Here is a 72,089-nt window from a genome sequence, read left to right as displayed (position 1 = left end):
TGTGTCTCCAGATGATTAAAGAGTTGCAGACTGATTTTGGTGGAAAAAAATGTTATCGCCTAGTGTAATTTTAGGATAGGACATAAATGTCACTTATGTCAAATGAAATTGCTGAGTGAACAAAAATATTTACTTGTTATATTTAGAAGCTGTACATACATGTACATTTGCAAGCATAATTAGCTATAATGGGCCACGCTCATTCGACCGCCAAAGGTACTAATTCCAACCAAAGGAATGACATGCAAACACACCGCCAGGCGGGCTACAACCTCGGCGGCGGATCACCCCCAGATCACCGCCAACGCGCCGCCACGCGCCGCGCCAAGGTAGCATCAGAAGCTCCCAGAGCTGGGGACTGAAGCACATCAGTCCCACATCGAAAACAAAGAGAATATCAACCTCTTCCTCACCTATAAAAGGTTCTCTCCTCTCTCCTCATTAATTACGCATTCAATACTTACCTACTGTTACTTTGTCAACATAAATACATTGACTAACTTAGGCATCGGAGAGTTGAAGACCGCCCAGCGCGGTCTCCCTCTGACGCCCTTTGTATTTTACTTGACAGGTAGCGGAGGCTTTGAGAACGTCACAAGTATCGATCCGCCCTCCGGATCAGCGTTAACAAAGGTTCAGCTACCGCCGAACTTTTAGACATTAACATTGGCGCCGTCTGTGGGAATCCTTGAACAAAAGGTCATCCCACTACATCCACCATGACTAAAGGTAGCGGAGGGAACGCTGAGGAGCGGGCGGACCAGTCCACCATCCCCCAACCCTCCGATCCAACGATAGGCGTTAACCGCGCACTATTTACAACACCGGTCAACCCCGGCGGCGAGGCAAACCCAAGCAGCAGCCGCCCGCCGGGCCAGGATCTCGTCGCTATGTACGAGATAGCACTGGCGGATCTTCATAGGGAAAACAGAGAGCGTGAGGAGGAGCGCAAGGAGAAGGCCGAGGCCCAGGGACAGGTGGCTACGCTCTTGGCACGTTTTGAAGAGCTAAAGAGGACCCTGGAGCCTACCGCCCGCCCAGCACTGAGCGAGCAGTCACGCAGCACCAGACGTAGTCGACCCAGCACTGGCACATTGGCACCAGGGCCAGTCATACAGATGCAGGTACCGCTGAACCTACCTGAGTTGTCGGGAATGGGACCACCGCCCATCCCCCAACTAATGATTGAGCAGGAAGCGGAATCGGTGCCGCATACCAACCGTTCGGAGGCTAGGGCAAGGACTGAGGGCCATCCGCCTGCGCCAAGGCGCAGGCAGGTCCAGCGGAGTACCCGGGCTGACACCGCCAGCGATGCAACCGCCCAGATATTGGAAAGGATGCACCAACTGGAGCAAAGGCTGATCCGGGCGGAGTCGGGCGCCCCAGCGCCAACCCAGAATCCACTCTTCGCTTCCAGACCTGGGCCATTCACCGCTGAGATTCTGCAAGCTATCAGACCAGCGTCTGCAAAAACCCCAAAGATGGCGCATTACGGCGGATTGTCCGATCCCTTTGTCCACATGGACACCTTCAAGAAAGTCACCAACAACAAAGGATTCGATGACGCCACCTTGTGTCACTTGTTCAGTGAGACGTTAGACGGTGAGGCAATGAACTGGTTCTTTGAGTGTCCGCCGGGGTCTGTCAACTCATTCCATGCACTATCACATGCCTTCCTCTCCCGGTTCATCCTATTGTCCGCCGGACACCACAACACAAGTCAACTGTTCAGCGTCAAGCAGGCGGAGGACGAATCACTGAAGGCCTTTGTCACAAGGTGGCGGGCGGCAGCATCTCAGTGCCGTGACCTAGACAAAACAATGGCGTCAGCGGCCTTCAGGACGGGACTGCTCAAGGGACCGTTCCTCTATCACCTCAACTACAATCATCCCAATGCGACGTATGACCACGTCATGAGTGAGGCGGTCATTCACGCCCAGGCGGAATTCGTCACATACGGAGAAACCCCACCACCACCACTAACACCAAAATCAACACAGCCATCTTCCAGTCATCAGGAAACCGCTAGCAAGACCCCCTCAGCACCATCAACTGACAAGAAAAGGGAGTGGCAACAGGGCCACCACCAGAGCAAGCGGCAGAAGGACCAGCATTACCATAAGGGCAACCGCCCAACCCATGGGGATAACCGCAACAAGCAGGCGGAGTCCTCGCAGCGGTATGCAGTTTTCACGGTCCTGACTGCCTCATATGAAGACATCTACAATCAGTGCAAGGATCAGATCCCACCGCCACCCCCTCCAAAGTACCCAAAAACAGGCAAACCCAGGAACACCGGCAAGTGGTGCAAATACCACGAGGACAGCGGCCACAATACCAATAGCTGCAATGCTCTCAAAACGGTCATCGAGACCTTGTACCGTGACGGCAAGTTGGAGCAGTTCAAGGTGCGTCAACCACCACCGGTAATTGCCAACGTTGAGACCTTGGGCCGCATCAACACCATCGATGGCGGTGATCCAATCACCAGCATGTCTCACAGGGCAAGGAAGCGCTATGCACGCGCTAATCACCCAAAGGAAGTCTGCAACATCCGCTACGAAAGATCCGCCAAGCTCCCAAAATCAGGTTGGGAACCTATTACCTTTTCGGAGGAGGAGGAGCGCGGAGTCAATTTACCCCATGACGACCCATTCTTGGTCGACGCCATTCTTGGCAAATTCTTAGTGGGGAGAATCTTGGTGGACAGCGGCTCCGCTGTCAATGTTATTTTCAACGGCTGCTACAACAACCTCAAACGGAACAGGAAATTACTCCAGGATCACGAACCACTGCTCAGCTTCTCCGGCGACGTCACACAACCGCTGGGGTCTGATTACATGAGACTGGTTATTGGCACTAGTCCATGTATGGCGGAGGTGCATACGGAATTCATCATTGTCGATTGCTTCAGTTCGTATAACGCCATCATTGGGCGGCCGACACTCAACAAGCTCAAGTGCATCATCGCCGGATACATGCTTCTCATGAAGTTCCCCACACCCAACGGCACGGGCTGTGTGAGAGGAAGTCAACAGTTGGCCCGGGAGTGCTACTCAACGACCATTGCGCGCTCGGCGCGTCGCCATGAGATCTTGACCGTGGGCAACCACGCACCGCCCTCTGATATTTTCGAGGATCCTCGAGACGAGGAGGAAAAATATGTAAGGAAAGAGCCGGTCAACCTTGACACGTCGTTGAGAGTTGTCTGCATCTCGGACGAGCACCCTGAGCGGACAGTCCGCATAGGCGCCCACCTAGACCCAGAGGTGGCGGCAGAGCTCACCCAGTTCCTGTGTGATAATGCCGCAGTATTTGCATGGTCCTATGCAGACATGCCAGGTATCTCCCCTGAAATTATCACTCATAAGCTGACCATCAAACCATCCTTTTACCCTATCAAGCAGAAGCGGAGAGCCTTTGATGAGGAAAAGTACCGGGCAATAGGAGAGGAGGTCGCCAAGCTCCAGGGCATTGGATTCATCCGCCAGGTCATCTATCCCCAGTGGATCTCCAATCTGGTTATGGTCAAGAAGCCCAGCGGCAAGTGGCGAATGTGTGTCGACTTCAAAAATCTCAACAAGGCATGCCCAAAAGATAGTTTCCCGCTACCCCGTATCGATCAGCTGGTCGATGCAACCGCCGGACATGAGCTCCTCAGCATGATGGACGCTTTCTCCGGATATAACCAGATCAAGATGCATCCCGGCGATCAAGAATGCACCACCTTCACCACCGACAAAGGCCTCTACTGCTACAATGTCATGCCTTTCGGTCTGAAGAATGCCGGCGCAACTTATCAGCGGTTGATGAACGCCATGTTCGCCGAACATCTGGGAAAAATTATCGAGGTCTACGTGGACGACATGCTAGTTAAGAGCATAAAGGCCAGCGGACATGTGGCAAATCTCAGAATCATAATAACTATTCTCCTAGCCTACGGTATGCGCCTCAACCCAGAAAAATGTTTCTTTGCGGTCACCGCCAGCAAATTTCTGGGTTACATCGTCAGCGAACGAGGCATCGAGGCTAACCCAGACAAGGTGCAGGCCATCCTCAGTCTGGCGGACCCCAAATATAAGGTAGACGTCCAGTGCCTCCAGGGCAAGTTAACCGCCCTTTCTCGATTCATCTCCAGACTCACCGACAAGTGTGCCCCATTCTTCAAGCTCCTCAAAACAACTCACAAGAAGGTCATCAACTGGAACCCAGAATGTCAGGCGGCGTTCCAAGGCCTGAAGGAATACTTGGCGGCAGTCCCTCTCCTTTCTGTCCCTGTGCAAGGGGAGACGCTATTCATATACCTAGCGGTCTCAACATCGGCAATAAGCTGCGCCATTGTCAGGCGGGAGGCTCAGGACGAGCTCCCAGTGTTCTACGCCGGTAGGGGCATGAACGGGGCAGAGACACGGTATCCTCCCTTGGAGCAGCTCGCCCTCGCACTCATAGTTGCCGCCAGACGCCTCCGCCAATACTTTCAGGCTCACACGATCCACGTGTTAACCAATCAACCGCTGAGGCAGGTTATGCAGAACCCTGAACACTCAGGGCGCCTTAGCAAGTGGGCCATTGAGCTCAGCGAGTTTGACATAGAATACAAGCCAAGGACCGCCATGAAAGGTCAGGCGGTGGCGGACTTTATCGCCGAGCTCACCGAGCGTCAGCCAGAACCCGGCACCGGGGCGGAGCCTGGAACAGAAATGGTTACCGCGGAGGAGGCAGCTCCGCCACACTCAGACTGGAACCTGCATGTGGACGGCTCCGCCAGCACCAAGGCCAGCGGCGCCGGAGTCATCTTAACAGGACCTGGGGGACTGAACGCGGAGTATGAGTTGAAATTCAACTTCAAAGCTTCAAACAATATGGCGGAGTACGAGGCCCTCATTGCCGGCTTGCTCCTCGCCATTGACTCAGGGGCTGACAGCGTCAACTATTCAGCGACTCTCAGTTAGTCGTTAACCAGGTCAACGACAGCTTCCAGGCCAAGGACTAGCAGTTATCGGCATATTTGGGGTACGTCAAAACGTTGCTCAAAAAGTTCAAATTTCACACCATCACACAAATCCCCAGGGAAAAGAACGCCAAGGCTGATTCACTGGCGAGACTGGCAACCGCCCAACCACATCAAAGTCCAGCGGACACAAGGGTGGAATGCCTTGACAAACCAAGTATCACAAAGACCCTGGCGGAGATCTTCAGCATTGAGATCAACCCCAGCTGGATGGATGAGATCATTGCATACAAGCGCAACGGCACAGTGCCGGAGGACAAGGTTCAGGCGCGGCAGCTCAAGCGGAGAGCAACCCGCTACAATATCCAGAATGGTAAACTTTACCGCCAAGAATTCACTCATCCCAACCTCCGCTGCCTAACCCCAGAGGAGGGAAAGGCCGTCCTAGCGGAAATCCATGGCGGAGAATGCGGAAACCACTCAGGCGCCAGATCCTTGGCCAACCGCACAATGCGGCAGGGCTACTTTTGGCCCACACTTGGCGATGACGCCAGGCGGATTTCGAGATCTTGCCACAAATGCCAACAATTTGCAGATCTCCCACATGCACCGGCAGAGCCGCTGTCAATTATCGTCGGCCCATGGATTCACTCCACGTGGGGCCTCGATTTGATGGGAAAGTTCCAAACCGCCAAGGGTCAGTTCAAGTACATCATCGTCGCCATCGACTACAACAGCAAGTGGATAGAGGCGGAACCACTCACGGCAATAACTACCGCCAAGGTAATTCGCTTCCTCTGGAAGAACATCTATTGCCGCTATGGTGTCCCACATACAATCATTACAGACAACGGCACACAGTTCAACAATAAGGAACTCATATCTTTCACCGCCAACCTTGGCACCAAGATGAATTTTGCGTCAGTCGCTCATCCCCAAACCAACGGCCAGGTCGAAGCGGCCAACAAGATAATCAAGAAGCTACTCAAAAAGAAACTCGACGACGCCAAGGGTTTGTGGGTGGAGAAGTTACCAGAGGTTCTATGGGCCATCCGGACTACTTCAACTTCCGCCACCGGCGAGACACCCTTTTGTATGATGTTCGGAACAGAGGCTGTCCTACCTGTTGAAGTAACTCAGCCTACCGCTAGGGTCGAAGGCTACTGCCCGGAGACCAACAGCGACGGCATCAACCTGGACAGAGACCTCCTAGAAGAAAAAAGATACAAAGCCCATTTGCACAACTTGCAAAACAAACAACGGGTATCGCGTTTCTACAACGCCAGAGTCAAGGCCCGGAACCTCCAACTGGGGGACTGGGTAATGAAGGAAGTGATTCCACCGCCAACAAAGCTCCGCCCAACTTGGGAAGGTCCATACAAAATTGTGGAAGTCGTTAGCCCAGGCACCTTCTACTTAATGGACAAGGATGGCGTCACGACGACCCACCCTTGGAATACCGAACACCTTCGGTATTACTACAAATAGTCATACCGCTACCCAAGAGCATCTTGACTTAGCTAAATTCTTGCTCAATATTTAGCTAAGGGAAGCTACCCAACGGGTACTACCCCACTTTTGTACACGCTGATCAGTCAGCTATCAATGAAACGAGGAATTATTCAAACCATTGTTACCAAGTCTAGCACTGAGGGCAACTGGCAACGCCAGAAATCGTCAGCGGACCGCGTCCGCTACGTGGTGCACTTGGACCAATCCTAATTCCTTTAATGTTTCATTGACACAAAAAAAAAAATATACAAGTCAAGGTACTAGCGGTACAAACACATCATAACAAACGTCGAAACTTCATTCCATTTCAAAATTTCTGTTACAAGCTATTGTACCTCAACGGCTATATATATATAAAAAAAAAAAAAAAAAAAGTTCAGGGGGGAATCTCTGGCGGTCCCGGCTGGCTTCAGGGGTGGCCCTCGGCACCTTCTGTTGCAGCAGGCGGCGGCACGATCGCTCGACTCGTTTGATCGGACCCTCGAGCTGTCGGGCTAGGGGTCTCTATTGTGCCATCCGCCCGGGTGTGCGCCGCCAGAAATCCGGCACGCGACAGCTCCGACGGTGTGGGAGTGGGGGTCTGCTGGGACCCTTCCATCGGATGTGCGCTGCTTTCCCCACTGCCTGAGCGGGCACCTCCCGCTGGGCCAGACACGACCTCTTTGTCCGGTGGTGCACTCTTGGCCGGCGAGGCATCAGGCTTTGACGCTTTGGCGAAGTCGATGGCGCCCTTCCGCTTCAGCATTTCTAGGTTTGCTAAAGCCCCGGCCTTCGCAGACTCGGTCATTGCCTTCGCATATTCCGCCGACCGCTTGAACGATTCCACAGCGGCGGCCGCGGCAGCATCCCCTTCAGCCGTCAGACGGGCAACCTGGCCTTCCAGCCGCTTCAGCTCCGTCGCCCTGGCGACCGACTCCCGCTGCACGATAATAAGTTTCTTATCCTTGGCAGCTATCCGCTCCTCCAGCAGGGAGTTATTCTCCTCCAGCTTAATCACGCGGTCATTTCTCTCCAAGTCCCGCTCGATCGCCACGTTGAGCTTACCGCGGACGTCGGCGAAGTCACTTTCAGCCTTGACAAGCCGCCTCTCTGTCTCCGCCAGCTTCTCCCTCGACTCCCCCAGCTCCTTCTGGAGACTTTGAATCTCCTCCCTCAGCTCCCCTTCGACCAGAGGCTGCTTCTTCGCCGCCTCAAACATGTCGTACAGCCCGGCTGATACCTGACCAAACGCCGAGCTGTAGGGAGATTGGTCAATCGCTGTCGGGCGTGAGATCCCCGCTAGGCCGCCAAACCCTAGCCTTTCGCACAGGTGGAAGAGGAATTCCCGCTCGCCACCTGTCATAAACTCCGCGTAGGCGGCAAATGAGTCCAGGTCGCTGGCGGTGGGCACCTCTCCCTCCACTACCGCAGCTTTCAGCGGAGCTTGGCGGGCCTTCTTCTGATGCCGAGCCCCAATCGTCTCCACATCTTCATCCTCTTCCTCGTTGGGGGAGTTTATCTGCCGACGCTTCCTCTCAAGCACCCTGGTATTTCCGCCAGTAGCCCTCGTCACCCTCGGCGGCGGGTCCTCCCTTGGGGCGGTCACATTTCCTGCCGGCGGCACCAGCTTTTCTTTCTGAGCACCACGCCGGTTGGCGGGTACCCTCTCCTTCGTCGCAGCCGCTGTGGCGGCCCCTTGAACGGCGGGCAGCCCATCATCGCCAAGGTGCGAGTGCAGCGGCATCTGCAACAAGACGGGAACCTCTGACTGGCTTAGCGCCAGTGTCTCGGGGTCCACTACGGTCTGCTGGGCCACCATCCCCTCGGCGTACATCGTCTCCAGGAAATTATCAATCTCCGCGCGGTCCATGGCTTTTTCGAAAGCGTCCCGGCTCGATTTGTTACCTGGCGGCGTTTCTAAAAAAAAAAAAACTCAATCAGTCAGTTGGCTACTTTGCACAAAAAAAAAAAAAACTAGGCCAACCTGACGGCAATTTCTTACCAACGGCCCGAGTTAATTTCTGAGCAACTAGCAACTCCCAGCCAGTCAGAAGTCGGAAGTCCAGCAAGTTGCGGTTCCGCCAACAACCTCTAATCCGCGCCACGCGACACTCCTTCTCGCGCGTTAAGTTGTACCGCAATCCCGCTGCACAAGCACAAACCAATTAGTCAAAATACATACAATACGGGCACCCGCCAGATGCAGTCAGCGGAACTTCGTTACCGACCTCGAATAGGTTGGAACTCCGACTTAATCCTAAACGCCGGCCCTCCCTCGTTCCCCACAGCCTGGTACTCCCACCCTTCTGTGGCGACGCAGAAGCTTCCCCGCCAATAGGACATGGAATCCCTTAGATTCTCAATCAACTTGGGCGCTCCCTGGCGGCGGCTCAGATTCACTTGCCCTCTACAACCCTGGCGCCTCACGTAGGTTAGCTCGAAGAAGTGCAGCACCTCCGCCACAGTAGGCCCCTCGCACCCGGACAACCGCCACAGCGAGTTCATCGCCAACATCAACCGCCACATGTTGGGGCAAATCTGACCAAAAGCAAGGCCAAACTCGCACACCAGGATTTGGAGAGTCGGCACCAGCGGGAGTGTCACTCCTTGGCGGAATATCGCCTCATGTACAGCCGCCGCGCCCTCTGGGAGAATCGACGCCTTCTCATCTACCGTCGGCGGGCGCAGCTTCACCGATCCCGGCAGCCGAAAGGCCTTCTTCATTCGGGTAACGGCGACGGCATTCATCCGCCCTCCTGCCTCATCAACAGCAGTGCCATCCGGGAAGAACCACGCTGACTCAACGTGCTCCCCCGCCGTTTCTTCTACCTCAGCGGAGCCGCTGGCGGCGCTATTGCTCGCCAAACGCTCGTCGCACCTAGCTTTTGCAGCAGCGGCCTCGCCCGCCCTAGAGCTCTCTGGACGTGGACCACGACCCATGGCTACTTCCCAGAATATGGTCTGTAGCGGCTCAACCTCTAGCGGTTCTGGCAGTGAGGTTCCTGCATGGGCAGACGGACGCAACGAGTCAATAAAAGCCCTATCCGCCGCGCTGAATGACACGTCAGACCCGAATCCTCACTGCTCGAAATCTCTATGACGTTAGCCATCCCAAACCCTAAAACCCACACCAGTTAGCACAAACACAGATCTAGCCTATTCTTACATCAGTCACAGCCAAGAACATCAAGGGAAATTTACCCAGAAAATGCCAAAACAAGAACAAGCACACTCCACCCAGATTCGACCATCTAGCACATCCCTAGACACCAACTCTCTGCCAACCACAATAAACCACCCCCCCCCCCCAAATCTCACCTCACACCTCAGAACACGGAAAAGCACAGAAAAACTCCCAAAATCCACAAACACCAAAACCCAGAAAATAGCAGATTCAATAAAACAGGGACAGAAATCAAGAAACCAACCTTAGTGACGAAAGCTCCGGAGTAATGGTGAGCGAGAGCCTTCAGGGAGGAAAATCTTCGTTTTTCCGGAAACGATACCTCCAAACTCTGGCAGCCTCTCCCTTCGGTATCACACGAGCAAGGCAGGAAGACGACGACTGCGTTTGAAGCTTTTGCCAAAGTGTCAAATCTCGCTGAGTTTCCCCCCCTTTTATGTCAACATCAGCGCGTTCTCAGCCGTCCGCTAAAAACGACATCACGCACCGGCCGTACACGTGTCGCGATCTTCCACTTACTCTCCGGATTAACCGAGGCGTCGCCTCGGTTACGGAATCCATGATTACCATCATTAATGGCGAGAAGACGGCTAGGCTTAGGAGACAGACCTCCGCACGCTAACCCTCTACGGGTTGGACACGTGTTAACCACCACCAGACGAAGCGTCTGGTGGAAGTAACCACTTGCGATGGATTCCCCAACCGTCCGAAGTCTCCGTTGAGCGAAACCCCGCCAGCGGAACTTCTCCCTTGTCATCTTCCAAGTGGCGAAGTCTCCGCTGAGCGACACCCCGCCAGCAGAACTTCTCCCTTGTCATCTTCCAAGTGGCGAAGTCTCCGCTGAGCGACACCCCGCCAGCGGAACTTCTCCCTTGTCATTTTCTAAGTGACGAAGTCTCCGCTGAGCGACACCCCGCCAGCGGAACTTCTCCCTTGTCATTTTCTAAGTGAGGAAGTCTCCGCTGAGCGACACCCCGCCAGCGGAACTTCTCCCTTGTCATTTTCCAAGTGACGAAGTCTCCGCTGAGCGACACCCCGCCAGCGGAACTTCTCCCTTGTCTTTTTCTAAGTGACGAAGTCTCCGCTGAGCGACACCCCGCCAGCGGAACTTCTCCCTTGTCATTTTCCAAGTGACGAAGTCTCCGCTGAGCGACACCCCGCCAGCGGAACTTCTCCCTTGTCATTTTCTAAGTGACGAAGTCTCCGCTGAGCGACACCCCGCCAGCGGAACTTCTCCCTTGTCATTTTCCAAGTGACGAAGTCTCCGCTGAGCGACACCCCGCCAGCGGAACTTCTCCCTTGTCATTTTCCAAGTGACGAAGTCTCCGCTGAGCGACACCCCGCCAGCGGAACTTCTCCCTTGTCATTTTCCAAGTGACGAAGTCTCCGCTGAGCTAAACCCCGCCAGCGGAACTTCTCCCTTGACATCCTGCAAGCAGGGCATCTTCCGCTACACACCTCTAGCGGAGCCCCTTATCATCTTGCAGGCCGCGTACTTTGTTCAGCGCAGTATCGCTCAATAAAATACCGCCAGGCACGTCTACTGGACGCTGCTTCCTGCTCCAATCAGCGGGGGGACTTCCGCCAGCGGCGGATCCCGAGGCCACGCCTCACTCTGACAACGACCGCCACGCGGCGTTACCGTCAGACGGTCCCTACGGGACACGGGGACTTGTGTCAACAGTCTACGACGGCCCTGATCAGGCACGTTGACCCCCGTCACTTGGGTGCTAAAGATTGGGCTCGCTACCCAACACCCTCTGCTCCGCGCAGCTCCCCCTCAACAAACAATTTACAGACCATCCGGAGGTCTATCTTAGCCGGGGAGTGGGGGACTCCCTGGGGGGCCTAGCAGAGGCCCACCCGAAAGGGTATAAAGCGTTTGCTCAGTAAAATCCATGGTTGACAACGCACTGACGCTAATTATGCTCTTGCAAGCCTAGCGGAAGAAAACGCTTCGAACCGCCGAACAACTCCCCAACCAAGATTGCCCTCCTTGACTGGGGAATTGGGGGACTTGTACATACATGTACATTTGCAAGCATAATTAGCTATAATGGGCCACGCTCATTCGACCGCCAAAGGTACTAATTCCAACCAAAGGAATGACATGCAAACACACCGCCAGGCGGGCTACAACCTCGGCGGCGGATCACCCCCAGATCACCGCCAATGCGCCGCCACGCGCCGCGCCAAGGTAGCATCAGAAGCTCCCAGAGCTGGGGACTGAAGCACATCAGTCCCACATCGAAAACAAAGAGAAGATCAACCTCTTCCTCACCTATAAAAGGTTCTCTCCTCTCTCCTCATTAATTACGCATTCAATACTTACCTACTGTTACTTTGTCAACATAAATACATTGACTAACTTAGGCATCGGAGAGTTGAAGACCGCCCAGCGCGGTCTCCCTCTGACGCCCTTTGTATTTTACTTGACAGGTAGCGGAGGCTTTGAGAACGTCACAAGTATCGATCCGCCCTCCGGATCAGCATTAACAAAGGTTCAGCTACCGCCGAACTTTTAGACATTAACAGAAGCACATTATATAATGTACTGAACAAGTAAAATTGTTAAATATGCTCTTACATCATTATATAAGTTTTCGTGAATTACACCGGGGAATGGTGATTGTGGATAGCCACCGGGGAAAGGAGGTTGTGGATAATATCCACCAGTGAATGGTGGTTGTGGGATGTTAGATCCACGGGTTGCATCTTCAGCTTCTTGTTCTCCGCAATTTTTTTTTGTTTTCTTTGCCAGTAATTCTTTTTGGTTGGCGTCATCTTACTTGTGTCCATCTCCATAATACGCTCTTCCCTCTCTTGAATTTTGAATTCCCTCTCTTGAATATCCAATTGCAAGCGTATATAATCTCGTTGTTGTTGGTCATGGAGATGTCGAGCATATTCCTCATCACGTTTCTCCTTGGCAGACATCATTGATGTTTGGTTGGTTGCTATAGTCTCCACAGCGGCTATCAGAGGACTGGAATCATTAGATGCTTTCTTTCCTTTCCGAAGAGCTTCTTTGGCAGTCTTCTTTCCTTGAGGCCTCACCGAAGGATTGGGAGTTGCATCGGTGTTTACCTCATCTGCATCTATGTCCAACTGGACATGAGAATCAGGAACAGATTGTTGTGTGTGCATCCGTTCAGTTCCTCCCCTGGAGGTTCCTCCAGCCGAAGAGGAATGGTTTGGAATGTCATCAAATTGTTGAAACCCCTTAACAATCTCGTAACATTCTAAACTAATGAAATCACCTTTTTTTGGTTTTCCTTTCGATTTGGTCATCGCAGCTCTCCACAAATCTTGTGCTTGACGTCGCTATTTAATTTAAACAAAAAAGTATAAATCTATTAGTACAAATATAAACGAGGTACAATGTATCAACAATTTAAGTATAAGGTGAGTATAATGTATAATTTAAATAAAATGAAGTCTAAAGTATGATTATGAAGTACTAATTTGAAGTATAATTATCAACTAAATTTTAATATATCAACTAATAATTTAAAGTATAATTATCAACAAAATATTTCAACTAATAATTTAAAGTAAGATGTATCAACTAATTAAATTTTAATATACACTAAAAGAATCATAAAAATTAATATTCGTATTACACTACAAATTCATACCTCATCAATCATATTCGCACCACTCTTGTACCAACTTTTCGCTTGCCTTAACGCACAACGCCAAGCATAAAGTTCGACTTTCAAGGTTTTCCACCTCCCTTGAAAAGCTTGCAATGATCGGACATATCCATCCCAATTTTCGGCATAGTGTTGGCGTACCTCTATCCATAGATCATCTTTTCTGCGTTCCGTACCCTTTGCCGGATCTTGGCTAACAGCCCTCCTAGACTTGCACAATTGAATGTCTTCATTAGTCTGCCAACGTGTCCCGTCAATGCTTGGATCTCCTACGGGTAATCCAATCGTATTGCCTCGTACGCTCATATTGAAGTCAAAAAATTTCGGAAGATGAAAGCTATGAGGAGAAGGAACAAAAAATTTTGAGGAAGAAGGATGATTTTTTTGGTGTGAGAAGTAAAATAGGAGGTGAGGTATTTATAGGAAATTGTGGTTATATTTTTTTTTTACCGTTGTAATCTAACGGTTATTATTATTATTATTTTTTTAAACCTCTTGTACCAGATTTATAGCCGTCAGATCCCTTTAATTATCAAAATCAATGGTCCAGATATGTGGACAGTTGCATTCAAACTGCAAAGTAGCCCAACGGCTACACGCCACGTCGCACCCCCACGCCACTACACGACAAAACCATGGCGGCTACGCGCCTGCTGTCTTCTTGGGCCAGCGTGGCAGCCTAGGTCACGGGCTTAGTCACCATGGTGCCCTGGGCCTCCCACTGTAGTCTTGCCCCAGATCCGGTGGAAGGATGAACAGTCCAAAATCCTTGCCCCCAGCCTCCTTTTGACGTGGTGCCCGGGCATAAGGTTGCCCGGTGAACTTGCTCTAAGAGACTAGGAACCATAGTCGTAAAGGCAGGCCTATCTCGTTGGCTCGACTCAACGTCGACCAACATTGTTGAAGCCGCCATCAATAGTCACAACCGCTTTTTTAGGACCGATGGCTTCCCACAAACACCATTCACCGGTGGCTATCCACAACCACCATTCACCGGTGGAGTCCCTTCCCCACCTTTCTCTTCGGGTGAATCCACCAGCCCCAACCATATGGATGACCCCACAAACACAAATTGGATTCCTAATGAAGATGAGGATTAGGAAAATTAGGGAGTTATATATTTTAAATAATTGTATTGTTATGATTTCAGTGCTTGGTTTTTCACTTATGTAATATTAGATTGATGAAATGAAAATTTATTTGAATAATAACAAATGAAAAGCTAAATGAAACCACACAAACATAATTAAAAATATAAAAACTAAAGTAGAAACCACACAAACATAATTAAAAACATAAAAACTAAATGAAAACACACACAAATAGCAGATCTAGATACTCTTATTGCCTTGAAATTCCCAAAAGTGTTGAATGAGGTCTTCCTGAAGGTTGGAGTGACTGTGCTCAGATCTAATTTGTTGGTAGCGGTCCATGAATCCGTTCATATGATGAGCATCTCTACCAACAGGATCAAAGTCTCTATCGGTTGGTCCCTCCCATACCTCAGCAATCCTAGGCCTCATATTGTTATCCTCCTCATCATCGGACTCCAACTCATCATCGTTGTCTTCAGGTCGTTCATTTTCGACAATCATGTTGTGTAATATAATACAAGTCAACATGATGTATCGAAGGTCCTCTTTATGCCACCCACGAGCAGCTCCTCTAACAATACCAAACCGTGACTGTAATATACCAAAACATCTTTCTACATCCTTCCTATACCCCTCTTGAGCCTTTGCAAACTCGATTTCCTTGGGGCGTGTAGGATTTCGAACAGTTTTCAACAAAGTCACCCATCGAGGATAAATACCGTCGGCGAGATAGTACCCTCAACTGTGAGCTCTGTTGTTAACTTGGAATTGGATCAGAGGTGCTCTACCGGCGGTAAGCTCATCAAACAACGGAGACTTTGCCAAGACGTTCAAGTCGTTGCATGCCCCGGGCATTCCAAAGAATGCGTGCCAAATCCAGGTGTCGTAAGATGCAACTGCTTCCAGGATGATAGTGGGGATCTGTTTCCTACCACTATATTCTCCAGCCCAACCTGTCGGACAATTCTTCCATTGCCAATGCATACAGTCGATGCTCCTAATCATTCCTGGAAAACCTCTCCTCTCAGCTTTGGCAAGAAGTCGTCTAAGGTCGGCTGCAGTAGGAGCGCGGAGGTATTCTGCTGAGTAAAGATCAACAATTCCTCGTGTAAAGTGCTGAAAGGCTGCGACGGAGGTGGATTTCGCCATCCGACAATACTCAGCACATTGATCTGCCCCTGCACCATAAGCAAGCATTCGCAAGGCAGCTGTCATCTTCTGCTTCGGAAGCAGTCCGACTTTGCCGGTAGCATCTGACCTTTGAACAAAGTAACGATCATACTGGCAAAGGTCAGTAGATATATGCTTGAAGAGATTGAGACTCATCCTGTAACGTGTTCGGAACACCGGATCTTTGAACACTGGCCGGTCGACAAAGTAGTCGGCCAACATACCTTTGCCCCTTTCTTCTCTAAGTCGTTCCTCATTTGGTGCACGACCCAGATGAGAAACGCGCCCTCGGTGTTGGTTTCCAGATTCTTCTGCGACTGCAGCGATGACAATGGCGTTGGTGGCCATCATCTCTTCATCATCTTCATCCTGAGACCGTCGAATTTGATCCCACAAATTGTTCATTGAAACGAGGAAAATTTAGGAAATATGTAATGCTAGAGATATGAAAAGGGTGAAGGTTTGTTAAGCTCGGATGGTGTGTGTATGTAGTGAAAACATCATGTCTATTTATTGAAATTTTTCACACATAAAAGTGTCGGTGGGTTATCATTCACTCATTTCAAAAAAATTGTCGGTGGTGTGCATGTGATAAAAGTGTCGGTGGAGTTTTAAATTTTTTCACACTTTTCAAAAAACTTGTCGGTGGTGTGCATGTGATAAAAGTGTCGGTGGAGTTAAAAAAAATTTCACACTTTTCAAAAACTTTGTCGGTGGTGTACATGTGATAAGTGTCGGTGGAGTTAAAAAAAAAAAAAAAAAAAAAGTGTCGGTCGACATATAATTTGTCTACCAATAAAATTTTCTTTGGTTGCATTTTCAAATTGTTTATCAATACTATTTATTTACATCATACATTTCTCATTTTCCAAAAAAAAATTAATAAAATATTCGATGAACAGTAACTGACTTGTGACCCTGACCCACCGGGTGGAAGCAAAGATCCAATGGCAGTGAATAGTTTCCTGCCCTGGTGACCGTGACCTGGTGACGCAACGGGTGAACTTGCTCTTAGGAGTGAGTTTGTCGGGGCTTTCTTGGTCTTGAATGCCCATTTTCCTAGCTCTTGTTAGCTTAATTTGTGAAGGGTTCATAACTCTCAAGAGACCTGGATCAAGTGTTCCTAACTAATTGACAATAGTCGAATTGGAGAAATTTTTAGGTGCTCCCGTCAAACCACCTTGGATTGCCAAGTGGTTTGACGCACCAATGAAAATTTGACACGTGGTTCCACTAAAACCTAATTAACCAGTCATTTGTTAAAAAGACCATTCAAGGCTTTTACTCTCTGCTTCGTTCTTCATGATCGTCCAGAATTCCAGATCCTGCTAATGAAAAATTTTCTCGAACTCTATATCCCATCAACACTATCATCAAGATCCTCCTGCTACACCTGCCCTATCCTTAAAAAAGCCATTGGATTATACTCTTAAGATAGGAAATTCTAATTGTAATGATTTGAATTCAAATACTTGATGATTAATTATTATAAAGCAAGATCGATCAAACATGTGGATATAGCATTGGTGAAATCCTCGGCACTGATGACCAAAAGCTTCTGGCTAGAAAAATCAATTAGATTACATAGTTTTTGAAGGATCGCAATTGTTCCAATTAAATTTCAAATACAATTCAGATTTGAAGGACCCAATTAATATTGAGGGACATATAACATATTTTAAGATTAATTAGTTCACTCTCCCAACATTAGTTATAGTTGCAGAAGACTGTTCTGCAAATTATGGATAATGATGAGGTTGGAAGGATGAAGACGAAAAGATAATGAATAAAAGACCATTCAAGGAGGACCTGAAATGGTCTTTTCCCAAATATTCGAATGAGTTTACATTTTTATTCAATAAATTGAAAACCACGTGTCAATGCCTGATTGATTCGGCAAACCAGGTCAAATGCCAGCATGGACTAACGGGAGCACTCAAAAATTTCTCGTCGAATTGCTATACATACTTTACTCGGCGAAGCAATAATTAATTAAGTTGATTATGTGAAACCTAAGCTATTTTACAGCCATAGATGTGATTAATGAATCAGTACGATCTTCGATTTGTGTCTCATACTCTTATTGAATCTAGGGCTGTCAATTCCGACACGACCCGATAACACGATTCGAAACCCACACGAAATAAAGCGGGTTGAACCCGCACAATTAAAAAGCGAGTCGGCCGTGGGTCAACCCGCCATGACCTATTTAATAAATGGGTCGGCCACGGGTCAACCCACCAACACGAAGTAAACCCGTATAACCTGATTATGCTATATTTCTTCCTGAAATATTGGACGTTAGGAGTATTTGATCATAGGATTAGACAATTTGAAATATTTTGCTTTATAATTATTGGATTTAATTAGTTATGAAGTACATATAATTATTTATATTATTCGTCTTGTGGAGTTTTTATTGAATTTAATCAATTTTTGTATTTTTTAGTTAAATGGGTCGCATTGTTAACCCTTCAATTGGTCATTTTGTCTAACACGACACGACATATTTTATTAAATGGGTTAAGCGGGTTGGAAACAGGTAACCCGTTTAATAAATAGGTTGGGTTTGAGTTTAAATTTTTGACACAATTATTAAATGGGTTGGGTTTGGGTTTATATCTTGCAACACGATAAATACCTTGACCCGACACGAACCCAACCCGACACGACCTATTGACAGCCCTAATTGAATCAATGAGTGAAGGTTGAGGTGGTCTATAAATCTCTGTTGAACTGTAGTTGAAGGGCAGCTTCTTCTCATTTTCTTTCCTCTTGTTGGGCAAAGTTATCAATTAGGGAATTTAAATAATGAATTCCTTCATTTTTTTCTACAGAGAAATTTAAAATTTCCAATCTGATAGTGCCAAACGAGGGAATTGGCTTTTAGGAATTATGAAATCCTCACTTTCAATTAAATTCCATCATTTTTTCCCTCATCCAAACACACTCTTACGGTGCGTTTGGATGAGAAAATTATAAAATCCGTAGGAATTTATAAATGATGGAATCTTTAACTCCATCAATCTAAAATTCCATTAATTGCAATTTCTGTTGTTTGGTTGCATCTATTTAGGATTTGAAATGTATAATAAATTAAAAAAATTTAAAACAAATAAAAAGATAAAATAGAAAAAAGTCTTGTTTTGTAAATAAAAATTGAATACTGCAAAGGAATTCGTAAATGACACCTATTTTTGTGGAAATTGAAGTGAGGAATTTAAATAACGAATTCCTTCGTTTTTTTCCACAGAGAAATTTAAAATTTCCAATCTGATAATGCCAAACGAGGGAATTGGCTTTTAGGAATTATGAAATCCTCACTTTCAATTAAATTCCATCATTTTTTCCCTCATCCAAACACACTCTTAAGGGATTTGGGTCTAACTACAACCGGCATAAGATGGATTTGCATTTTCCATATAAAGAGTTTCCGTCCTTCCATATATAGAGATTAGAGAGACTTTAATAATCATTAAAGACTAATGTTACAAATGAGTAGGGTAAATTGAGAAATTTTTTAGTACTACGGTCAAATCACGTTGCAATCTAATTAAAACGTCAAACCACGTGTGTCAGTGCCAATGGGGTTTGACCATAGCACTAAAAATTTTCTCCAACTTTTTTTTTTGATCAAGAATAAACTTCATTAATAAATGAACTGGATACAATGAGTTTTGGCATCATCTCATACACAGAAATGGCCACTGGACTTCACACTGGAACTCCAACATGACTGACTAATGGAGCCAAAAAGGCCCCGACTCAACTACAGACTTAACTTGCACTACAATTAAAGGTAAAGACAAGATACGCAGGCGCAGTGAATCCTTGATACACAACTTTGTCAACACTAACGCGCCACCCAGAGTCCTCCTGACCTGCCTTTGATCGACCAAGTCTACACTAGTCGTGACTTCGAACCCGACCAAAAGAAATGCTGGACCGTCAGACCTGAGACTAAAGTAAACCCAAGACCATGGCCACCTTAATGTCAACACTGTCAATCCACAAATGCTCCAAATCGCCATCACCTCTGACTCGAAGATCAGATAGGAACAATCCCACTAGAAGGCCAAGGATGATTGTCAATGCTAGTATGTCACCGCCAGACAATTTCACCACCACTGCTGACCTAACTCTAGAACAGGAACGACCGCTAGACCGCCGAATAGAAGATTGTCTAAGCCAAAATTGCAGTGCACCCGACCCAACATCTAAACTTAAAACAAGACCTTGAAAGTAACTTATTGCTGAAAAACAAAACAAAGAAACCAAAACCTAAACTTAACATGCGAATAACATAAAATAACACATTTTGGGACCTGAGCCCAAGCACAGACCCAGGCCCAAACTCCATCTAGCCCCAGCAACAAGCCCCTGCCCAAACACCGCAGGCCGAGGCCCAAGCAGGATAAGCACCACCAGCGGCCGAGCTTGGCCCATACCTCCCATGCACTGCCGCCGGACAAGCATCGCCGGCAGCCAATCGCCGACAGACCACACCCCCACCACCTCCATCTCTATCCTCGAGAGCCCAAACCGGAGAACAATCCCGTTGTCTTTCCGTTGTGCAGGTTAGATTAAAACTCCTAAATTTTCTCCAACTTGATTACATAATCCTTTATGTTTCCTATTATAGCATCTTTCCAAAAAAAAAAAAATTAAATACGGAAGATTAAAAGACGAAACACATGAAGTTTTTCCATGAAGAAATTAAAGAAGTTAAAGGTTAAATCACTTAAATGTACTTATTCATTTTCACAACTCATTCACCTCTGTCTTTTCTCTTCCGTGATATATTCTTTTTTTTTTTTTTTTGAAAGGATATATTCTTCTTTATCAGAGGCTACTTCTTCTTCCTTTCTTTGGGCCAAATACCAGAGGCATTCTTCAGTTCTGAAAATCTCAATTTGTTTTGCACCGTGAAAATATATAATTATATATGAAGTTATGAACATTTCCGCAGGTTATCGCCAAACGCCCTCCGAATGCTCGAGTGGGCTTTTTAGCTGTGGAGGACTAGACTGTGAAACATGCAAGATAAAATATATATGCCCTTATATAATTTTGCGCCAATTTTTGTTTAATTTCTAAGCTAGCTTTTGGTGTTTAGGTTGCTTAACATACTGGCTCCCATGTATCACCTTCGGCAAAACTGCAGAGATTTTGGACGAAGGAGAATTCAGTAAGTGTGACAAACTCCAAAAGTTTTCCTTCTATAATGGTGAATTTCATTTGTTCATTTCTTTCCTTAGAGCATTGTATGCAAACAAGCACATCCACTCGACCAAATACTAAATTCGTAGATCAATCCACCGGAAAATTTAGGGTGTGTCAATGAAATTAAGCAATCACGTACTTCACTCAAATTTCTGGTCACCAACTGCACTGCTAAGCAGTTCCATGCGTTTTGTTATTTGTTTTTTTTTATAGAATATATATGGAGATAAGGTGCTTGATAAAATGCCTCAAAGACACCGAAATTTCTACACTTGAATATGAGGACAGTCATGATCACCTGGTCACCTACTGACCAAATATTATTTGGTCAGTCACCGTTATTTGGTCAGTCATGATCAAATGATACCATATATGATATAGCACCGAATGATTTTGTTTTGATCTACTCATCAATTTCTAATAAACAAACAATTAATTGTAAATAAACCACTGTTTCCCTTTTATTAGTCAATTTAGCATCCAGTTGTCATTTGTCTGTAATTTAATTTTTCTGTTTGAATCAATTTCTTGTACAAGCTAGGTTGTTTGGCAGTGTCGTTTCTTCAAGACTTTTCTGGTTGTCAACAGTGGGTTGACGTTATTAATCTTTTCGAAGAAACAACGATAAGTTGAGGAAAATGCCTGCTCTACCATAGCAAGTACAATTAGTCAATTTCATAAGCGAACTTCCCACAGGGATATGGGAGTATATAATGGCAATCTATGAACTCCTTCATTAACAGCAGTTAACAAATACTAGCTAGTCTTCTTTCTGCATATTGTGGAAATATGAGTATTGATTTAAACCAAGCAGATATGAATGTTCATTATGACCTTCAGTCCAAATGGATGGGTGGTCTTTGTAACTGTGGAGCAGATGCTACTACATGTAAGATCATATATAAGCAAGATTTCTCTGTTATTTATTTAGTCATCTAAACTAGTTTTTAATTTCGAAGAAAAGCATATCTTCAAGAATATCCTCTCTCGCTGGTTTTATTTCTACACATGCTCAGCTAAGTGACCCCAACGGGTGAAAATTGAAATATTTGATCTTGTGGTGTAGGTTGCATAACATGCTTTCTTCCATGCATCACCTTTGGCCAAATTGCAGAAACTGTGGACGAAGGACGAACTTGTAAGTGCGACCTTAAGGTTAAATATTTAGTTAGTTTGTTGGAATGTGAACCCTAGCTTGTCTTCCAAGTTACAATTTATATTTTGGGGCTGATACGTATTGTCAACCAGTTCTGGGTTGGATGCTGAAATCTAAGTTGGTTTGAGTTCATGCAAATACTGATTCGAGCTTCTATTTTCCATATTTTAGCATGCTTTGCCCAGAGCATAGTGTATGGGTTGTTGATGACAGTTCAGTGCCATTGGCTGTACTCATGCTTGTATAGAGACAAATTGCGCAAGAAATTTGGTTTGGCTGAGGAGCCTTGTTGTGATTGTCTTGTTAACTTCTGCTGCGAGCCATGTGCCCTTTGCCAAGAGCATGCTGAGCTCAAATCAAGAGGCTTCAACCCCTCCAAAGGTAATCCCCCTATATCTTCTAATCATAGTTAAGTTACAAGCTTATAATTTCTCGTTATCATAATATATCACTGCCGTTAGTTTAGGGCTAATAACACCTTATATTATGTCTATGTGTGAAAAATATATACAGGTTGGATTGGACCGCCAACTTCTACTCCACATATGCCTCCTTCCATGTTCAAATGATCCTCCGATTCCGACCTATGTACTTGGCAGACTATCGATAGTGTGACCTTATAAATGTTTTTCTGTATCTTAACTGATCAATAATTAGAAGAAAAACCGCGTGTATGGGTGAATGATGGTGTATGCTTTATTTTCAGTGTGTTCTTAGAGATGGTTCTCCAACTTGAAGAGCTGAGGAAAAGATCATGTGTTTGACTTTCTTTTACTTCAAGAATCTAGATCATATCGCAATAAAAGTTGTCTAGAAAAGCAATGCAATTCCATTTACTAAGCAAGTATTGACTATCTCGTGTGTATATTTTTGATGAGTTGCATCTAGGCCTTCAAAATGTTGATTCTCTTCTTGCATCTAAATCCAAAATATGTTAGTTTTGCTATTAACCCTTGTTTTCATTGATTTTCTTATTTTATTAGGGCAATAAAAAGTTTATTGCCTCCTAATAAAACTAAATAAACTTTTATTCCCTTCCCCCGCAATAAAAAATTTGAATTGATGTAATTTCCTCAATCAAAATTTTATTCCCTAAACTCTGAAGCTCCCAACCAAGTTCTCGAAGAAAAAATCAAGATGCAAGACGATCCCATCTACAACTATAAAGCTGCGTTGAAAGATTATAGGTTGGGTGAGATCAGCCTCCACCTTGACGTGAACATGACCAGCAGCAAACTCACCCTCATCCCTCTCCACAAACCTACTCAAAGAGCTATCTATCAATCTGATAAGCCTGTCTATTTGAAAAGATGGAGTAATTCCATTGATTCGAACCCGGAAACCCTAGGTGTTCAAAGGCACAGACTTCATCGGCATCACCCCATCATAAGGAGCCAAAACTAGCAAAACATGCTTATCAAAGCTCAAGGGTACCCTTTTCAAAACCGTAGGTTGTTCAGAAGGGTCAGTAAAAGAAAACAAGTGCATGTCTCCATGATCTTGTATCTGGTACATTCCATTAAACCTCCATGCTCGCTGGAACATACCCTTAAATGAACCTCAGGAGTAAGCTCGATCGTCTAATCAGAAGTTTTTCCACTAACAAAAATTGAGAACGTTGAAAACCCGTTCCCTTGGACGAGCGGAGATCCACCGGATCTTTTCCCTCAGCGAGAGTAAGAGAAGATATAAGACGCACCGCCGTATCATCCGCATATACCATCGGTAAAAGCAAACACGAAGATTTTGGAAAAAAACTGGTTCAGAGGCTGTGCAGAGCGTTTGTAGTGCTAGGATTTTTATTTTTTATTTTCTCTTGATTGTGGCTTTACTTGTTTATCCTTTTTAATTAATTTAGTTTTCATAGTATTTTAAAATATAAATAGTATTTACGTAAAAGAATTTTATTTTAGCTAGCAAACTCTCTTCTATTAAATATAGTATAGATAAGTCATGACTGAATTTAGTCGTAGGTAGCCTAAAGATATGGTTTTTAGTATTTATTAGTCACTTTTCAAAGTTAATTAAATATCTTTATATCAGACTAAGGAAAATAAAGGTCCTAATGGTGAAAAAAAAAAAAACTCTATTATAAGAATCTCATTACAAGCCCTTACATTTCAATATTTTACTGCATTGTAAGTGTTTTGAAAAAGATCAAGTGTTCACATCTGTCGATACGCCAATGTATCTCATGATATATTTTTTTTTTGAATGACCAATATATCATAGAGGAAAAATATCTTATCTTCCTCAATTTTGACGAAAATTTTCCGATATCATCAAATATTCTCGATATATGAGATACTGTAAGTATTTTGTGCTATCACCATTCAACACATGCTCTCCCAAAGCTACTAGGAAATCTGAAGACACAAAGGATTAAGAAAATATCTCCTTGCCTTTCCGGTGTTTCAAGGCTATGAAGGAAGATTGCAGAATCGAATCATCCAAGAGGAAATCAAGGAAATCATGCTCACTGATCTTGATTAGATGGTGTCTTTTATTACATATCATTTTGCATGATTCTAAATTGATTTACAATGCTTTCAAAATGCATATCTTATAAAGATTTGATTGCATATTCAAAAAAGTTTTAAAACCTTCCATATTTACCTTATTCGGTGATTAAGAAAAGATCTGTTTGAGGGGGAGTCTTGCTCCTCTATAAAAGGTTTTGAAACTCCATCTTTTCAAGTAGAGTTTTTTGGAATAGGAATTAAAAAGTGTTGCGTGTGTTGCATAGTCTTCACATAACGTTTTCATAAAAACTCTCCATGATTTATTATTGTGCATGTTTTCCTTGATGGACTACTTAAGATCAGAGAGAAAGAAAGATGAGATAATGCAGATTACTTTACTGATATAGATCAGTTTGTTCTTGTGTAGAATAGGTTGTGCAAGGTGTAAACAAGTTAGCTGATTTGCTTGTAATGTGGTTGTGTTGAATACCACAACTTGTTTCTTGTAAAAACCTGATTTCATAGTGGATTGTTTTATGAGTGTGGGCTACGAAAACAGCCTCGCAGTGATGTTTCCTCAATGGTGAGGTTTACACTGCGTTAGCAAGTCTTTGTGTTGTGAGTTGCTCAATTTACGCATCTTTACTCTAAATAGTTCCATCTAGTATTTTCAGATACTTTGGGATATATTCCGATAAAATGAAGAAATATCTATAAAATCTGACAATAAAAAAAGAATCACAAAGTATCTCAATTATTTACGGAGAAACATATAATTAGATGGAAGTTTTGCGATGGTGTACAATTTTAAAAACGGTCTCTAGTTGTGAAATGACCTAATAGAGATGCAAATCTGTTTGAAAAAAAAATGCCTCAAGATGAAACTTCTCAAGGCGGATTTGAGTGAGGTGACATCTCCTCAAGGGGAATCTGGGTGAGGAAAAATTCCCTCAGGGCAAATCTTTGTGAGGAGAAGTCTTATCAAGGCCAATCTGAGTGAGGAGTAATCCTCTAAAGGAGAATCCAGGTGAGGAGAAATCTCGTTAATGAGAATCTAAGTGAGAAAAATCTCCTTAAAACAAATCTACATGAGGAAAAATCCCCTCAACGCGAATCCAGGTGGTCATAGTGCTCAAGTGAAGTTTGTTTATGGGAAGAGGACTAGAGGTGCAACTGATGATCAAATTAACCTATCTAACGTTGCTTTAGTTGCCTTCATTTTTGACTCTTCCATTAGTTCAAGCACAGATAGTAATGTGACCTCAAATGAAACTCATGAAGCCAACAATCAATTTGGCTATAACGCTTATGAATATAATCAATATGAAAAATACATGACCAGTCATTCAGTTGGATTCATCCTTACTATCCCCTTATAAGGAAACAGTTGACATCTCGAAAAAGATCTATGATTATCACTGTTCATCACTACAATTCGTATTGTATGGGTTATATGTCTTGGTCAGGTTATTGTATTTTTGTAAACTAGTGAACATATTTTCAATCACCTAAAATCTCTTTTTTTTTTTTTTTTTTGAACAAACCCAAATAGGGCGACTATCATTCATCGAAAGCCAGAAAGGGCCATTACATATCCTCCCTCTACCATCAAGGGGTAGATAAAGAGTTTGTGGTAGTAGCACAGTGATACATAGATTAGGTCCAATCATTTGACTGTTCCATGCTCAGAAAGGAAGCCTATAGACTATTAACTACTACATAGTAAATAGGCCGAGTAAACTAGACTCGATGACGCTCACTAGAAAAAAAAAACTAGAACCATAACTCCCTAAGAAATTAAAGTAGGGAATTATTTTAATCAAAATGACTAAACTAAATAAGAGGGCCTAGATCAAAAACCCAGCCCAAAACTAGCAGCCCAACAGCCCAAGAGAAGACCCAACTCAGGCCCAAACAGAATGGCCTGAACCGAGCCCACAGTCAATTTCCAGCCACACTGGTCGTCGACCGTCGCAACCTAGCGCCATACTTCGCCGCTGCAAACCAACGCCGGACTTCGCCGCCTCAATCCAACGTCGGACCTCACCACCGATCCAGAGCCAGACCTCGCAGCCTCAATTCCACGCCGGACTCACCACCGCGCCCACGTCAAAGCCCGACTGAGTCACGCCATTTCGAACCCAGTTGCCTCCCAAGATGCAGCCGATCCAGCACCCCGCCATTATGTCACCGATCCTGGAGGTGCCCCAACAAAGCCGACCCGCGCCGCACCACCGCCCACTGCGCTATAGATTTCTTCCGGAACTCATCGTTAGACCATCGAGCCAGACCGCAAGCCAATCCCACAAGACTTTCAGGCAAATAGTGATCAAACACCCATCCGGCAGCAACCCATTAACGACGAGGCAGACCGACGCTAACCCTGAGCGCCGCCGGACGAGGAGGAAGGCTCAAACCCTAGACCCAAGCCAGCCGAGTTTTTTGGAGCAGGCTTATCCGTACTTTTCGAATAAGATGGAACTATTATTTTAGGAGATAGTTTGTGACTAAAATCTCTTTTTGGATGTAGCTGAAGTTGATATATATATAATTATATATGTAAATTTTTTAATAAAATTTCCTTTTTCAGAACATACCTGATATATCCTCGATATTTCCGATATTTTTTTTTTTTTTTCAAAATTCATATGTATTGGCCAACATTTTAATTCTGCCCTCATGTCACCAAAAAAAAGAAAACAAAAAGGTTAAATCTGGCTCAGTACCATTTAGTCTAATGACATGTCTCATATTTATAAATAGGAGATTTTGAGTATGACTCACAATAGACTGGTTATTGTATATGAGTAGTTTTTTTAATAAATAAAATGTCAAGTCTGCCCTCAAATTGAAAATAATCTACGGTTTAGATAAATTCACTATAGGTCTATGCCCACTCAAGTCTTCACTGATTGTTTCTGTGTTTCCATACCAACTCTGCTTAAGACTCTCTAACTCTGATTGGGTCTCAACAATTTCCTAGATTCCCCATCAATGGGGCCCAGAGAAACGCACAAAGTCAAGCCAAGCGGGGTGGAAATCTGCCGTCCCCAAACTCCCTATTCCAAACCTGCTCGACCAATAATGTTTTGACACTTATTCACTAACTTAACCCTCAGCTCCCATTAGAAAAATTCTACATATATTAAATGTGGATGCACTGTTCATCACTGTTCATGTAACAGTGAAATGACGTTTTTGCCCCCAGCTTATGACTGAAATTACAATTATGCCTTTGTTGAGAGAAAATTGCACACAGTGAGCGTAAATGTCACTGTTTGGCTCCAATTTTGCTGCAACTGGTCAACAGTCTCTTTTCTTGCGCGGGCGTGCCAGCACCGTTGGGTGCGGTCGTCGGGGGTGTCCCTTGGCCTGACTTCTGTCGAGCGATTGTAGACGAGGAGAGCACCAACCTCGTCGCGGGATTCTTTGTGCCTCGTGGCGAGGACTTTTGCTGAGCTTCTTGAAAATCACAATCGATACTCGATGTTGTAGATCGAGCAGAGCGAGAACCACTGGGAAGTGAGGAGAACTTGCTAAAGCGTGACTTTAGCTTGGCTGGGTTGCTAGGGCGTTACCCTTGCTTGGCTGGTTCTGTAACCGTTGTGGTCGCGGCACTACCGTCGGATCCCGAGGAGACTAGGACCGAAGCACGTTGACAGAGGGTTTGGTGGCACTGAAAGTCGGCTTCTGAGAAGACTAGGACTAGGAGTGTGATCACCGGTAAGAGAAAGAGAAGGAGAGGAGTTGCTCTTAGAGAGGTTTGCTCTAGAGAGAACTTAGATCATCTTAGAGATGTTGTTGTTGAATGTGAATGTGTGTTTTAGAATGAGAGGAGAAGGTGTTTATATAGGGAAGAAAAAGAAGAGTGAAATGATGAGTGGAAGAAAAATAATGAAAGTGGAGTATGAAAGTGATTTGTAAAATATGGAAAAGATAGAGAAATGATGAAATGAAAGCAAAGCATGAAGGTGTAGAAACATGGAAGTGATGATGATCTATTAAAGAGATTGTAGTAGAAAAATATATCCAAGGAAAAAAAGAAAAGCATCTAGCTTTCTTCATGTGGGTAGGAAACATGAACATGTGAATATTGAGCTGGTTTTGGGTCAGTTTCTGCCCCTTTATTCCTTCAATTATTTCTCCAACAAGACTTCAGAATGAGCCTTCGACTTCTTCATAAAAAATGTTCCACTATGAGTGTAGATCATCCTGAAAAATTTTCAGAGCTTTATTCCATGCGGTTGGGCTGGAAATGCTGCTGGACCTCTTACAGGTCCAGTTTTCCAGTTTTGCTTCTGCAAAAGATTGGACTGATTGTTTGAAGGCCTTCCACTCAAAAATATCTCTGGCACTCTTCATAAGAAATTATCCTTGGGATGTCTAGTATTAATCTGGAAAGTTTTAGCTCATTTAGATTTCATTTGGTTAGTCTGCCGCCCCTCCTTCCTTGTTTAGCTCGGTTTCTCCTAGCCGAAGTAGGAAAATGTGCTAAAGTTGACTTTTCATGTTTCCATGCTTCCATGCTTCCATAGTAGGCTTTATTTAGCCTCTAAATATATATTTCGAGCTTGTCGACAATATCTAGCTTGAGCCACTGACATTGGCTCAATTTCTCCAACACATGCCTTGTCAGGCCAAAATGTTCATTTTGGGTCCAAATAGTCACCCAACATAATTTCACTCGTATTCATTTAGTGAATAGAGTTTTTATTATTTTGGGTTCGACCCATTCAAGACAGAATATGTCTCTTAATTACAATATCTTGTTACAGGAAAACACCATTTGATTCCATTTATGAAGAAACCAATTGATGGGATGTGTGTTTGTTTGTTTTTGCGGCTGCACTTGGATATTTGAATGGGTTGCCTACGTACCCTTGGAGAGGGATCAAGCCACTCGTAGTTCAAGATTTCCAATGAGTGGATGACTCATTGGAGGCTTTGATTTTGGAATTAGAGTAGTGTTTTGGGACGAATTTGGTTTAGGTGGACCAGGGATTCGGTTTTGTATTTACGACGCGGTTGTATCTAGATTAGTTTGTTTCTAGATTGCCAACATACCCTTTGCGGGATCAAACCACATGTAGTTCCGGCTTTTGGGATTTAAATGGGTAGATGTCCCATTTATTTTGAATTTGTGTTTGGAGAAGGGTTTAAAGCCCTTGAATTTGTGTGATTTGGAATGGATTTGATTTTTGTGGTGTTGGGAGAATTTGACTGGAGTCAGTGATTCATTTGGGACTAGCTGAATTTGACTGGTGGAGTCAGGGATTCTGTTTGGAGTTGCGGTTGCATCTAGTGGGTCGCTAGACTGCCTACATACCCTGTGAAGGGATCAAACCACTGTAGTTCATTCTTTGGGATTTTCGGTTTTGTACCAATTTTTACTCAACGGATATATATTTTGAACTCGTTGAGAAAACATATTTTGGTGAACACCCGATTTTAGTAGAGTGTCCACTGATTTGAATTGGGCACCCGAATGTGCCTAGCTTCGTAATGGGCCCTGGATCTTGCAATGGGCTTTGTGCCACATTTTTCACTTGTCGGTGAATAATCCAGCCGGGCCTGAATTTCTTGAAGTGGGCCTTGTAGAGCTTCCAAACTTGTAAACAAATAATTCGGTAGAGCCCAAAAACTTGCCGGTGCATGGATTGCTTTGAACACCCATAAACTCACTTCTACAGCCCAATTGAGCCCAGCTCACGGCTTCAAGGTTCTGAACCCAAAGACAAGACGTCATCTCCATTTGATAAGCTTCAAATCCTCTGGGAAACTTCTTTGGCGTAATCATCAGCTTAAGATGGAGACCAAGTTCAAGATGAGGATTAGCTATTTCAATTCGATCTGGAGAGGGAGTCATATCGCTGAAGTCCATATAAATGGGTTGGCTCAAGTGCCTAGATTCCCCATTCGTTCTCTTTCGCGCACCAAATCGGGTACCAGTTCGCCTTCTTCTTCTTTTTCCCCATAGTTGGAAGCATTTATGCTAATCAATGTTTCTTGTTTTCTTCTCATCAGAGGCCTTGATTTCTTACCCCTGTTCGCAAAGCGCATCTACCACAGTTGTTGGTGTCGAACCCAGAACCGGTGAGGAACCATTCTTTCGACCCAATTGAATTGCTGGGCAGAACACTCTAATTCATGCTTTATTTAAATGATGTCACCGATTACTTTTCCACCGATGTCCACCGCGACTTAATTGCTTTGTCTGCCAAGATTTGATTATCATGTGCCTCATTTTGAATATGGATTATTTCCAAGTTTTTCTTTGATTGGCAAAAAGACACATAGAAAGAAGCCTGCTGCACAATTGTTCACTTGCATGTTTCCAAAGCTTTTGTCTTTAGTTCATGGTTTGACAATTATGAACAGGAATTTGTTGTCTTGAAATGTGCTGATCAGTTTTCCACCAAGAAAAGTGAGGACTTCATTTTGAATGGCAGTGAGTTCCGGCTGATCATGAGATTGCTTTTCCATCTTGCAGACATCATCTTGAAGGAACACATTGCAGGCGGTATTCGAACCATTGCTTTGCAGAGGTAGTCTTTTAACTTCATCAAATGTTGCAGCTTGGCCACACTTTTTTAGGAGTGAATAGGCATGCCCCATCCTTCATAGAAGTTGGTCCACCCCTCAAACATCTCTGCTATTATCTTGTGCCAGGTAACAGGAAGCAAACGACTCCCATCTCTCTTCCATTTTGTGGCTGCAATCTAGTGATCCGAGGGCGAGCCAACTAGAACACGCTGCTGACTTGTGATTGAAGGTGAACACCCTGCAGTCTTGTGGTTGAAGGCAGGCACTTTGACAGCGTGATTTCGCCGCTGGGATTTGATGGACAAAGTGAGTCTAGATTTCTCACATAGAAGTGAAAGGCTTCTGCTTCACAACTTGGTCTCAAGTTTCTGGTTTCTTTCCTCCTTGCTTGCAGGTTGCTGGAAGTATTCCAAGAGACCATCGAGGGTGAGCTTTCCTCTCCAGACACCAATTTTGATGATTTGTGGTTTGTCTTGCTTGGTCAATTCTTTGTGTGGCTTGTTTGCAGGTGGTGCAAGGCCATTCGTTATGTTGCGGTGGAAAAGAAGGCAGGAGGCTTTTAGTTGGGACTGTTGCTGACTTTCAGAACAAATGACATGACATATCACCGATTGGTCATACACTCCTGGATACACATGTATCATATACGAGATTGCGACCGTTCGGGGATCTCCATAGCTCCATGGTGACACAGGTAAAAGAGATGCTGCACATGAAAAGAAAGTAACACAGGTGGATCAGAGAGGCCCCAACCTTTGTGTTGTTTGCTTGTTGGCTCCTTGCTTCGATCAAAATTGTTGAGCACTTCCTCTCCCCTCTGCAGCAGGGCTTCATCTCTTTCTTGATGTATTTCCTGTGTCCGCTTCTGCTCCCCTCTAGCCTTTTCTGCTCCTCTCCCTTTGCGTCTGCCCCCAGCCTCCTTTATCTTTATCACTTGTTATCTTTATATTTGAATCGGTCAAGCACTTAACCAACACTTGAATAGTCAAAGCTAGCAGCATGGGTGTGGATGTACTTGTCAAAACTCAAAGAAAAAAAAAATCTTTGAATATCCCTCCTGCTTGACGTTTGAATTTGGTCAAAGCCAACCAAAATTTTGAATAGCAATTATCCTCATTTGTTAGACATTCAAAGCAACAGAGATGCATGCATGAAATTTTTTTTTTTGTCTCAACAGCCTTATTTTTCTTTTTTTTACAGTTCAACCATATATCCTTTCAATTTGATTTTTTTTTTTTTTTTAAGGAAGAACAATTATGTTTTGTATTTATAAATTTCTACAAATTATGGAAAAAGTTTGTTGTTTGCTGTATCCATTTGTTGCTAATCTATTATTAACAAAAAAATAAATTATATTCTAAATAGCGCCGATATTTTTTAGATTACGAGTATTCATCTATTATATATGAAACTTGAAAAAAAAAAACAAACCTGCAGCATCAGCATCGCGCGGACACGTTTTCTAGTAAATACTAAATACAATAAGTCGTTAATTTTTGGGTTTTTGTCCATTTACCCCATTTCTAGGGATTTTTTTCCCACTAACCCCATGAAGTTTTTTTAATTCTCTCTTACCCAATACACTCTAAGGGAGTCTTCCCTAATACCCCATTAAGATTTTTTTTTTGTTTTTAATTTTTTTTAATACCATTTTACCCCTCACCCTTTGTTACTTAGAGAGAGAGAGAGAGAGAGAGAAAATGGAAGAGAGAGAAACCATAGGAGACTTCGCCGGAGCCGGTCACCGGTCGCCGGATTCCGGTCACGGTCGCCGGATTCCGGTCACCGGTCGCCGGAATTTGCTGAAAATCTCACCGGAAAGTTTTTTGCCCTCCATAGACATCTATTGCCCCGTAATAGATGGGTAATAGAGGTCTATTGCCCCCCAATAGACGACTATCAGCCATGTATTGCCCCCCAATAGAAGCCTATTGCCCCCCAATAGGACTTTCAGTTGCCAGAATGGGAACTAATCTTCCTAAATTTAGACAAATAAAACTTTGAATACAGAAAAAAAACAAGGAGATTACATCAATTCAAAACGTCTATTGCTCCCCAACAGGCGTCTATTGCCCTCCAATAGACGCTTTAACATACGTCTATTGCCCCAATAGAACTTTTTGTTTTTACCTTTTTCTTTCCTCCCAGGCTTTCTGCCTCAATTTTACCAAAAAAAAAAAAAAAAATTGGGCACCCAGTGCTTTGGGCACCCAAACTCACAACACTACTGAAATACTGTACTCTCTGCTGTCTCAGATCTTCTCTTCTATCTCTCTGCGCAAATATTGAATTCTCCCAGTTCTTGCTTCAGTGCATCCACCTATATAATTAATAAAGAGGACAAGATGAAATTCACTAGCTAGCCAGAGAGACGAGTGTATATAGATATCTGATTAATCTTACTCGGTCTTAGGCCTTCATTTCGAATCCAAGTCAATAGCACAAAACAAAGAACTCACCTTGAATCAGGCCAGCGCCGGCGCAATTGGCTATAGCCGACGGCAGTGTTCATTCCAACAGGTTGTGGTCCAGCGTCGAAGCTCGCCGGAACCCAACCGGAAAATTGATTGTATGAGCCGAAGGTGAGTCAGGTTGGCGATGCTCCTCAGAATCTTGCCTGAGAGAGAGGACTGGAAACAACTCACCAGCGGTGGAGTTGGGCCGGAGAATGGAGCAGGACTCAGCAAAGGCCAAATCGTCGTCGCGAAGGAGAGAGAGAGAGAGAGCGCGGAGGAGAGAGAGAAGGGAGACGACGCAATCGCAGTAGTCGAACTGGTGGCCAGAGAGGTCGAGGGAGGGCGGTCGTCGTCGTCGTCGTCTTCAAGCGTGAATGCCATCGCTGCGCCGGATATGGAGATCGGAGATTGGAGATCGGAGAGAGAGAGAGAGAGAGAGAGAGAGAGAGAGAGAGAGAGAAACTGGATCTGGAGAGAGAGGAGAGATATAGCGAGTGGCACATTGTAGTTTCTTAATTAGATTAAGGGCAAAATTGTCATTTCTTGTTAAATTGTGTATGTGGGAACAAAAATCTGTTGCTGGGGTAATTGAGATCAGTTTTGCTCATTTTGGGGCCTTAATTTTTCCTCTTTAGACAAAGATAGCATAAACCAGAAAAAATAAACTTGACTGGTACACAACTTCAACCTCAGAGTCCTAGTCTCACCTTCACAGCCTCTCTCTACATGAAACGGCTCTTCTTCCTCATTAATCTCTTCTTCGTCATCATCATACTCTTTTTGATGCTTTGAGGAACTACTGCTCTGTTGGAATCGAAAGAAGAGGAGAAGAATTCCGTTTGGATAAATACTGGGTTTACGGTTTTTGTGGGTTTTGAAAGGCTGAACATTGTCTTGTTGTTACTTGTGGGTATTGTCTTGTTGGATAAAAACCAGTCACAGGTTTTTGTGGGTATTGTCTTGTTGATTTTTATGTGTTCTGGTTTTTATTGGGTTTTTTTTGTTGTCGTTGGTTTTGAACTGATATGGGTTTTGTTTGTGCTGCAGTTTGGAATGTGGTTATCTGGGCGATTGATTGGAAGGGTTTCAAGGTAAGGTTCTGATTTTTAGTCATTTGAAAACTTTGGGTTTTGATTGGGGAGGAAGGGGAAATCCATGTTCATTCTTTAGTATATATTATATTGCAATTGCTTCATTCTTTTCTTTATTACCAGATCCCATATACGTTGCTTACGATGACTCCCTTACTTACTTGGCCATTTGAGATTGTTTCCTATTAATTATTATTAGTATTGTAATTGTTAATTAGTGTTCTCATTGTTAGGAGGGAGAGAGAGAATCAATGGGAGATTAAAATGGTGATTTCTTGGGTGGGATTATATGGGATATTGTTTTGAAAGCCATCGTATTTTTTACTTGGAACTTCCCCGTCTTCACAATTTACAGAAGACATATGGATATATTATGCTTCTGATATTCCACACTGAAAGCTAGAGTGGTGGATAAGGAAGGTTACAAGGCAAGTAAAAGAGCAATTATTGATACCCTCTTTTTAGCTGGAGGGAATTTCTCATACACCAAAAAAATGCAGGAGCTATGGATTGTTTTATTATCAAATACCTAATGGTCCTTTTTGAGATTAAGCAGAAACTATGGGGCTTTTGAGGTTGAACTTTGGTTGAACTTATCAATAAAAAGATATTAGAAGGCCATACAAGACCTCTCTGAAATTAAATACTTTTTACTTTTTAATTAACTGACATCTTTATGTCACCAAGCTTCTGATCACACTGACTTTCCAGATAAATTGGGCTGCAATTGTTCTCCACAAAATGGGTTACAGCTTCCAGTTCTGTTTCTTTTACCTTTTTCTTTTCCTCCTATCTGTAAAACTAATTATATTTTTTATGCAGGAAATGCTTTAAGGAGAGTTACATCTTACAACCTGGAATATGGGCTTTTGAATGTCAAGCCTGAAGGTAGGGATAGTTTCTTTTCCTGTTATCTTTAGTCAATGTATTGCTTGCTTTGTCCTTTTATCAATCATGGTGCCCATTGTGAAATTAAGTATCTACTTAAGTCATTCATCTCTATGAACTTTTTTGAACAATGCTTTTTGTTTACTTAGGATAGTTTAAGTTGAGAATGAGAGTGTGAAGAGCGAATTATTGTGTAGTGGTCTATATATATGCATGAAGAATATTTTGTCACTTCATTGAAAGTTTGAGAACAAGGTTTTAAACCAGCTTTGTATGACAGTTGATGAAAATATATGATATCTCTTAAATGCATCAACACTCACTATATCCTGCATATCTACCTCATTTGTTCAATGACCGTGTTAGAAGAAAAAACAAGCATGTAGTCACTCTTTACGTACACCTATTCAATTATTCACACTGATACACACCCATACCTACTATGTTTAGGTTTGAGTTAATTCAAATGTGCCTGCTTTGTAAGTCATAATTGAAAGAATGAGACTTTTTATGGTTTGCCTCATTTATGATTGATTTCAGCTCCACTGCAGATGCTGCATTCAATTTCTTTATACCATGCATATGGACTATACTGATTTGAATAAGGGATTCAACATGCTTTGGTCTTTCATTTTTGTTCCCTAGACAAGAATGATCTTCTGTTCTGTATAAGTTGAATGCTCTTTCTCCACTGCAGGTTGCTCAGGAGTCGTTGGCAGAAGACTCATTGAGGCAGCCAAAATGAGAGGTGGGAGTTACAGTGGGGGAATAAAATGTGACTTAAGTGTGGCAATAGCCCTTACCCAATGACAGAATTGCCATCACTTGAAGCTTTATGACATCGGATTATTATCTCAACCAAGGCACCAAAAGTTGGCGAAGATGGTGACAAGGATTCGTCTGAAAAATCAGAAAGGGTGAGCTGAGTAATGCAGTTTATGTTCTCCCCAATTTTGTTTATCAGCGTTTGCTTCTTTACATTATTGTTTTTATGGGTACAGAGTGACAGTGATAGAGAAACTGAGGGCAAAACTGCAGTTGACATCAAGTACGTGGAACTTGCAACAATCCACGCTGGAAAACCGTAAGGTTGTTTGGAAGAAGCTCTAGAGGTTGGTGAAAAAGTAAGACAGCTTAGTTTGAGTGAACAAAACTAGAAAAGGCTGCTGAAAATCATGGAACTGATATTGTTAGGTAATATCTGCAGTAAGAAGTTATCTTAGCCTTTTGTTATCTGTGATCTCTGGCAGTTGTCCTGAGGTAATGACTCTGATACTTGATGTTGTGTTATAATCTCTAGGTTCACACAGAGGAACATCCTAAGGATCTACCCCAAGGGAAAACGAGTTTCCTCCTCGAATTACCAATCGCATGTTGGGTGGGTGCATGGAGCTCAAATAGTTGGGTTTAATATGCAGTCAGCTTTGGAGTTTCATGAAATCTTATTGGAACCTAATAACATGTCAATGGCAGAGATTGATAAGAAATATAACCCAATCTCTGGATATAAAATTTTATGACAAGGACGTGGCAAATCACGATTGTTGATGAATGGGATGTTTAGAGCCAATGAGGATGCAGTTACTTGAAAAAGCCTGCCTTTTTTATGCACATGGGCGCAAATGATGAGGTTTTTGATCCTAAAAGGACCTTGATAGTGGCGAAGACATTGAAGGTGAGGACAATTTATTTAACTTGAGTTGAGTTTTCGGCACATTGGCAATATTGGCAATAATCTCAGAGCATCAATGTTAATATACAGGTGAAAGCATACATGGGGAATAAATGGCACCTGGATTTTAGTCAAACACACTTAGATTCGTTCTCCCCACAGACTTCTACACAAAAGTTAGTAAGATCCGTTTTTGTTTTTCTGATAATTCAAGAATTTGATTCTATTTTAGTTATTGTTGCAATCAGCTACATTCCTATTTTACTTTACCTTGAATTTTAGACCAGCTCATAAGCGAATATTGGAATCAAGTAATTTGGTTGACTATATACTGCTTATATACTTCTTTAACATTGCATCTAACATGCTTGCCAAGATGCTTCTATTGTTTGTTATTTAGTTTCTATAAATGCAAATATGAGATATTATTATTATTATTATTATTATTATTATTTTTTTTTTTTTTTTTTTTTTTTGTCTCATGGAAAGTTGTGCTTAACATCTGTGAGTTTTTGCTGGTTGTGTTGTTCATGGCTGTAAATTGTTCCAACTGATTGCAAATGGGCAGTTACCTTCTTAACAATTGATACAAATTTCATGTGCAATGCATTTCGATGTCGAGATCCCTTAGGTCTGAAAATATGTTGCTTGGTTGTGTAAGCATAACTTGCATATTAAAGTATAAGGTTTCATACTAGCATATGTTCTTTAATATGACAGAGTACAAGTATCATCTCTCCTTTTGAGTGGGAGTGGATTGCTACATAGGAGTGCCTACGATACGAAAGCAAGCATTCAAACCTGCAGCAAGCAAACAAAACCGCGGCGAAGAATAAGACTTTTTTTTTTCTTTTTCTTTTCAGTTGTAAGATCTTAGAATTTGGTTTCTTTTATTGGGTGATTGTTTTCTAATCGTGTCTATTCTGGTGGCAAGTTTGTACCTTTTCCGTATATAGATTTAGCTTTTGGGGGTGCAGTTCTGCATGAAAGCAAGGTTTCCAGACGGTGCAAGACTGGAGTTTAAACTAAACTTGATTATGTCTGATTCTTTGCAATTTTGTGTACCCTTATGTTGCTGGAGAATTTATTTTTTTCCTGCATTTAGCTTTGGCGATGAGAAAGGTTAGGATTATGCAGTTCTAGATTTATAGGAGGGAGAAGGATTCTTTTTTCTTTTCACGGAATCAGTGTGATTCTAAATGCCACAAGAACATATTCTTAATTGGTAAAATCCCAAACCCTTTGAGCAGATTAAGTACTACCACCAGGATACAAAGCCAATGGTGATAAAGTGGAAGAATCTGAGTATTTGGTTAAAGGTTAAGATTAGAAGCTAAATTGGAAGCAAAACTGTACAGGAAATAGAACAAAACAAAGGTTGGCCTTCAAAATGAAAGAAAGGTCATTATCATTCTTCTTCTTAAGAAAGCCAAGAATAAAGATTTTCATTATCATTCTTTCTGTTTTGGTACAATTATGAACATTGTAGGTCCAGAATTTGATTGAAAGGTATCTGCAGTTGTATATGAACAGAGATAAAGTTAGCAATCAAAAATCTTGGTATTATAGTTTTGGTTGATAACTCTGATTATATATACAAATAGATCCTGCTGAATGCCATATATTACTCACAGATCCTCCTCTCAATCCCTCCAAGAACCGTGAAAGGATTGGCTGTTTTTGTGATATCTATATTAGGCAGTAGCTTAGTTTTGGTAAATTTTTGTGTACTGTAATGAATATTATTGTTGGCCTCTCATGATTTGGCTTGATTCAATGTTTCAAATCGAGACCATGTTTGAGAAATACAATTTTATTGGTGTCTTCATTCAAAATTGAAGCTGTTTTAACACTGTATGCTCAAGGTGCTTATAGAGATGATTAAAGGTTAAATGTTTATATACCTGTTTTTACCTCAATTTGTTAGTTCTTTCTACATTGTTTGTACAAATAAGCATATCTTTTGTTTTACTTTTTAGTTTTGTGGAATTTCTGAAGAGGTGTAGAAGTTCTTTTTCAGATTAAGTTAGCCTCGTACGAGGGAAAGGTCTACCCTCAGAATATGGTAATGTGTTCAAACAATTATAGTTACGTTTTTGTTTGTTATTGAGTATATGTTGTTGCAAGGGCCTTCACTTTTCCCAGGTTTCATATCTGATCGGTCTGCGTTTTGTCACTAAGATATTTATATTGGTGAGTCTGATTCTATTTTAAGAAGCGCAACTATATTCCTTTAGCTTTCTCTTTGGAAAAGGGTTGCAGTATTACTTTATCTATCTTCTTATGTTGATAATTAGGGAAATTGCCGTGTGAGGCACATAGATCTCAGAAAGCAGCTGTGTTTTTTGAACACAACTGGAACACACGCCTAGCAACAAATTACTAAATAGAAAAGTTATACTAAAAATGTGATGGTCCTCATCAGTGGTTCAGTGTAGGGAAAGTATATTGCATATTGTGATGAATATAAGCAATGGTACATTGTCTATTTAGTATCTTGATCGTGTCTCCTTTTGTTTGCTTCGTGGTTACTTTTTGTCTTTAAACCCTCAAAATCAGTTAAGTTAGTGGGAATACTCTTCCTGTAAAGTAGACCTGTATAAGATAGGATAGTTTCAATCATAATGCATCATGTCTTTAGTTCTGTGCAAGGGTTTGGTTTTTCATATTGACTTCAAATGGGTTTATAAATCTTATTTAGACAAAAAAGAGCAACAGCAGCCTGTTGCTCGATGGAACTTTTGTTACTCGCATCCAATGATAATTATGAGAAACCACAATGAGCTTATTCTAAGCAAAAGAGCTACTACATAGAGAAACTCAGTCAAACAATAAAAGTTATTTCAGTGAGTGATAGGACAAACCCAAAATATTCATTTGAGTGCTATAATCACAAGGAGTAATTTCAGGGATGTGATTTGTGGAAAGATAGAGATCAGATTAAAAAGTTTGCAAAATGCTCCTTGGAACTCTGCAAGTTGTATATGTATATGGAGATTTCTTTGTCTACTAGCAGCCATGATGAACTTCCCTCAGCTGGAAGGCACCTAAGGAGCATAATTACATAGGCAAGATACTTGCCATTTCAAAATGTTAGGCATTTGGAATATGTTACTGCCATTGTTTTTTTTTTTTTTTGACATATGATATACTAAATACTATTTTCTATCATTTAAATCTCTTTAATTCCTATAGATGTATTACTACTTTTGTAACTAAATAACATACATTTGGGACATGTCAGGTGGGGAGTTTCTCAGACATGGAGGAACTTCAACATCTTAATGCCTGGCTTAAGAAGTGAAGTTAAAACTACTGTTAAAAATGGTGCTGTAGATGTGTACCGAAAATGGAGCATGGTCAACCAGACATGAGCTAGAGTTCGAGTTCTTGGGGGGAGCTGCATTTTTCGTCATACATGATACATAGCATCTTCACTTTTTCCAAGATTGATATGTCTGTCATATCAGAAGAATAGATATTGGTGATCAGTCTGCGTTTTGATATGTATGACACACTTATATGGTGAAACTAATGTTTGTAAATTGAATAATGTTGAGTTGAATAATGTCGATGACACACTTGCAGCATCGCGTGGGCTATCTTGCTAGTAATAATTAAACCATTGTTGGATTGGGCCACTAACAGTGATGCCTCCTATGTTCAAACAATAACAAACAACCATTCCAATAAGAATTTGGGATTAAGCATTAGAGCTTAGAGGGAAACAATAAAAGCCATAGGCATTTTATATCAAACGACAATCATATGTCCAACAAGGCAACGACATAAACCTCTCAATGTCTTGCTCATTAACCAGTGGAACAAGTCTAAATAGGAAGCACACAAATACAGCAATCCAAGAAAAAATATAAGAAAAATATTTCTAACAAAGCTGCACAGGTTTCAATTTATTCAGTAACACCACAAGTAGTAGAAAAACTTTCCAGTTCTCAACTCATGGGAACCGTCGACCCGTCTTGTCAGCTCACTTGGTTTGCCTTCAATTAATCCCCATAGATCTTGAAGTTGCACTACTAGCAAAAAGAGCAATGCACACAGATTTTAAACACACTGACTCTCACACTGATAAAAAATCAGTGGGTTTTAACTTGTAGATACAGATATCTGTGTGAATTGAATGACTGGGTCCTACATAAGAACATGCTCACACTTTTACACACTGAAATCAGTGTGGCTAGACTTTCTCACAGATGTCTGTATGTACTAAATATTTAACTTATACTGATATCTGTGTGAATTATACACACACAGATATATGTTAGTAATAACAAACTTATAATTTGCAAAATAATTTTATTTCCCACATACATCTGTAACAATGAATTTTCACACTGTCGTCCGTGTAAATGTCGAAATGACACTGATATCTGTATGTTATTTGACACAGATATCTGTAGCAATTGCTACTTTCCCACTGATATCTGTGTCAAACATGTCACATCTCACACAGATATCCGTTTGTGTTATTCTTGTTAATACACACAGATATCAGTGTGGATTGATGATTAAAATCATCAGAAACAAATCATAGTGATCTTCTCCAAGTTTATTCAGATTAACAATGAATTTTCACACTGTCGTCCGTGTGAATGTCGAAATGACACTGATATCTGTATGTTATTTGACACAGATATCTGTAGCAATTGCTACTTTCCCACTGATATCTGTGTCAACATTTGTTAGAAGTGATACGTTTGCATCTCACACGGATATCCGTTTGTATTATTGTTGTTAATACACACAGATATTTGTAGCAATTGCTACTTTCCCACTGATATCTGTGTCAACATTTGTTAAAAGTGACATGTTTGCATCTCACACAGATAGCCGTTTGTATTATTTTTGTTAATACACACAGATATCAGTGTGGATCGATGATTAAAATCATCAGAAACAAATCATAGTGATCTTCTCCCTCGTGTTTCCAAGTCTATTCTGATTATGGACTAAAAATTTTTTTCCCAAAAAGTTACGGATCTTTTCAATCATGGTAAAGAATTAAAAGTTCATTAATGTAATTAATCTTATTCGATTTATATGGTAAATGTAATTACCCGTCATGTGGAAATGATAATTACGGTTGATTTAATTTATATGGTAGAAATTGTAAAAATTTAAAAGCCTATTAATAAGTGATTAGTGTAATTAATTTTTTTTTTTCCTCTGTAACAAAAACCTAATATTTTTTTTATCGTCATTAAAGTTTCATGTGGGCATTCATAATTAGCATGGAAAAGATACATTTTTCAGATAATAAGGGCAAAAGAGATAATAATAACAAATAAAAAAAAGCAGAACTTGAAAAAAGAAAAAAAAAAAAAAAGAGCGGCAGGCACACTGACTTCAGTTGCCATTTATTAAAAATAATAATAATTATTAATTCTCTTAAAGCTAGTCAATTAGGGTTACTTCACAGTTCACTTGCAAATTGTAAATAAAAAGTTAAGTCACTCCCCGTGTCTAAAAGCTAGAGAGAGAAAGTAGATCTCGCCCAACACTGCTTCCTTCAAACAAAACCCAGATCGACGTTTCTTCCAAACAACCCAAATCGAAGTTTGCGGCTTCTTGCAACGAAATAGAGTAATTCTCTCAACCTCTGTTCTCAATCTTCAAATCCTTTCATGTAATTGAAATTAGTTATCTCTTTATTGAATCCTGTGTTTCAATTGGTTGCAGGACATCATGTTTTGGGAGACCCTAGTTTTTTGATTAGTTGATTATCAGCGAAATTGATTCTGGTATTGGAGGTGAACTTTCTCTACGATATCGTTGTTTTAGCTGAGTTAGTCTATTGTTGTTTCTCTCTTCTTTCTTTCAACTCGGAATTTTGGTTTGTCACCATATAAATTCATTTCATTTGTTGAAGCCCATGGATTTCCGTCTTCACTCCCAAGTTCTTTGTTCTAAATATTGGGTGGTTTTGCTATTTCTAGATCTTCGATGATTCTGCCGGGCCATCTTCAGAGCTTCAACTGCGTTTTAAGAGTTCGCCGCAATAACAACAGGTAATTGTCATTAATCTCTCGTTGATAAATTGGTATAACATTCTTGATCTGGGTCTTCATTTGTATCTAATCTTTTATTTTATTTTTTCTTGCAAGGTTCTCCTGATATTTCATTTACAGTGATCGCCAGTTATTTAGGAGTGACTTTTTGGAGATTTGATGATAATGAAGGAAAAGATGCTTTGCCGATGAACATATCTGGAGATTATGACTAAAAGTGAATACTATCACATGGGATTAGAACTCCTAATATTATTATCACTAAATGTGACGATTAGGTTAAAACTGCATCATTTACATTAAGAAAAACAAAAATACTAAAAATATCTCCTTCAACATTAAATTCATAAATTGTGAAATAGACTATTTTACTTTTTAATATTTAATTAGTTCACACTGATTTTAAATACCAAGTAATTTAATGGCATATCAGGTGCAGAGGTGGGTCCCTCTAAAGAGTTCACACTGATTTTTTTATCAGTGTGGGAAGACCAAAGGCCACCCCCCTCAAATGGGACAGAAATTAAATGTGTGAGTGCAGGGTAGCTAATAGGCTTCCCACACAGATATCAGTGAGTATTAACATTTATACACACTGATTCTAATCAGTGTGTATAGTCAATTTTGCTAGTAGTGTTGCTCTGTGAAAATCATCCATCTTTCTTGCAATGACAAGCAGAATCTGATAAAATTGTATAGCCATTTTGATAGATATGTTTGAATGCAGGAGATTTTCCTCAAACAGAAGCTGCAAAACAAAATGTTGTCATCATAAACCCAATACGAGCTCGTAAATATATACTAGCTATAGTACAACTTGAGAAAATCGTCTTACTCATGGACGAGAGGCCGGCTAGGCTTTGTTCATTTTGTATAGTCATTTTGATAGATAAAATTATACGTTGTTGAACCATGGAACTATTTCCATTTTTTCAATATCAAAAGTCAAAACTCGAAAGTTAGACATTATATATCGACTCATATAAAGTATCTCAAAAGTCAAAACGATGGATGATTAAGATATATTCAAATCAATAACCTTAAATAAACTCAAAAAACACCGATGGATAAGTAATTAAAGATAACTTTGAGAACGCGGTTCCATTCAAGATGTAACACTACGATCTTTAACAAAAAGTGAGTAAAGCTAGATAGAAGAGAAAAACATAACTTATACTTAATTAAAAAATTGTAAGAATCATACATTGATCTATTCAAAAAAAAAAAAATTATACATTGATTTTAGATAATCATGCCAGATGAGCAAGCATAATCACAGTTGATTTGGATATTTTGTTCCGCCTAATCTGTAATTCTTAAAAAAAATATATATATTTTAGAAATAATGAAAGGAAGAGTAATAAGATAGTAATGCGAAATGCAAGTATACCTGTACATTGTGGGCCTACGTGCTGGTACAGGCATGGTCACTCTAATACAAAGAAAAACACATTAATTAGGTAGGTGCCATAAATACAAGTCCATTCTATGGTGATAATATCACTGTGCCATTAGGGAGATCGGAATAAAACTAATCAATGTGTACCTTTTAATCATACGTATTTTGGATTACAAGGGAAGGGATGTGTTGGACTTTATGGAAGTCTTCTCCTCCTTCCTCAAGCTTACTACAAAATAGTTTAGGCATATGCTCAATCTTCAATTCCTTGAGGGTAGTAAGGTGTCTCAACCCATCTGGAACCGTACTCAATCGGCATCGGCTGCAACAATCAATGACCAATTTGCAGAGACAAGGCATGGCTCCTTCCTCCACCCTCCACTCTGTTATTCCTTTGAGAAGCCCACAGGTAAGAAACTGAAGACGAGGAAAGCTTCCAGCGGAGAAAACCAATACTTTTGTATTTTCCTCAAACAAATTACCCCGCAGATCAAGACTTTTCAGGTTGGGCAACTTCTCTAGTACGGCCATTTGGTCTCCCTTGAGAGCACATCCATACAAACGTAACTTGGTGAGGTTTGAATAGGAGTGGAACTCTTTCGGTAGTTCTAGTGTGGGCCCCCACAGCTCCAACTTGTATATTTGACCGCACCTTGCAACTATTTGACTAACCTCTGCACCGCTTTCCATTCCAACATCGTTGACCAACCACAGGGACCGAATACCGTTGAGCACGCAGCCTGCCGCATCCAAGATTTTCTCCAGATTTTTCGATTGGCTAGATGACAATCTTATTTTCAGTTTCCTTAGATTGCCTAGTTTAGCAAGATCATTCAAATCACAATATCTACTCGAAACAGAATTTAAAGTTTGTAAATCACGGAGAGTAGATAGCTGCAGTTTACCTTTAGCCCTGTACCACAATGGAAGGTATAAATGTCTCGACTTATTCATCTTGCATATCACATTTGGGATAAACATGCAGTTATATGTAACACGGAAATCAAGTGTACCTTTAGCCCTGTACCACAATGGAATGTATAAATGTCTCAACTTATTCATCTTGCATATCACATTTGGGATAAACATGAAGTTATATGTAACACGGAAATCAAGTGTCTGCAAACAAATCAAGTTTCCTAGGAACGGAGGAAACGATTTTATATTACTGTTCCTTAGACTCAGAAACCTCAAGTGGACCATGCTTCCAATTTCTCTAGGCAGCTCTATGTTTACTTCTCCATCATTCATACCTTCAATCATCAATGATCTGAGTAATTTGAAATCCTTGAACATGGAAGGTATTAATTCTTTCCTTTTAGGAAACCAATAATTATCGCTGGGGCCAAAATATAACAAGGACCTAAGGTGTCCACCTCTTTCCCCAAGTGAGGATACCAATTTATCATCATTCTCATCCAAGTAGACGGCAAGTCTTCGAATCTTACCCATTGATGATACATAGGTTACCATGGAAGAAGAAGAAGAAACTGGATGCATTGCCTCATTTTTATGAGAACCTTTGACAATTTGGAGAAAATTTTCCTCTTCCGCCTTCCTCAAACACAAATCTCGCAAAAGATCATGTATCCGGCAAGTTTTAATATTCTCAAAAGTTGAACTTCTCTCTCCTACTTGAATCACACACCTTTCTACCAACTCATTCAACCAATTGTATGCCACATCCTCCATTGTTTCCCCTAAACTTTGCCTTTGTTTTGTCAAAGAAATAAAACCTTCTGCAATCCATAGTCTTGTCAACCTCTTCATCCGGATCTCATGATCCTCGGGAAAATGTCCTAAATATAGGAAACAGGGTTTTAAGTGATACGGCAAGTCATCATAACTCAACGCCAACACCCATGATACATATGCATGTTCTTCTTCCAGGCGGCCAAAGCCTCTACTTATGTAAACACCAACATTTTCTCTTATGGTTACCCAATCTTTAATTGTGTTTTTCCTAGCAAGAAGTCCAGCAAGTACAATGACAGCTAGTGGCAGACCCCTACAATGTTGAACCATTTCTTTTCCTAATTCTTCCATCTTCGTGTAAACTTCAGCATCTAAATATTATTTTCAAAAATAGAAAAAAGAAAGAAAAAACAAATTAGCAATAAATATATAAAGTTCTATTGTTTTAATTAAGGGACCAAACTTCTCATGCATTCACACAGTATTACATTGTATTAATGGGCATTTGGGAGTCTAATGTTCAACAAACTTGATACTACAATATATAGTACCACTAGAGTCTTTGTATGTATTCAAGCATATTCTAGATAGAAATATGAATATATACCATTTTTTCAAAACTTTAATTTCAGAAGAATGTATATGGTATATGTGTCAAAAAAAAATTGAGAACTTTAGATATGAATCTACAGAAGGTCGAGAGTACCAGATGCATGGAAGGCTATGGTTTTTGTATTTATTGGTTCAATGTATATTGACAAATCTTCATATGCAATAGATATATAAAGTTGTACCGTTTTAATTAAGGGGCCAAAATATCATATGCATTCACACAGTATAACATTATATTTGGGAGTCCAATGTTCAACGAACTTAACACTGCAATAGTACCTACCCTTAGGAGTAACTCGGATATTTTTTTTTCAAGGTTATGAGTACTATTTAATATCAAGATTATAAATTTTGGATGTTTATATGACAAAGATATAGTGTTTGCTTTCCCTTTTTTTTTTTGAGTTGACCTAGGGAAATCTCCAAGTCCACTAGAGTCTTTGACTGTATTCAAGCATCTTCCACAAGACATTTTTAGACTTTAATTTTAGAAAAATATGATATATGTGTCATAAAAAATGAGAATTTCTTTGGATATGAATTTATAGGAAGCCGGGAGTACCAGATGCAAGGCAATTTTTTTTCCATTTATTGGTTCAATGTATATTGAATTTTTGATAAATAAAAATGAAAACGAACGATAAAGGATGGATTGTTTAAGTAAAATAGATTCGAGAGAGAATTGTAGAGAGAGATGTGTGTATTATTATTGAGAATATGAGCCCTATATATAGGGATTACAAAGTGCTAGTTCTAATGTTACAAGGAATACCAATCCGTGTAGGATTGGGAAATCTAGAACCTTCTCTCCTATTGCTACTCCTAGTTTGATAAGGCACACTAAGTCGATTTTCCTTCAACACTCCCCCTTGTGCCGCTTCAAACTTGGTGGTGACGCTTCATGCGTTGCCTCGTTAAAAACCTTGCCAGGTAACAAAAACCCTGTGGGATAAAAATAATCCTGGTCGAAGGACAAAAAGAGCACAACACGTCCTTCACTCTTCGAGATCGAACATGTAGACATCATAACTCCCCCTGATGTCGATATCTCCCCCTGATTGCTATAATCGTGGGAGTTCGGATAACTTTCTCAATCCGATGCTCTTCACATGTTTCTCGAAGGTGGATTTAAGTAACGACTTAGTGAATAAGTCCGCTACATTATCCTCTGATCGGATTTGATTCACTTCAATCTTTAGAAGTGATTGTTGTTGCTGATTATAAAAGAACTTAGGTGATATATGCTTGGTGTTGTCGCCCTTGATGAAACCTAACTTCATTTGCTCAATACAAGCTGCATTATCCTCATAAATGCATGTAGGTTCATCCGTGGTAGACTTCAAACCACAACTTCCTTGTATATGTCTAATTATAGACCTTAGCCATATACATTCACGTACGGCTTCATGTAGAGCAATAATCTCTGCATGATTTGAGGAAGTAGCAACAAGAGTCTGTTTTGTAGACCTCCAAGATATCGCAGTGCTTCCCATGGTAAAGACATAACCCGTTTGGGAGCGACCTTTGTGAGGGTCAGAGAGGTACCCTGCATCAGCAAAACCCATCAAGACATCATTGTCGTTTTGATGGAGGGAGATAGGAGGACGCCGGCCACCATGAGCGGCGGCGGCGGCAACATGGCCGGCGGCCATTCCATGGACGGGGGCGTTTTGCCTTTTGGGGTCCGATCCCAATTTTCCGTCATTCCTTTTCTCTCTGTAGGGATAGAATAGGCCCATATCAATCGTACCTCTTAGGTATCGAAAGATGGTCTTTACACCAATCCAATGGCGGCGTGTTGGCGCAGAGCTATGTCGAGCTAACAAGTTCACTGCGAATGAGATATCCGGTCTTGTGCATTGAGCTAAGTACAATAATGCGCCTATTGCACTTAAATAGGGCACTTCGGCCTCTAATGCTTCTTCGTCCTCATCCCTTGGACGAAACGGATCTTTTCCGGGCTCAAGACTACGGCCGATCATGGGAGTACCCACAGGCTTTGCTTTATCTTCATTAAAGCGCCTTAGGATTTTCTGAGTATATGCAGACTGATGGATCAAAATCCCATCACTACGGTGCTCGAGTTCTAAACCGAGACAAAACCGTGTTTTCCCAAGATCTTTCATCTCAAATTCGGATTTCAAGTATTTAGCAGTTTCCTTCAACTCATCTAGAGTTCCAATTAGGTTCATGTCATCGACATAAACTGCTACGATTGCAAATCCGGAACTTGTTCTTTTAATGAACACGCATGGGCATATTTCATTGTTAATATATCCCTTCCCAATCAAGTAGTCACTTAGACGGTTATACCACATCCGTCCGGATTGTTTAATCCATATAGTGAGCGTTTTAATCTTATTGAAAACGCGCTCCGTGGTTTAGAGCCACTTGATTTGGGTAATTGAAGTCCATCTGGAACCTTCATATATATCTCTGAATCTAGATCCCCATAGAGATATGCTGTAACCACATCCATAAGCTGCATGTCAAGTTTTTCGGAAACTACCAAACTGACAAGGTAGCGGAACGTTATAACGTCCATTACGGGAGAATATGTCTCCTCGTAGTCGATTCCAGGGCGTTGTGAGAAACCTTGCGCCACAAGGCGGGCTTTATATCTTACCACCTCATTTTTCTCATTACGCTTTCTAACAAAGACCCATTTATGGCCAACAGGCTTTACACTTGGGGGTGTCTGCGTTACAGGCCCAAATACCTGTCTCTTTGTTAGTGAATCCAATTCAACCTGGATCGCATCTTTCCATTTAGGCCAATCTGCTCTTCGTTGACATTCTTCAACAGAGCGAGGTTCGATATCATCATATTCTATAATTCCTTTTGCAATATGATATGCAAATGCATCATCAATCGCCATAGAATTTCTATCCATCATCTCATGTACACTAGTGTAATTTATGGAGATCTCTCTATTCTCTGGAGTTGGTTCTGACATTGGAGCGTCCCCCAATGATGTCTCTTGGACATAACCATAATCCGGAATATTCTCATGAGATGGATTATTCACATCGATGATTAATGGATTATTTTGTGCCAAACTCGCTTTCTTTCTTGGGCGAGAATCCATCGAACCTATGGGCCTCCCGCGCTTCCTGGCAGGAGCCATGGGCCTAGCCACAACGTCACCATCACTGTGAGAGGGGACGTTGGCGCCATGCTCATATCCTCTTAAGTTGGCGTCATGTCCTCTAGTTTTAGGGACATCAATCCTTGCAGGCACGTTCGCAGCAGGTATGTGTGATCTCGTCACTTTAGCGATATCAGAAAACGCATCAGGCATCGATTCTGCTACGTTCTGAAGATCGAGAATTCTCCGCACTTCAATTTCGGACTGTGCGGTTCGGGGATCAAGATTAGACAGAGTGGGGACAGACCACGACAATTCCTGTCGTTCCTGTTGAACATTGATGTTCTTATCTCCCCCTAACGACGAGAAGACTGTCTCATCGAAGTGACAATCCGCAAATCTAGCGCTAAAGAGATCGCCTGTCAAGGGTTCTATGTAGTGGACAATAGTTGGAGAGTCATATCCAACATAAACGTCTAATCGTCGTTGAGGACCCATTTGGGTGCGCTATGGCGGCGCAATTAGCACATAAACTGCACACCCAAATATGCGTAAGTGTGAGACATTAGGCTCATACCCAGTCACCATCTAGGACGCAGAAAAGGGTTGAGTGGCAGTGGGCCTCAGACGAATAAGCACAGCTGCATGCAATATTGCATAGCCCCAAGCAGAAATAGGGAGATTGGTGCGCATTACCAATGCCCCAGCGACCATTTATAGTCGTTTAATGGCGGCTTCTGCGAGACCATTTTAGGTGTGAACATGAGGAACTGAATGTTCAACATCAATCCCAATGGACATGCAATAATCATCAAAAGTCTTTGATGTAAACTCTCCAGCATTGTCTAACCTTATAGACTTAATAGGATGATCAGGGTGGTGAGCCCTTAACTTAATTATTTGTGCTAGGAGTTTAGCAAATGCAGCGTTCCTTATGGACAATAGCATGACATGTGACCAGCGTGTCGATGCATCAACCAATACCATAAAATATCGAAATGGTCCGCATGATGGTTGAATAGGTCCACAAATATCACTTTGAATTCTTTGCAAGAATGGTATATTTTCTTTAGTGTCCTTTGCATAGGATGGTCTCGATCCTAATTTTGCTAAAGAGCAGGCTTTGCAGAACGAATGATGGGCTTTAGAGACAACCAATGAGGATTTTGGTTTAGCCATGAAGTCACAATTGACTTTAGAAGTAGAAGGAGGAGTCAAACAATGATCCATGGCGTCAATGCCATGTTGTTGCTGTAGGGGGTAGACGGTGCCGGCCCTAAGTGGCCGGTCTTGCACAGTCTTGGCGCCGTGAGGCGCAGGTGCATCTCCTCGAACCAATTTTTGGTTTTTACTTCTCTTCGTTCTGAAGAATGGATGTCCGTGTGAAGTCTTTAATATACGGATCATCATATCACGACCTGGGTGTCCCAGACGGTCATGCCAAAGCCTATATGTGTCAGAATCCCATAAATCATCTCTCATGACATGGTTGGATTCAATGACTCGAATAGTGGTTGCATACAACCCACTAGAGCGACACATAGGTTTCTCTAAGACTCGTTTATGTCCGTAGTCATTAGAGGTGATGCAAAGGAACTCTTGTCCATTCTCACATGAAAATCATTGGTACTTACATCCTTTAAATAATAAAGTTCGAAAAATATGTCCATGACATGAGATAAAATAAATCGATACTTTATTAATAATATCCAATGATTACATCAAAGTTTCTTGACCAAAATCTAATCCAATATAAAAATCAAACCGTAGACAAATCGTAGTCACTCAATCCGTTCGGTAATTTCAATTTAGTTGTGACCAGGTAAGGTAAGGCGAGATTTTGGTGGAGCGTTGCTCACTTTTAAAACCGTTCTCTCAGATCAAACCTTGCCTAGACATCACAAGTACTCTTGAGTACGCCTAGAGGGAAAAAGTTAATACAATAAGTCATGTTATTGATTTAAGGCATAATCGCCATTACATAATTCTTGGAAAAATGAAAGACTATAAAAATCTGCGGCATTTTGTCTTCATCGTCAGATTTAAAGTCTTTGTGAACTCGATGTCTTGATCACCCTGATGCGACTACCTTCGTAGGTACATTGCAAATTCAGGTCCATTGATCAGACATTCCATATCAGAAATAGACACCATAAAGAGGATTCTCCCTTGATTGAGGCGCATTGGCGCAATGTGCATAGTCCCTAGGACTGGTGGCGTTGGAAAGTGGTGCCCATGGCCAACGTTGGCTCCATGGTTTCCAACCCTATGTCCCTCAAAATCACGCCTCCTACGGTCGTGGGATTGTCGCCTTGAGCGATTACCTTCTTGAGCATTTTGATCGTATGGATCATGACGTCGATGACGACTTTCTCTAGCCATAGGACGATGCTCTTGATGGCTCTCTTGAAGCCTATCAAATTCTCTTTTCACAAGTTCATTGCCATGTCTTTCAGCAGTGGCCATAGCTTCAATAAGCTGTTGAAAACTTGTGATCCGTCTTGCATTTACATGAGTCCGGAATAAGTCAGAGGACCTCATAGCATAGACGAGGAATGTATTGAGGGTTTTCTCAATCAATTGGTCTTCTGTGATTGTTTTTCCACAGAGACGCATCATTGCTCTGATGCTGAGAGCTTCCGAATAAAATTGCATGACAGTGTCAAATTCAGAGAAGCGAAGATCTTTCCATTCTGCTTCTGTATTCGGAAGTATGGAGTCACGAACATTGCCATATCGTTCGCGAAGCGCATGCCAAAGCTTTATGGCGCTATCCTCATTTATGAACTCAAACTGTAGGTCACTATCCATGTGACGTTTCATGAAGGCAAGTGCCTTGGAATTATCTTTCTCAGTTTGAGGGTCTGGAGCTGTTTCTATAGGACAAAGCTCTTGGATAGTATGCAATAAATCACGGGCAATAAGGTGGATCTCGACATCAGTGACCCAAATTAAGTACCTTTTGCCTGCATAATCCAATGGAACAAAATCGAGTTTGTTCATGTTTGACATCCTAAAAGATGAAACAAGAACAAGTTAGTTTCGGAGTCAATGCTTCCACGAAAACTAATATAAATAAGATTTCCGAGCTATGCTACCAAGAAATCGATTTCCAAGAATAATTGGATTAGACCGAAACAATGATGTTTGAATGGTCAAAATAGATGCTCACGAACGCTCTTAGTCCGTAGCATACGAACGCTCTTAGTTCGTTAAATCGATGCTTACGGACGCTCTTAGTCCGAAGTCTTACGAACGCTCTTAGTTCGTTAATTGCGTGAATCCCCACGATTCCGCTTTGAATCGAACCCACGTTCTATGAAAGGTGGGATGAAGAAGAAGGGAGGTTTTTAAGTCCCCGAGAAAAAGAAGAAATATTTAAATTTCAAAATTTAGGAACTTCAAAACTTACTCTTGAATACTTACTTGTATTTGGATCACGCGCGTGTTGATGCAGGCGTGATGGAGCGAAGCAATCCGAGTAGAGGCGTGCAGCGGTGCGAGGTAGTAGGGGCTGCAGAGGTGCTGCAGTGGCAGCGAGTTGCAACAGAAGAAAAGGGGAGTAGCTAAGGCAGGTGCGCTGCAGGGGCAGCAGTGTGCGCAGGTGTGCGCGGGGCAGCAGTGGGCGCAGGGGCGCGTAGGGCAGCAGCGAAGGCTCGGCTAGCTTGGGCTAGGGGCTGCGGTGGTGAAAGAGGATTTTCGGGTTTTGGTTTTTGGTTTTCTGTTTTGTGGTTAGGGCTCGTGCTGATAACGTGTTTAAGTAAAATAGATTCGAGAGAGAATTGTAGAGAGAGATGTGTGTATTATTATTGAGAATATGAGCCCTATATATAGGGATTACAAAGTGCTAGTTCTAATGTTACAAGGAATACCAATCCGTGTAGGATTGGGAAATCTAGAACCTTCTCTCCTATTGCTACTCCTAGTTTGATAAGGCACACTAAGTCGATTTTCCTTCAACATGGATCTAATTGGGTGGTGAATCGAGAAACTACCTATTCCAGCTTTCCTTCCACTCATTGCAATCTTCTCAAACAGCTCCCAACTCTCAGACTCATTTAGTGCTGGAGGTCGGTAGTGAAAACCGTTCTCATCGGCATGCGAAGCTACTTGTTCATTGCGTGTAGTAAGTAGTATTCTGCTCTTTGAGTCTTCATGGCATTCAAATGCAGCCTTCAAAAAGTCCCAGGTCTCTCTTTTCCAAATGTCATCAAGGACAATCAAACATTTTTTTTCATTTTGGAGACGAGAAAGCCTCCCTGGTATTTCGTCATCATTCAAATTTTTGATTTCTTCTCTTTCCTCTTTTGTGGGGCAAAGAAGTTTGACATAAATCCTCTCCAAGACATCCCTGACTTGATATTGTTGAGATATACAAACCCAAGCCAAACAATCGAAATGGTCTGTTACCTCTTTGTGATGATAAACTTGTTTAGCAATAGTTGTTTTCCCAGATCCGCCCATCCCAATAATAGAAACAACTCGGTGGCGATGCTCTTCCTTCACCAAATGCCCAACCAATTCATGGACAGAATCCTCTACCCCGACCACATTACGATCAATAACATGAGTGTAAGTTCGCCTCAGTAGTTGTTGTCCTTCACACAATTGGAGGGAAGTAGAGGAATCCCTTATCTCCTTGATACCATAAGTTTGCAAGTTCTGCTTCAAATCAGAAATCGTGATAGTAATTACCCCAATTTCTGACCCAATCTTGTGACGACGAACTCCTTCAATGAAGATGCACCCCAACCTCTTCAAAACATTCTGTATACCTCCTTTCCTCTTGGAATCCACCTTCAAGACAAAAGCTTCAATGACATCCTCCAAATCATAAGCAGCATCTCTAATTTTGGCAACAAAAATGCGTATTGCCTCACCATCTCGTCGTTTTGCGTCTGCATCTTTGAGGAAGCCCTTGATGAATAGTAGGTCTGTATGTGCACGCTCAACTTGATCGCGAACTCCGGACAAGGATCTGCCTTCTTGAATGATGAAGTCACCAACTCTTTCCACTAGAAAAGAAACAACAGCCTCAGCCATATTCTCTTCGATAGCCAAAAAGAAAGCAACTCAAACCAGATTCCAGTTTCAGATGAATGATGAAGTATCTTATTACACGTCAACTGTGAACTGAGAAGTCAATTACTTCATGAATGATGATCCTTAGTAATCCTTTTTACCATTTTGAGTTTTCACTGTGATCTAAAGTTTGCACTTTGTTATTAAAAACAACTCAAATTGATCATCTGATTTGAAACAAGTTATCTATTATATTGCAAATGTTTTCACGAACTAGACATTTTTAGGCCCGGCCCAATCCTAGGGTAGGCTTCGTGACAGCCTAGACCACAGAGCAAATGCAGCACCAAATGTAAAAGCCCAATGTGTTTTTTTTTTTTAAGAATCAAATCATATCAATTTTATAATTAAACTCAAGCCAGAATGAGCTATTACATATTCTCTCTCTACCGACATGAGGTAGATAAACAGTTTGTAGTGGTACCACCACGATACAGCGATTAGGTCCACTCATTCAACAGTTTCATGCTCACTTATTAAAGCAAGCCTACACATGATGAAACACTATAGCACAGTGATAGGAAAGTAAAACAAAATTAATTAAAGGATTTAAAGAGCTTAAGACCAGGCCCAATCACAAACCCAAAATCCAACGCAGAGGAGACCAAGCCATTTAAGAATCTAGATCATATATATCACAATAAAAGTTGTCTAGAAAAGCAATGCAATTCCACTTATTGAGAAAGTATTATGAATGTCATCGAAAAAAAAAGCAAGTATTATGAATTATTAGGCTATTTTAAAGTTTTTGTTTAAGGACATCCAGATTGTGTGTCTGGCCCAAACTCTAATTACTTGTCCGAGTTGTAATAGGGTTAATCTTGGAGATATTCTCGGAAATATGTTCGTAGATATCCCAATCATTGTACGATTATGTTTCCTTGTACAATTCAGATTCTATGCTTGTAATCCCATATATAAAGAAAGGGCTAAATACTAGTTAGTACCCTGTGGTTTAGGTCCAAAATCAATTCAGTCCCTAGACTTCTAATTTCATCAAAAACACCCCTGCACTTTCAATTTTGATCTAATAGGTCCAATTCGTCAATATTCTATTATGGGTTCAAGTTATAGTTGGATTATTTGTTGAAAAACTATTTATTTTTAATAGTAGGACTCACTCCTAAATTGACTATGCAGACCACCTCGACACCACATCATAAAACATAGGCCATATATGAGCCACGTTAACAAGTTAAATAACTCAATTGTCGGAAAACTAACAAATTGGACCTATTAGATCAAAATTGAAAGTGCAGGGGTGTTTTTGATGAAATTAGAAGTACAGGGACTGAATTGATTTTGGACCTAAACCATAGTCCATAGGGTAGTAATTTGTATTTAGCCCATAAAGAAATCCCATATTATCAATGAAAGACACAAATCATTCTCTTAATTCTCTATGCTATTCTCTTCATCCCTATTTCCTAAAACACGTTATCAACACGAAACCCTAACCCTGAAACAAATAGTCAAACCCTGATTTAAGAAGCGAAAACCTTAAATCCGAATACAAAACCTTGAAACCTTTTCTGCCTCTGTCGCACACCTTAAAGCCCTCGACCCCAGGAATCCAGAACCGGCGGCAGAACCACCAGAATCGGCCGGAAACTTACCTAACCGACCACCAGAAGCTCCAAACTGCCTGCAGCAAAACCTCCGCTGGTTCACCGCCTTCCGGAGCTCTGATTGCCACCAAATTTAATCAACAATAGCGTCTGGATCTCAAGATTCCAAAACCTGTCAGATCGTCCAAGAGCCGGTCTAAAACTTGTCGAATCGACAGCCTGACTGACTGGTCCGGAGGCAGAATACTGGACATAAAAGTTTTTAGGGTAATTCCGCCCACCACCGATTAATTTCGGCCACCACCGACTAGTTCTGACCGCCTCCGGCCAGCGATAACCACCACTGGCCTTCTCAATTTTCCGACAACCCTCCGACAACTTTCCAGTGATTTTTCCAGTGACTTTTCCGGCAATTTTAGAGGTATGCTTTAAAAGTTTTTATTCTTTTTCCCTTCTTTTTCTCGGGGACTTGCAACCTCCCTTCTTCTACCCCACTTTTTTCTTCATAGGGGAGACCAAAAACCGAATTGTGGGGGTTCGTGCTCACTCCAAGCTTGGAACTTGTAGAGTCCTCCAAACTTGGACTTTGTTGAGAAGTTATGATCGACCACAACACATCATTGTTTCGATCTAATCCAATACCTCTTGGAATCGAATTTCTTGGGAGCGACTACGCTTAGAAAATTCCTAATTTCTTGGGAGCGACTACGCTCAGAAATTTCTATTGTTTTCATGGTAGCTTTTCCGCTCCGAAACTAACCATTTTTCTTTTTCCTTTTCAGGATAAGTAACCTGAACAAATTGAACTTTGCTCCATTGGGAACAACTGGCTTTGGATATCACAAGTGGATTCGTGATGTCCGCCAACATCTCAAAGCCTAAGGAATCTTGGATACGATTCATGTGCTTAGCCCGGACGTGCTAACTGTTGAGCAAGCTCAAGATTTGGAAGAAAATAGAGAAGCCTTGGAGGCAAATAAGGCGAAAGCCGTCATCCTAATATGGATGATTCGTTCCAATACGAGTATATGAATGAAGAAGACCCCAGAAGGCTGTGCGTCTCACTCGAAGAATGCTTTGGCAACGTCCGTGACTCCTTGCTTCCTGACCTAGAAGTGAGATGACATAGCCTCCACTTTTGTGATTTCAAGACAATTCTTGACTACAACTCGGAAGCACTTTGCATTAAATCCTTGATGGAATTATGTGGAAGAGATATCACAGATGCAATATTGATTGAGATGACTCTCTCTACCTTCCCTGTCTCTGCTTTGATGGTTGTTAAGAACTATTGAATCGATGTTACTGCAAGACGGATCACAAGGTTTCATGAGCTCATTGGAGCCATGAATATCTCTGAAAAGCATGACAACATCCTTGTGAAGAACTATAATTAGAGACCCGTGGGAACAGAGCATATTCCGAAGTCCAATTATAGTCACGCCCCTAAGGGAGGGCGCCATGAGCGAAACCTTAAATCTAGGGATAATTATGGATGTTCTGGTCCATAGTCTTGCTCTAATGAGGAAAGCAACAACCAAAATAGGTGGACACGGAACCGAAGAGGTCAACGTGTAAAGAGAGAGGGAGGCAACGCCTCTGGTCATGTTGGTGGCGCCACCAACATTAAGAGTCATCCTAATGATGCTTTCAAAGCATCTCAATCATGGGAGTCTGAGCACAGAGATGTATGTTCTCAATGTGGAGCATCCGGTCATTGGACACATATTTGTAAAGCTCGTGAAGAAATTGTCACCGCCTACAAAGCATATTGTGAAGCAAGAGAAGCTCACTATGTGGAACAAGAAGATCAAAAAGGTGATCTAGAGTGAAGGGTTGAAGATTTCAAATCTAGCTGGGATCAATAGATCGCCAATTCTATTTAAGTCTTTATTTTCTAAGAGATGTAATAGGCAATTGTCATATATTTTGTAGTATATGTCATTGATTTAGTTTTTCTTCACATACGCTCATCCAAAATGAGTATGATATCTAGGAATGTTTTGAGATAAGCGGTATTTATGCGAGCTTTACTCCACCGACATCTCTCTACTCACCTGAGCCATTCGAGCCAATGGATTCCATGCGAAAACGCATGTAGAGAATGAAAATGAGTTCCTTTACAATAACTCTAATAATTGTGAACAAAGACGCATCTTAGAGAAATTTATGTGTCTTTCTAGTGAACTCTATGTCACTATTCGAGCTATTAAATCCAATAAAGTCATGAGATAAGTTTTCTCAGATTTAGACATATATTAGCTTTGTCACGATAGGATAGGTGATCCTAGTTATGATATGATGATCCATCTACTAAAGACTTCACACGGACATCCGTTCTTTCGAGCAAAATGAAGTAAGAATCAAAAGTTGATTCCTGGACTAAGTGTGACCGCCGCCGCTGCTGCTCTGGCTTTGCAACCGTCCACCGCAGGCCTAGGGTCGTCGTAGTCCCCTCGAATAACACCATGGTTGGTGTCTCCCATTTCCATGACGCCATGGATGGTGTCCAACATGGTGATGGCGCCTCAGGTGAAGCTACAATCACCAACTTTGCTTCAAATAGCGTTTTAGATGCTCAGGCCCAACCAAAATCCTCATTGGTTTCTTCTAAGGCCTCTACCTCGTTCTACAAAGCCTGTTCCTTATGGAAATTAGAACCGAGACCGTCTTATGCAAAAGATACGGAAATACTCATTATGTTCTTGCATAGAATCCGTGGGGATTCTGTGGACTGGTTCAACCAACTTGCGGACGTTTAAATATTTCATGATGTTGGTTGACACGCAAACACGCAGGTCACATGTTGTGCCATTGTCGACCTGTAAATACTGCTTATACTACACTCCTAGCACTTATCATATGACAACGGGCTCACTCCCCAGATCATCCTATTCAGTCAATTCGACTTGATAATGCTAGAGAGTTTACATCAAAGACTTTCAAGGATTATTGTATATCATTAGGACTGATGTTGGACATCATATTTGCATGTACATATCCAACTGGTCTTGCGGAAATGACTACGATGGTAGCCCAGACATTGGTAATGCGCACCAATCTCCCTATATCCGCTTGGGGTGATGCAATATCGCATGCGGCTATGCTAATTCGTCTACGACCCACTGCCACTCAATTTATCTCCGCATTACAGCTAGTGACTGGGTACAAGTATCTTGTACTTACGCATATTTGAGTATGTCATTCATGTGCCTATTGCGCCACCATAGCACACTAAGATTGGTCCTTATAGACGAATGTGCAAATACGTTGGATTTGAACTATTATTCGCCACTTAATACCCTTGCTAGACGATCTCTTTACCGCTAGATTTGCGGATTGTTACTTTGATGAGACAGTCTTCCCATTGTTAGGGGGAGATAAGAACACAGATGTTCAGCAGCAACGATAAGAATTGTCGTGGTCTGTCCCCACTATATCTCATCTCGATCCCCGCTAAAGTGACCAGATCACACATACATGTTGCAAACATGCCTACCAAGATGGACGTTCCTACGAGAGGACATAACGCCACCCTACACGGAGTTAGGCATGACATCAACGCCATAGAGAGTGACACTCTGGCGTTACAGGCCATGACCCCAGCTAGGATGCGTGGAAGGCCTATGGATTCGAATGATACTTTGACACAACTCAATCCTTTGATCATCGATACTCAAAATCCATCTCATGAGAATGTTCTGGATTAAGGTTATCATTGGGGAACACCTCAACATCAGAACCTATTCCTGATAATATAGAGTTCTATGAAAATTACACTGGTGTACATGAGACGTGGGATAAAAACTTCATCATGATTGATGATGTATTCGCGCCTGTCATTACGCATGAGTTTATTGAGTCTGATGATATCGAATAACGCTCCATTGATGATGAATGCCAACGTAGAGAAATTTGGCCTAAATGGAAAGATGCGATCCAGGTTAAGTTGAATTCTCTAAGGAAGAGGAAGGTTTTTCGAGCTAGTGATGCCAACACCTCCTCACATAAAACTTATTGACTAATGGGTCTTCATTAGAAAGCGTGATGAGAAAAATATATGGTAATCTCGCCTTATGGCGCAAGGCTTCTCACAGAACGCCCTGGAATCGACTACGGAAAATTCTCTCGTAATGGATGTCATTGCACTCCACTACCTTGTCAATTTGGTAGTTTCCGAATAACTGAACATGCAGCTTACAAAGGTGGTCACTACATATTTCTATGGGGATCTAGATACAGAATATACATAAAAGTTCATAGTAAACTTCATTCACCCAAGTCAAGTGGCTCTAGACCACAGAGTGCCTTTGCAATGAGGTTGCAATGCTCACTAAAGTGACTACTTGGTTGGGAATGGATATATCAATGCCCAAGCGTTTCAATGGCAAGTTTCATATTATATCACGGTTCATGTTGGTGACATGATCTTCATTGGAAGACCTTAAAGAGTTAAGGAAAACCGTTGAACACTTGAAATCCGAGTTTGAGATGAAGATCTTGGGAGAACACGATTATGTCTCGGTTTGGAACTTGAGCATTGCATTGATGGATGCTTAGGCATTTTGACAAGGTCAAGCCTTTAAGCACACCCATGATCGTTCATAGTCTTGTTCCTGAAAAGGATCGTCTTCGTCCAAAGAATGATGACAAAGATGTGCTAGAGGCAGAAGTGCTATACTTAAGTGCAATATGCGTATTATTGTACTTAGCTCAATGCACAAGACTGGACATCTCATATGCTGTGAACTTGTTAGCTAGGTATAGCTCTGCGCCAACGCGACGCCATGAGATTGGTGTAAAAGAAATCTTTCGATACTTGAGATGTAGGCTTGTTCTATTGCTACAGAGAGACGATGGATTTGGATTCATCACACACCAGGAACGCCGCCAACATTGGCCTGCATCCTTTATCCCTATCTCAAAACGACATTAGTGTTTTGAAAGGTTTTGCTGATGCTGGGTATCTCTCTGACCCACACAAAAGTCATTCCCAAATTGATTAAGTGTTCACCATGGGTAAGACCACGATATCTTGGAAGTCTACAGAATAGACCCTAGTTGCTATATCTACGAACCATGCAGAGATTATCGCTCTTCACGAAGCGGTTCATGAATGTATATAGATTAGATCCACAATTACGCATGCTTAAAGCAATTATGGTTTGAAGTCTACCACAAGATGAGCCTACGAGCATTTATGAGGATAATGTTAATTGCTTTAGACGAATGAAGCAAGGCTACATCAAAGGCGACAACACCAAGCATAATCAGCAACAATATACTCTCCTCAAGATCAAAGTGAACTAGGTTCAATCTAAGGATAGTGTGACAGACTTGTTCACTAAGTCATTGCATAAATTAACTTTCGAGAAACATGTTGGTAGCATCATTTGCGAAGTTATCCGAACTCTTATGACCGTAGTCATCAGGGGAGATATCTACATGTTTGGTCTCGAAACGTGAAGAGTGTGTTGTACTCTTTTTCTCCTTCGACCGAGGTTATTTTTGTCCCAGTGAGTTTTTGCTACTCGGCAAGGTTTTTTGACGAGGCAACGAGAGAAGCACCGCGTTTGGGCGACACAGGGGGGAGTGTCTAAGGACATCTAGATTGTATGTCTGGCTAAAACTCTAATTACTTGTTCGAGTTGTAATAGGGTTAATTTTAGAGATATTCTTGGAGATCTCTTCGTAGATATCCTAATCATTGTACGATTATGTTTTCTTGTACAATTCAGACTCTATGCTTGTAATATTCTTTATAAAAATGCCCCTATTATCAATGAAAGACACAAATCATTCTCCCAATTCTCTCTGCTATTCTCTACATCCCTTTTTCCTAAAAACAGTTTTCTTTTACTTATAAATGAAAATATTTGATCAATACATGCTACCATTATCTCCTTAACAATTATATTCACATGCTCAGTGATTTTCATGCTTAGTTGTACTTGAGCAAAATAAATAAATTCAAACCACCAATTCACCCTATGATTTAGATCCAACGACAGCTAGAACACAATTGAGCATTGAATTCATTGAATACACCCTAAAGAGAAGAAGAGAAGATTGATTCCCTTCGTATAATTCAAGAGTCAAATAAAAAATCACATAAGGTAAAGAAAATAAAAGAAGAATCACAGAAGGTAGTTCAAATATCGAAATTTCATTTGCCAAAAAAAAAAAAAAAAAATATCGAAATTTCACGGTATGCATCCTATTCCGAAAATAGAGGTTCATACTAGATTTTATGACGGAATCAAGCCAGCGATCTAGCTCCATGAAGATACTAATTCATATTAAAGTATTCATTAATTTGCTGGCATTTCGATCGACTAACTATTATCGTCAGTTTAAAAGTTTCCTACATTAATTTCTCTGCTCATCTAGCTATTTGGCTCTTTCCTACTGTCTGTATTTCTTTCATGGTGTTCTATGTGTCCATAATAGATTAACACTTCAAACAATTATTTTCTTAAAGAAAAGACGAGGAGCTGAAGATGGAAAAGAAAATCTTAATTATATATATAATGTTCAAACTGACATGGCTGGCCTGTTCTACGAAGAGAATGATTAACTAAAGTCGTACTGATTATTCAGTTAGATATGCGATTGTATATAGATAGCAAAACTTAATTAGGAACCTTTTAGTTACTAATGGACCCTGAACTTTTTTTTTGGTCTTTAAAGTTATACGTTCATCTTTGCCAAAAAAAAAGTTATACGTTCATTAGTTATCTTCTTAACTTGTCATTGTTAAAATATGAACATTCGCTCGGTCATCAGCTCAATGGTCAGCTGGTCTCTTTGTTTGGGTAGAAGAAATTGGTACTACATGTAAGATTTTGTACCTATTAGTATACTGTTATTCTCTACAAAGCCCAAGTTTTTTACGGTCACCTTAGTTGTGTGTCCAACATATCCAGTATCATTCAATCTCTTCTTTTTTTCTAAAATGTAAAGTGTCCATATTATGAGGTTTTATGTACACACTTCTCTTTATATTTGTTTCAATTCCCATGCCACCACCCTCGCGGTGGCTAAATCAAATTACAAGTGAGAAGGGGTGTCAATAATATAATTCATAGCTCCATACACTACTACAAAATGGGCTATACGGCACCAATTTTGGCCATGATTCTAAATTGGTGTGTATGTTGAATAGTTTTGCACCGTTAATTTGATCGATGAGTTTTTTTTTTATTTTTTTTTATGAGAAAAATAACTACTAGAAACTAAAAGACAAAATCTCGACTAACTCCCCCTCCCAGCTGATCCAAATGGAATGCTGGGGACACAATAAGGGTAAAAAGAAAAGCCATACATAGTTATTTTGAGATCTGTGAGCTACAGCAGTTAGATGATCTGCAATAAAATTTGCTTCGTAGTAAATATGCTAAAACACAATGGACTTGAAATGTAGAGCCAACTTTCTTATATCCTGTATGAGAAGCTGAATTCGCCATGGAACTTCACATCTTCCTTGAATACGACTAAATCAGTAGCTTAGAGTCATCTTCAACTGAAATATTAGGATGTTGATGCAGGATAGTAGTGTGTAAACTATCCCTTAAAGCAGTTACTTTTGCAACAAGAGCATTAGCGTTCCCTAACTTCTTGTTAGCAACAAATAAAAGTTACCATATGTATTCCTAATAACATATCCAATAATAGCAATTCAATTATGGACAGATCCATCAAAATTTAATTTAACTTGATCAATGTTAGGAGGCTGCCATTTAATATGAAAATATTTAGAAAGTTTGGGGATACTTGTTCTTAGGATTTGCCTGAACATAATATGAGCCTAACATAACCGCGTGACAAAAACATTGATAAGAAGAAATACTTAAATTCTGGAAGATTAATTTATTCCTAAAATGCCAAATAGACCATACAATCATTAAAATAAAATGAAGATGTTCTCTAGTTTCAGCACTATTACTTATATGATCAATCCAAGAAATCAAAGAGCTAATGAGCTATTCCAATTTAAAGGCTTAGGCGTAAGATCTAGACCAAACATTAATTTGAAGCAAATTGACAACGCATAAATAAATGATCCACTGATTCGATATTACTTTTTTTTTTTTGGCAAAGATTCGATATTACTTAAACAGAAGGAACACACCAAAATTATGACCTAGCTCTCTCGAAACGAGATTGAAGGCTGAAAATGCTGAATCTTCTCTGCAACCTCGCTCACCATGGCTTCAGGGTGGATTGCTCTACGAACCACCATCCGTTGCTGCGATCATGGCCTGAGGACTGTTGAAGATAAATGATCTGAGGATTAGATTTTCAAGGATGATGATCTCAAAATTTTCAGGGGTTTCCCGCACCAAGAGGATTCAATCTCCGAAAACTCTCTGCTTTCATATCTCACAGTCGCTAGAGTTAACCGGACGTGCGACACGCGCCACCAAATTTCTGGCAAATAAGCTATTTGATCCTCTATCACCTTATAAGATAGATTTCCTCATATCTAAGATTACTGTAAGTTCCAATTTTCCGTTTATCAAACCTAATTAGTTAAATTCTGCTTGTAATTTGTCAATAAAATCTTCGTTCAGGTGGCTTAGTGGATATGGAACCAATTGGTCTTTGAAATTTTCCTTGTTATTCGTAGTTGTTGATTGAAGTAAGCTAAAGAAAACATCTTTTATGCTTTGCTTCTGATTTAGTTATGCATTTGGGGACTACCGAAGATTAATATGGTGCTTCAAGACTTGGTTGCTTTCTATTCTGTAAGAGCATCTCCAACAGATTCTGCATTTCCTCATTTTTCTCTATTTTAGAGAAAATTGGGTCATTTTTAACTCCAACAGCTTCCCTAAACCTTCCCCTAAAATAGAGATTTTGAGGAGAGAGAAGATTACATTCCCTAAATCTACAGCAAACGCTAAAAATATAGCGATAGAAAAGTTCATAAATGTTTCACGTGCTCCCCACTCCCAACGTGTCAAATGGTTCAACTTCGACTGAAGCTCAACCAAGAAAGAAGACGGCGTCGCCGGTGAGTCGCCTCCTCCACCTCCGTTTGGTTTGATTCATTCCAATTTTGTACTTGTTTTCGTCTTTTCCACGCTCGTTTGTTTTGATTGATCATGGAATTTGAAAATTTTGAGTTCTTGAGTCCTTGATTGTTCTTTAATTGTTAGGAATGCTTTGCCAATTCTGGTAATAATTATCTGAAGGCGTTTGAATGCTCTCCCACTTTTGGTGGTCATTGTTGATTGTGTATATTACAGGGGTGGCAATCTCCCTGGTGAAAACTTTCAAATTGATTTTCAGGTTTTCGTTTTTCATATTATGAAGTTTGGATAAAACTACACCTATGTATAATTTGTTGTTTCGGTGATGTCTGGATAAGTGTTGCTGTTGTAAAGCATGCCATGCATTCATAACGCCCCTTTGGTTACTGATAAAATGCCTCAAAGAGAAGGATGAATTTTCAAGCTTGTCTGCAAGTTTGCAACTCATTTTAAAACAATGGAATCCAACGCCCAGAAAGCATAATACCTTTTCCATGTGTCTTCTTAACTAAAACCTACAAGGAAAGCAGCTTGGGGGGGAGAGGGGGTTTCTAGTGTAGTGGTGACCCAAAACACATGTAAAGTTCAGTCCAGGGATGAAGGAATGAATTGGTGAGCTTGGCTTGACTCTCTCTGGGTCTCAGTTAGGCCAAAGCTTTAGAAATATATCAACTACGTACTGCAAGTTCCTTGCATCATCACATATAGGAAATTACTTATCCTAAATATCAGTATGTTGTCAAGTTGTCATATCTAATTAACCATTGATCAAGCAAATGGGTTTTTCGCAGCTTGTACCTTTTGACAACAAGGAACATAATTTGATCAATTTCTTGCTTTATTGTTTTTGGATTAATTTCTTGCTTACAGCAAATCAATAATTTGATCAACTTCTTGCTTTACTGTTTTTGGATTAAAAACACATTAATTTAGTACACTTCGATCGACTTGATGCACAGATAGTTGATGATCATTTGAAATAGGTTGTCTATGCATGTATGCATGTCCCATTGTTTTCTTTCTTCATTGACCAGCAGCAAATCTGGTTGCAGGTCCCATTGTTTTCTTTCTTCAATATTCACAGCTTATACCATTGATATTGTACTTAATGTGTGCCTTTGCCTTGTTTAATTTTATAAGTACTTTTCTCATATAGATGGATTACCAGCCTTTGCCTTGTTTAATTTTTTCAGATGGCTTCGATGCCATTGAATTTCACTAACCTCCTCAACAACGAATCAGCCCTCAGTGACCTTAATGAACCACACGATTTCCCGGCAAGTCAGTATCAGTCCAATGGTTCTACTTATGCTCATTCACCATATGAAGATTGCACTTATGAAGAGACTCCTACAAATGAAATTTACACTTACGAAGAGACGCCACGTGCACCTAGCAACAAGAAAGCACAAAGACAAGCCCAAAGACAATCCAACTTCACAATCGAGGAAGACAAACTTCTTGTATCTGCATGGCACAATATTGGCTTAGACCCGGTGAAAGGAGCCGATCAAAAGAAGAAACAATTCTGGAAAAGGATTACTGATTACTTTGAAAAACACAAGAAGTAACGATTCTTCATATTCTTCATCAATATCGTCGTCGTCATTCATGTACGTATCAACTAAATAACGACTAGCCAAAGAACGACGAGCCATAAAAATAGTTTGAAAGTGAGCAAGAAATGAGGAAGCAAAGGAATCAAAATTATGAGAATGAGATAGAAAATGTGATAGATGATTCTTTCTTATTTATAGAAGAAGTTGACGTCAACTAGCCGTTGTAAAATAGCCGTTAGAAATAGCCGTTGTAAACTAGCCGTTATAAAATAGCCGTTGTAAACTAGCCGTTATTTTAGATTTGTTTTAAATGTAGAATATTTTATTGTTGTAATAAATGCAGAAATCTGTAAAATAGGGAAGCTGTTGGAGTTGAAGCAGAAAAATTATGGAGATTTTGATTTTTGCTTCCCTATAATACAGAAATTATAGGGAAGCTGTTGGAGATGCTCTAAAGTACTATATATGTACTCATACTATTTGATTTTTGCTCATCAAAAGTTTTAGCAACAATTAAGGTCTGCTACTCTACTAGGTAGGGTCAGGCATAAATTTAATGCTTTATGCCTTTGTCATAGTTCTTTTAGGTTTCTGCTGTAAGACACTTGCATACGGACTCAATGACATTTGTACATACTAGGGAAGTCTCAGCTAAGTTTGGCACTATCGGCTGGGCCCCATCGGTACTCCCATGTACTATGCCATGGGCCGGGTTCACGACCCACCATGGCGGGGCTCATTTAGGATGCCACCCCGGGCACCCGGGGCCCTGGGCAAGGCCAACACAGCCCAACTATTTACACAACAGGAGGACTGATATGGTATCAGAAGAACAACTAGTGTCCCACATCGAGGATGGGGGAGACTCCCTTCACATGCTCGAGTATAAAGACATTAGCACAACCACCTTTTACGGGTAATAACTCCTTTTGTCCACTATTTACTTGATACACATCCATATTGATTTCTCATTCAAGCATCGGAGAGGCGTAAACCGTCCGGTACGGTTTACCCCTCTAAGCGTGTGTTCTTGATACAGGATTTAGGAGTTGGATCGGTACCCCAGGCGGTATAGCATTCTGTGTGAAGTACCCGGAGAAAGCCACCAGAAACAACATTTATCTTAGTGATTGTGATATTCAGTGACTTGGTGATTAAGTAAGCTTGATTGTGTTTATATTCTGTGTTTGTTCTTTTGAAATTTTTTGATACTGGTGTGTGATTGAAAAGCATATAGGTAAAATGCCTAAATCTTGTTTTTGATCATGTGATATGAGTATGAATTGATTGCACTTGTTATGAACTTAACTTGTTAAAATTGATTCGTATTCTTTTGACTTGAGATAAATTTTTAATTGAATGATGTTGCTTAATTGATAAAATTACTCCCAGTATTGTCATATATGTGAATTCATATGCAACGAAATGGTTGTTTTCATAACATGTGAGAACCTTAATAAAACCAACTATGATTTCTAACACAAGACTAACTAGAAAAACACACATGAACTGAAACTTTAAACCTAAAAACTAAACAAAGTTCACTAATTCTTTTAAGGTATTTTCAGATTATATTTGAAATATTTACAAGTACGAAAAACTAAAAACTGAAACTTATATACAAGAACACATATCACAAAATCAAAGAAAGGTTTTGGGGGGGGTGGGTTTGATTTAGGTTTTTCAAAAATTAAAAGAAACAAAGTAAAGAAAATATATAAACACAAATACAAGAATGGAACATATGAAACAAAGATCAAAACCAATTCCATAATCAAATTCGATTCAACCCTATAATTGTTCATCTAAGTCATGAGAAAGAAGTTGATCATGTGAAACATTCAAAGCAAATGATTTCCCATATTTTACTTTTCATCACTAATTAACCTAAGTGAAAGCACAAAGATCAATCCTATCAAACATGCAATCAAATTCTAGAAAGCTAGATCATCAAAACATGTTTAACGCATGAAGAACAAAGAGAAATGTTATCAACTTAAGTGTACAACTTAGTATGAATAAGTTCATCTAATTGCAATCCTTTTCAATTAAATTCGACTCTTGTCCAAAGCCTTTACTACTTTTGATTCAAGTTCACAAAACAATTAGGTGAATCATGTTCTTAAATCTAGCAACAATCATATGTAAACCCTAGATGTTTCGAACCACATAAGATAAACACATAAAGGATATCAATCAAGCAAATTTAATTGAACAATCTCACATAAGCAACTTTGGAATCACAAATATAGGAATCGAAAACTTTTATTCAATCATAAGAATTAGGCTCAAACTTTGCCTCAATGTTATTGTTAACTAGACATAACCAACGAAATCAAGCAAGGAAAAATCAAAAGTGATTACAAAGGAAGAGGTTGAATTACACCGTGAATGGAGATGGTGATGAAGAACTTGAACGTTTAAACTCTTGAATATTGGAAGCAAGCTTCAAAACTCACGGCTTCAAGGTGGATGATGGAGGGATGCTCACAGTTTCTTCTTCCTTCTTCCTTGCCTTGCTTGAAACGCAGAAGATGAACTAGAGAATGGAGAGAAAATGGATAGAGGAAGAAGATGGAAAATTGTTTGATCGAAGGTGTCTATATTCTCCTCCCTTATTTATAGCCTTGGTGTCATGATTATGGCTTCATAATTTGACCAACAGGAATCTGCCACAAGCAAGTATAAATCAATTTGATTTAGAACTCCCTAAATATCTCTTTTAGGTTGTAGAAACCAAATTGAGTTAGAACTTCTTTGACACAAAACAGATTTCCGGCAGATTTGACCTCAGTGCACTAAAAAAGTCATAACTTCTTCTAGAAAATAGATATTGATGCGCTGTAAAAAGTTCTGAAAACTAGACATCTGTAGCTTTCCAACCATATATAGATCACAATTTTCTGAGTTTTGAGCTGTCCTCAGGGCTCTGTTGAAGTTGACTGATCTGCACAGGCAGATTCCTAAAAACTCTCCCTTTTTGGGATTTCCGAAATCTTATTGAATATTCTTTATTCTCACTGCAAAAACCAAATGGAATTGATTTAGGACTCCTCCAAGATGTCAAGAAGAGTCTAGAAACTCATGTGCAAGTCACATGCTTCAATCTTTGGGCCAGACTTCTCAATTGGACAATTTCAAAGCCCATTCTTCAATTGCCGAAATTTCTTGTGCATTCTGGAATATTCTTGAGTTATCTTGAGTCATCTTGAAGCCATAACATCTCCTAGCAGCACCAGGATTCCTAGTGTCATCAGGTTTCCTAGTATGAGTAGAACTCAATTTCTTCATTTCTTTCCATTTTCACGCCTTTTATGCTCTCCTTAGCCATTTTTGGACTTTGAGACTTCATTTTACCTGTAAAACACTAACTAAGTTAAATTGATCAAGATAAATGAAATAACTTAGCAAAATATAGGGTTTAAACATTATAAACGTCGCATTTTACGCTCCTATCACACAGCACACCAAAATGGGTCCTCAACGACGATTAGGCATTTACGTTGGATATGATTCTCCAACGATTGTCCGCTATTTAGAACCCTTGACAGGCGATCTCTTTACCGCTAGATTTGCGGATTGTCACTTTGATGAGACAGTCTTCCCGTCGTTAGGGGGAGATAAGAACACAAATGTTCAACAGGAACGACAGGAATTGTCGTGGTCTGTCCCCACTCTGTCTCATCTTGATCCCCGAACCGCACAGTCTGAAATTGAAGTGCGGAGAATTCTCGATCTTCAGAACGTAGCAGAATCGATGCCTGATGCGTTTTCTGATATCGCTAAAGTGACGAGATCACACATACCTGCTGTAAAAGTGCTTGCAAAGATTGATGTCCCTAAAATTAGAGGACATGACGCCACCTCAAGAGTACATGAGCATGGCGCCAACGTCCCCTATATGGGACGTGACGCAGTGGCTAGGCCCACGGCTCCTGCCAGGAAGCGCGGGAAGCCTATAGGTTCGATGGATTCTCGCCCAAGAAAGAAAGCGAGTTTGACACAAAATAATCCATTAATCATCGATGTAAATAATCCATCTCATGAGAATATTCCGGATTATGGTTATGTCCAAGAGACATCATTGGGGGACGCTCCAATGTCAGAACCAACTCCAGAGAATAGAGAGATCTCCATGAATTACACTAGTGTACATGAGATGATGGATAGAAATTCTATGGCAATTGATGATGCATTTGCATATCATGTTGCAAAAGGAATCATAAAATATGATGATATCGAACCTCGCTCTGTCGAAGAATGTCAACGAAGAGCGGATTGGCCTAAATGGAAAGAAGCGATCCAGGCTGAATTGGATTCACTAGCAAAAAGATAGGTATTTGGGCCTATAACGCAGACACCCCCATATGTAAAACCTGTTGGCCATAAATGGGTCTTTGTTAGAAAGCGTAATGAGAAAAATGAGGTGGTACGATATAAAGCCCGCCTCGTGGTGAAAGGTTTCTCACAACGCCCTGGAATCGACTACGCGGAGACATATTCTCCCATAATGGACGTTATAACGTTCCGCTATCTTGTCAGTTTGGTAGTTTCCGAAAAACTTGACATGCAGGTTATGGATGTGGTTACAGCATATCTCTATGGGGATCTAGATTCAGAGATATATATGAAGGTTCCAGATGGACTTCAATTACCCAAATCAAGTAACTCTAAACCACGGAGCGCGTTTTCAATAAGATTAAAACGCTCACTATATGGATTAAAACAATCCGGACGGATGTGGTATAACCGTCTAAGTGACTACTTGATTGGGAAGGGATATATTAATAATGAAATATGCCCATGCGTGTTCATTAAAAGAACAAGTTCTGGATTTGCAATCGTAGCAGTTTATGTCGATGACATGAACCTAATTGGAACTCTAGATGAGTTAAAGGAAACTGCTAAATATTTGAAATCCGAATTTGAGATGAAAAATCTTAGGAAAACACGGTTTTGTCTCGGTTTAGAACTCGAGCACCGTA

The 72,089-nt window shown here is 41.3% G+C and overlaps 3 protein-coding genes and 3 long non-coding RNA genes across 18 annotated transcripts; 3 read left to right on the top strand and 3 right to left on the bottom strand.

The window, feature by feature from the left end:
* Positions 1 to 14,613: 14,613 nt before the first annotated feature.
* Positions 14,614 to 15,951, bottom strand: LOC133711808 (uncharacterized). Its single transcript, XM_062137900.1, has 2 exons — positions 15,139 to 15,951; positions 14,614 to 15,036 (listed from the first exon to the last, which is right to left on the bottom strand). Exons 1-2 carry the CDS (start codon positions 15,949 to 15,951, stop codon positions 14,614 to 14,616), a joined length of 1,236 nt encoding a protein of 411 aa, XP_061993884.1.
* A 5,549-nt stretch (positions 15,952 to 21,500) lies between these two features.
* Positions 21,501 to 22,694, top strand: LOC133708010 (cell number regulator 7-like). The gene is made up of 4 exons (XM_062133458.1): positions 21,501 to 21,658; positions 21,836 to 21,907; positions 22,097 to 22,306; positions 22,439 to 22,694. Exons 1-4 carry the CDS (start codon positions 21,559 to 21,561, stop codon positions 22,492 to 22,494), a joined length of 438 nt encoding a protein of 145 aa, XP_061989442.1. The 5' UTR covers positions 21,501 to 21,558; the 3' UTR covers positions 22,495 to 22,694.
* Positions 22,695 to 29,756: 7,062 nt separating this feature from the next.
* On the top strand, positions 29,757 to 40,658 carry LOC133707883 (uncharacterized). Of its 13 annotated transcripts, none has more exons than XR_009845373.1 (13): positions 29,757 to 30,329; positions 30,412 to 30,480; positions 30,878 to 30,932; positions 31,057 to 31,236; positions 31,325 to 31,356; positions 31,439 to 34,477; positions 35,300 to 35,365; positions 36,063 to 36,282; positions 36,367 to 36,559; positions 36,666 to 37,040; positions 37,128 to 37,213; positions 39,017 to 40,129; positions 40,282 to 40,658. It is a non-coding gene; the product is annotated as an uncharacterized LOC133707883 (long non-coding RNA). The 13 variants fall into 13 exon arrangements; XR_009845375.1 differs by having other exon boundaries at positions 39,017 to 39,230; positions 40,282 to 40,656; XR_009845374.1 differs by lacking the exons at positions 39,017 to 40,129; positions 40,282 to 40,658 and adding an exon at positions 37,758 to 38,141 and having other exon boundaries at positions 31,439 to 34,328; positions 34,434 to 34,477.
* A 1,832-nt stretch (positions 40,659 to 42,490) lies between these two features.
* Positions 42,491 to 43,473, top strand: LOC133712195 (uncharacterized). Its single transcript, XR_009847220.1, has 4 exons — positions 42,491 to 42,641; positions 42,738 to 42,808; positions 42,995 to 43,066; positions 43,163 to 43,473. It is a non-coding gene; the product is annotated as an uncharacterized LOC133712195 (long non-coding RNA).
* Positions 43,474 to 43,700: 227 nt separating this feature from the next.
* Positions 43,701 to 45,442, bottom strand: LOC133712196 (uncharacterized). The gene is made up of 3 exons (XR_009847221.1): positions 44,613 to 45,442; positions 44,457 to 44,498; positions 43,701 to 43,814 (listed from the first exon to the last, which is right to left on the bottom strand). It is a non-coding gene; the product is annotated as an uncharacterized LOC133712196 (long non-coding RNA).
* Positions 45,443 to 45,480: 38 nt separating this feature from the next.
* Positions 45,481 to 54,903, bottom strand: LOC133711806 (putative disease resistance protein At1g50180). Its single transcript, XM_062137899.1, has 3 exons — positions 53,856 to 54,903; positions 45,540 to 46,531; positions 45,481 to 45,486 (listed from the first exon to the last, which is right to left on the bottom strand). Exons 1-3 carry the CDS (start codon positions 54,901 to 54,903, stop codon positions 45,481 to 45,483), a joined length of 2,046 nt encoding a protein of 681 aa, XP_061993883.1.
* Positions 54,904 to 72,089: the final 17,186 nt, after the last annotated feature.

This window comes from Rosa rugosa, chromosome 5 (assembly GCF_958449725.1).
Source record: "Rosa rugosa chromosome 5, drRosRugo1.1, whole genome shotgun sequence".
NCBI lineage: Eukaryota > Viridiplantae > Streptophyta > Magnoliopsida > Rosales > Rosaceae > Rosa > Rosa rugosa.
Note: the sequence above shows the minus strand (reverse complement) of the source record. Positions and strands in the feature narration are given on the sequence as shown.

Bases quoted from the DNA above. Each gene is read 5' to 3' on its own strand.
- LOC133711808 (XM_062137900.1), bottom strand. From the start codon at position 15,951: ATGAACAATTTGTGGGATCAAATTCGACGGTCTCAGGATGAAGATGAT. The intron at 15,037-15,138 runs GTTAACAACAGA...ACACGCCCCAAG, and splicing joins CACCTCTGATCCAATTCCAA to GAAATCGAGTTTGCAAAGGC.
- LOC133711806 (XM_062137899.1), bottom strand. From the start codon at position 54,903: ATGGCTGAGGCTGTTGTTTCTTTTCTAGTGGAAAGAGTTGGTGACTTC. The intron at 46,532-53,855 runs GTAGTTTCTCGA...AATAATATTTAG, and splicing joins TGGAAGGAAAGCTGGAATAG to ATGCTGAAGTTTACACGAAG.
- LOC133708010 (XM_062133458.1), top strand. From the start codon at position 21,559: ATGAGTATTGATTTAAACCAAGCAGATATGAATGTTCATTATGACCTT. The intron at 21,659-21,835 runs GTAAGATCATAT...CTTGTGGTGTAG, and splicing joins TGGAGCAGATGCTACTACAT to GTTGCATAACATGCTTTCTT. The intron at 22,307-22,438 runs GTAATCCCCCTA...AAATATATACAG, and splicing joins AGGCTTCAACCCCTCCAAAG to GTTGGATTGGACCGCCAACT.